The sequence below is a fragment of the Dermacentor variabilis genome, chromosome 8, assembly GCF_050947875.1.
Source record: "Dermacentor variabilis isolate Ectoservices chromosome 8, ASM5094787v1, whole genome shotgun sequence".
Classification (NCBI taxonomy): Eukaryota; Metazoa; Arthropoda; class Arachnida; order Ixodida; family Ixodidae; genus Dermacentor; species Dermacentor variabilis.
Genome location: NC_134575.1, coordinates 143229844 through 143301932, shown reverse-complemented (window position 1 = coordinate 143301932; position 72089 = coordinate 143229844). Strand labels below are relative to the sequence as shown.

The 72089-nt window shown below is 47.1% G+C and overlaps 1 pseudogene; it reads left to right on the top strand.

Moving 5' to 3' along the window:
- The first annotated feature begins 36092 nt into the window (after positions 1–36092).
- LOC142591592 (uncharacterized) lies at positions 36093–52699 on the top strand (annotated as a pseudogene).
- The last annotated feature ends 19390 nt before the right edge of the window (positions 52700–72089 follow it).

Sequence of the window (72089 nt, the reverse complement as noted above, 5' to 3'; positions counted from 1 at the left end):
GTATCCGGATCTGAGGTCTCGACTAGAGAAATATTCTGCACCCTGAAGGGAGTCAATGGCATCGTCGATTCTTGGGATCGGATATACGTCTTTGCGCGTGATCTTATTAAGGGCTCGATAATCGACGCAAGATCGTACAGAGCCCTCTTTCTTGCGAACCAGCACAACATGAGACGACCAAGAACTGGACGATGGCCGCCGAATGATGTCTCTTTTCAGCATGTCATCAATGTTATCCGCAATGATTTTCCGTTCTGCGGAAGACACGCGATACGGACGGCCGCGTACAATCAAACTGCCTTCGGTTTCGATGCGATGTACTGCGACGGAAGGGCGCCCCAGAAGCTTGGAGTGAACGTCAAATACGGCTCTGTGCTTTTGAAGGAATGCCACAAAGTATTCTTTTGGCACAGTGGTCAGATCAGGATTTATCGCGGCCTTAAAGCAGCGGCAGCAGTATGATAATCAGCTGTGGCAGACAAATGCGGTGATTCGGTGTGAAGCGGTACCTGCGAAAGAGGTTCGGTGTCAGTAAAGCATGTCATAGTACTTCCCTGGGAGAGCACAACTGGTGAAGAAGTAGGGTTGCGAACAGCGACAAACGATCTACCGTCCTGAAACCGCAGCAGGCTAGGAGCAAGGCTAAGCCCACCAGAAATGCAGTGACCGCTCGGTGTAAGGAACACATCACCATTAAGAATACTGTCGGAAGTCAGTGTCAGAATAGGCTCATTGCTCCCAGGAATGAAGCAGTCGGTAGACCTGACGAAACGTAGGCTATGAGAATCGACAGCGGACGAAGATTCAGTGTCCGTCATATGAATAGTTCGCCGACGGCAAGAGATGAAAGCTGAGGCGGAGGACAGGAAGTACCATCCCAAGATAATCGCGTAGGTACACGAAGACAGCACGACGAACTGAATATGGTGAAGGATGCCATCAATGAAAACGCGCCCAGTGCAAACACCGGAGGGCTGAACAAGAACTGCATTAGAACAACGAAGGGAAGGGCCATTATACGGTGTCTTCACTTTTCGCAATCGAGAACACATGTCAGCACTAATAACAGAGATCGATGCGCCTGTGTCGACCAAGGCTTCGATTCGGACACCTTCAACACCATATCTATATATATATATATATATATATATATATATATATATATATATATATATATATATATATATATATATATATTCTAAGCAGTTCTATCGCCATCGCGTGTCGCGCGGCCAGTTCGCCCGACCAAATGAGCTATCGTTGCTGCCGCTGTGTTTATGGCTATTGCTCGACAACTCCAATCAGCCTCGTCACATTCTGTGGACATGCGGGAACGCCTGGAAACCTGGAACTTGGACGCAGGATTTGGCTAGCCATTCCTGTCATGACGGAAAATCCGTCACCGCGTCCAACGGCACGATGCCTGCATTAGCCTGCTCGGGTGCGCTGCTTTAGCGCGACCCTACCATTTTCAGCGGGATCGGATATCATGACGTGAAGGACTTGCTCGCCTCCTATGAAATGGTGAGCAAGCACAACAAGTACAACGAGGCTACGAAACTGAACAACGTCATATTCTATCTGAGTGACGTGGCGATCTTGCGGCACGAACCTGAACTGTCGACTTAGGGGCCGTTCTAGACATACCATAAACACATGGTACCATAAACTCTGGCCTACTGCGCGCAAGCTTCGCGGCGAGCAACATTTGCGAGAACGAGTGCAGCAGAGGGGTAAGACATTAGCAAGTTATATCGACGATGTCATGGATGACTGATGCGATAATGGAAGAGAGCGAGAACGCGCATATTAAAGGGGACTGATGAAGATGCTTTTCAGATGCTGTTGCCAAAGAACCCCAGTGCTGTGTCTGAAGTCGTGTCCCTTTGACAGAGCTATAATCAGTATAGCACAAGCAGTGGCTTGCCATGCGCAATTCACTGGAAGGCTTGACGGTTGCCGCCGATGATTCTTCAATGATGGCACAGATGAAGCAGTTTGTTTGTGAAGAGGTGGCCCGCCTAGTTTCGTTGGTCAATCTGACGCAAGAGACGCCCTCTTCTTCGTTGACGCCCAAGCTGCAGCACGTTATCCAGGCACAAGTCGCGTAGTACATTACCCCTGCATTTCACAACACTCTCGTTGCAGCGCCAGTCATCTATGCGCAGGTCGCTACGATACCCGGAATGCCGACCCGTGCAGCGTTTCATGCATCAGCGCAGGCATCACCGTCTCCCGCCGGGTTAGTGCCGCCGTATCTCTGTGCGCAGAACCCATGGCGCACACCAGACAAGCGACCGATTTGTTATTCCTGCGGAGTTGCTGTCCACGAGGCGCGTTTATGCCGGTGGCGGGTATGACCTCTGGCTCGCTTCCGACAACCAACGTTCAAGTACCCGCCAAGAGAATTTCAATGCCACCGCTCCATTTCGCCCATGTGGCATCGGCCTACTCCTCGGGCCAAGGAAAACTGGTCACTACAGTAAGGGAGCCAAGAACTGCGTGTCCTGTGAAATCTTCAAGGTCTCTGATTTCCCATCGTAACGTGATTGACGTGATTGTTGAAGGAGCACTTGTAGCACTTGTAGACACAGCAGGCGCGATTTCGGTAATGCCAGCCCGGTTTTGCCGCAGTCTTTGGATAACGTTGGTTTCATGTCTTTCGTTATACGCAGTTAGCGTGCAACACATTCAGACGCTGGGAGCCTGCACAGCCCAAGTCATTATTGAAGAGAAGCTTTATGTTATTGAATTGTTTGTTCTCGCCTCTTGTTCTCACGAAGTCATCTTGGGACGAGATTTTCTTTCAAACCATCATGACGTCATTGATTGTGTCCTCGCGGAGGTTGCGTTCCTAGCTCTTTGTTACACGTCATTTGAAGAGCAGCCTCCTGCCAAACTTGTCACAGAAGACAGCGACATACCTCCGCGGTCGTCTGTAATGGTCCCCTTGTCGTGCGACTCCCTGTGTGATGGTAGTGTGCTTTTTATGCTGTCTGACCTCTTTGCTCGTGGCCTAAAGGTTCCTCTGGCAGACACTGTGCTTGATTTTCGTCCTGGTGCCATTTCCATGTGTGTTTCCAGCCCAACGTCGCTCTCACTTCATTTGTTACCCACGAGTGCCTCGGTCGTGCTGAGCTGGTGCACTTAGTTTTCAGGACGTACGGAGACCTGCTGCTTACATCGCCACTGTAGACCCTGGGCTTTCGAGTTCTTGACCGCACCCATTTCTTCATAAATGCAGAGCTTCATTTGACTGCCGCACTACTTCTTTGGGTCGCGCGATGGCTGTCTCCCACACCATTGACACTGGTGCTCGTTCTTCTCTGCGGCAGCAAGTTTACCGGGTTTCGGCCAAAGAGTGGAGGGTAGTTGACAAGCAAGTGACCGACATGCTCACTCGTGGCGTTATTCAGCCAATAAGTAGTCCATGGGTGCCCCCAATTGTTCTTGTTAAAAAGAAAGATGGTTCGATCCGATTTTGCGTCGACTATCGTCGTTTGAATAAGATCACGCGAAAGGATGTATATCCTTTGCTCCGTAAAGACAACGCATTCAACTGCTTACAAGGAGCCGAATGTTTTTCTTCCTTAGATATTCGCTCTGGATACTGCCAGGTGACCACGACCGACGCCGATCGCTGTAAGACCGCATTTGTCAGACCCGATGGCTTGTATGAATTTAATGCCATGCCATTCGGCATTTCTAATGCGCCAGCGACATTCGAACGAATAGTGGTCACTATTTTGCGTGGCCTGAAGTGGCAAACATGCCTCTTTTATTTATATGACGTTGTACCGTTTGCGTCCGGTTTCCAGACACATCTCCGATGCTTGAAACAATTAAGTTTTGACCTGCCTTATGTAAGCTGACCTGCAGTTTAAGTGAAAGAAGTGCTTTTTGGGCGCAACACAACGATATTGCGCCATCTTATTTCCGAACATGTACTTCCTGACCCCACTAAGCTACACGCTGTGGCCGAGTTTCCTAAGCCAACGACACTTAAGCCGCTAGACCCGCGCTCCTATTTTCGCGGTTTTGTGAGAAATTATTCTGCCACCATTGCACGCCTGATACAGCTTCTTGCCGGCACCAGTGACCTTTCTACCTGATCAGAAGAGTCTGAGGCCGCATTTGCCACCTTACGTCATCAACTTAGCTTGCCGCCAATTTTACGTCACTTCGATCCGAATACTCTTATGGAAATTCACACGGACAACAGCGGCGTCGATCTGGGTGCCGTGTTAGCGCAACAAAAACTTGTCTTTGGCGAGTACGTCGTAGCCTACGCCAGCCAAACTCTCACCAAAGCTGAAGCGAAGTACTCTGACTGAATATGAACGCTCAGCCATTGTGTTGGCTATCGCCAAATTTTGGCCTTACCTTTACGGTCGATCTTTTTGACCGTCACAGACCGCCATGCGCTTCACTGGCTGTCGTCCCTCAAAGACCCGTCTGGCGGCCTTGCGTGATGGGCTCTACTTTTATAGGAATACGATATCAGGGTTGTATGCGCAATCATGCGGACGCCGACGCTTTATCATGTTCGCCAATATCACCCGACGTCGATAGCGTTTCTCTCCTGGCGCCCTTTCTGTTACCTTTGCACATCATCGAATTGTCCTCAGAGCAGCAAAATGATCCATGGATAGCCACTCTTATCAAAATTTCTGAAGAATCCTGTCGGACTACCGGTGTCTTGTGCCCTCCGCCGTCAAGCACTACATTTCGCAATTCAAGTAGAGGACTTCTCTACCACCGAAATAACCATTGTGATGGCCACAAGTGGCTTCTAGTGGTCCCGCGGCAACTTCCTGCCTATACTGGCGCTTCATTTCAAGCCGACCCGCAGTGTGGCCATGGTGGTGTATCCAAGACCTACACGCGCCTTCGACTTGAATATTACTGGCGGGACACGTACAAATGCGTAAATAAATACGTCCGCTCGTGCCCTGATGGCCAAAGTCGCAAATTGGCTTCTCATCCAGCCGCTCCGTTGCAGCCACTTCCAGCACAGTCCGCCCCTCTGACCATGTCAGGATTGATTTGTAATGTCGTCTCCCATTTATCCCTGTTGGCGACCATCGGACCATAGTCCTGGTTGATCCCCAGACGCGACATGCGGAAACCACTGCCTTCTCGGAGGCCGAAGCACACGACGTCGCATCTTTTATTCTCCATCACCTCGTTCTACTCCACGGCGCTTCTCCTGAACTCTTGAGTGACCAAGGGCGCGTGTTTGTTTCTGAAGTACCGAACTCTCTCCCCTTCATCAATGCAGCATTATAGATCGCAGCGCCATCGCCTATCAGCTCCAGACAAATGACCTGACACAATAGTTCAACCGTACTCTCGGCGACATGCTGCCCATGTATGCCACCGCGGATTATTCCACCAGGGACCTTGTTCTACTGTTCATAACATACGCATACAACATCGCCAAAGAAGCCACAACCGGATTCTCTCCGCTTTTCTTTATCTATGGCCGTGAACCTTCTTCCACTATCCACAGAATTTTTCCATAGCATCCAGGTACTTCAATGTGCACTCCGGTTTCCACCGCCGCTAAGCCTGCCGAGGAATGTCGGGAGCTTGTCCGCCCGCTCACTACCGCAGGGCAATCTCGCCAGATGATCCGACGTGAGGCCGGCGGACCTGCTCCTACTTTCCCCCCTCAATTGCTCGTATGGCTCTTCGTCCCGCCTACGAGTCCTGGCCTCTCTTCCAAACTACTTCAAAAATTTGACAGTGTTTATGGCGTCATTGCCAGAGGCTCCCCCGTCAACTACATCGTCCAGCCGAATCATCATCGACGACCCCAAATGTTCACCTTCGCCGAGGACGTGAAATTGTTTATGTAGGCAAGCTCAAGCCTTATTATGAGCCCATCGCTTAGTCATCGCCCGAGGTCGCCAGGATGGCTACTTTTTCAGACGTGGGGCGATTGTAAGGAAGAACGGCACTAGAAAGATCCATCGGTATCACGCGTCTCGGAGCAAGAAGATTGGCGCACTAGAAATCACTGTCACCATCGCGTGTCACGTCGCTAGCTGTCCCGTCCAGCAGAGCTATCGTTGCTGCCGCTGTGTTTCTGGCTATCACTCGACGACTCCAATAAATCTCGTGAGGATATATATATCTATATATATATTAATATATATATATATATATATATATATATATATATATATATATATATAGAATTTGTATGCAAATTGTCGCGATATAACATGTTTCAGCTATCACACATTGACTAAAATTAGTAGCAAAATATGCGTCTTGATCAAGAAGGTTTTTCTTCCTATTTCGTGTTTGCGGCGACAGTTCCCTCCAAGTGTTTCAATTCAAAGGCATGTTTTTACCAGTGCCCAATAGGGCACCTTGCGAAGCAAGAAATGCATTTCTTTTTCAAAGACAATGCCCTTGCGAGTAACCTTCCCTTTTTTCTTATCGGTTATTGGGGATTTTTAACCCTTTGTTGCGATAGCAAATATATGGACACTCCAGGGAAACGTCTGCCGGCGGCGTCGCCGTAATATTTCGTATAAATTGCATTGGTGATAACATCGTCGCCGCGCACCGTATGCTGTAATTGCAAGTGAAAGCCTGCGAGGTTGAGCCGACGATGGCGGCACAGTCTCGCGCTCACGACAGAGGAAAGCGGAGAGGAAGTGTGCCGTCTTCTGTCGAGCGCAAGGCGTCGGTAGAAGGTGAGGGAGGGGGTTCTACGTTGCCGGCTGTGAAACCCCTCAGTCTTCCAAAAGCAGCGCCATTCTTACATGCTTCCGCCACCCCGCTCGCCCCAGCGCTTCCTGCTCTGCGCCTCCTGTCACCCCATGCTTCCCCGCTGACCAATCCGTGCCATGTGGAAGCACGCGTTACGGTTTTGTATATTGGTTCTTTCTAGCGTGCTCCGACCGCCATTGTCGACCCAGTGCGACGAAAGTACGCGCAGACGGATTGATCGAGTGCGTTAGCGCAACAAATCAAGTGTGTTAGGGACGAGAAGGTCATTGTGATGCCGTGCTGCTGCGCCTTCGGTTGTCGCAACCGACAAGATAAGTGCAAACGGCTTTTTTGTTGACAATCCGGCGAGCGCTACGCACAAAAAGAAAAGCGTGGACAATTAGCGTCGGGCGGGCCGACTTCAAGGAGGTTGCAGAAAAAAACACGCACGGCGTCGTGAAGTGTCGCCGTTCTTCATTATCACTTATTTTGAACATAGTTTACACCTGCCTCTTTTTTAAAAAAAGTGTTTGCGTATGTCTGCGTGCAGTGCGGGGTCTTTAGCGCGTTACAGCTTTTTTTTTTTCGAATGTGCTTTTATAAGAGCTTCACTTTGCCACGAAAGTGCTCGCACATGCAGCAGGCGACTTTGTTCAGACAATTTTTTCTCAGCCCCACCAGACGTCAACACACCCTCAACGCTTTTGTAAGGCTCACTATAAGGCTGACGAACGCAGCCATTTAGCTTCAATTTATGCCCGAATGCATTGATTTGGTTTGTGTTGTTTAACGTTTTAATGTCACGGAGCGACTAATGCTATGAGAGTGGTGGTAGTAGATCGCTCCAGATAAATTTATTTAGGTAATCTGGGGATGTTTAACGTGCACTTTGATCAGGCAAGTAGATTCCTCATTGGCATCCCGTAATTCTCCTCGCACTCGCGCAGTAGCGGTGTGTCAGTAGTTAGTGCCTGGGCGTGATGGTTTTTCATTATTAGATTTTATTTACTAGTTGTAACAACGTGTCATTATTTCATGTTATTGACGGTGCCTCTAGGACACCAAAGTGGCGATGGGAACGCCAAAGCTGGAACCAGGGCTGGTCCTTGGGTTGTGGCTCGCCTAGGTCTGTGCGTACTAGGCTGGTATAAGCGGGCAGCCACTTTTGTATGCGAACACTCGCTGCGCTGCCTGCTTGATTATAACTCCGATGCACTCCAGAAGCTTCCGTTAGCGGTTACATGTGCCTTCCTGAAGCAGTAACTGCAAAAAAAAATCTATCGTCGCGACGACAAAAGCAACCCGCAAGGAGAAAAGCGCCCCGCGACTTCTGCAAGATACCGCGCCCGTGCGAGGAGAGCTGCGGCATGCCAACGAGCAAGGGCTCCTTGCAATTCGCCTGTCCCGGCTACCGCCGGACGTGTCTTCGGTATTGGAGGAATGAGCAGCGGCTACTGGCACGTTTTGTGTGCAAGATTGTCATAGCAGAGACAGGCCGAAAAGAACCACAGACCCCTTAATAATGATTGAAATTTTCACTGCTTAACGTTAACATTTTTATGCGTCCGATTAAGTGAATGGGTATCTCATGCGTCATGCGCACTTTACGTTAGTTAGTTTGCATCCCAGTAGCACGACAAGAATTAGTGCATCTGTTGCAATTCGCTTTAATAAGTCATCCTTGTTTTTTCTTCCGGTTTTATTGCTTGTGCGATTCTGACAGCCGAGTTAATTGAGTGTATTTGTGCTGTATACCTTCCTTGTCTGCGACACTGTGATAAGCACATTTATTAAATTCATTTGAGGACTGTTTGGTCCTATAACCCTATTGTTTTCTTTGTCTCTATACCTGCCGCGGGGGCGTAACGATTATGGTGTGGCGCTGACAAGCACGAGGTCGCGCGATCAAATCACGGCTGCAGCAGCCGCATTTCGATGGGAGCGAAATACACATACGCCCTTGTCTCCTGCACTGGGGGCACGTTCAAGAACCCCAGGTGGTCAAAATTATTCTGGAGGTCCCCGCTACGACATGCCTCATAATCATATTGTAGTTTTGGCACGTAAAATCCAAGAATTATTTTTTTCTGTCTCTAGTGTTTGAGTTATAGGGATACTGCTTCCCTGCGAAAACTTACAATGCAAAAGAATACAGACGCGAGAAGTATGCAGATATAAAATGGGCTCTTCAACAAAAGTGTTACTGGTGCTTGTGGGGGGGGGGGGGGATAACTATTCTCGGAACCTCAGTCAAGTTTTCCCATCAAATTCGTTCTTGCTTTCAAATTCCAACCTAACTCTTGCACTGTAATAAGTAAATAACAAACGATCCCATGTGCTGCGAAAACTACCGTTACCTTGTTCACATTATCAATACCGTTTACGTGTGAACGCGTTGTTCACGGCCGCCAGAAGCTGCGCATCAGCTACACACCTCTGTAAAAGGTGCAGAGCAGAGGCGAGCAAGTTGATAGGCATTGCTGGCCCCAGACAGCTGGAATCTTTCACGCACCGGCGGAACGAAGGTATTCTGAAGGCGGTAAATTAGTCTACGAAACCACCTTCACATACTTTCACGCAGTCAAAACTTGAAACTCTGGTAATTACACGAGCGTTTGAACACACCTCGTGGACGCGTCGCGCTTCAGCATCACGAACTCTCAACTTGCGCACGCATTACACCTTAAAAAATGACACTTTTCGTTATTCTTTTGCGCAATTAGAACACGCCATAATTAGGGCCAGTTAATGACTGACGGAGCAAAATATCGGCTCAGAAACTGCTCCGCAGGGCTCGAACAAAGTTTTTTCCGCGGATTTGCTCTGGTAGCGTGTTAGCCGTCGTCTGATACGGCAGGGTCGACATAGGCGGCGCCACTGTCTAGGCTGCGCTAATGCTGCTAAATAAAATTTTATTCAGAGGCATTAGGCCGCGCTGGCTGCGTGGAGTGGGGAAATGGAACGGAGGAGGAAGGAAGTAGTTGGCGCTACTTTAAAAGTTGATGGGTTTTAGGCGGCTGCCGCGTGTGGCGCGGCCGCGCAGGCCCTGTGTTGAAAGCGATGGTGAGAGAGTTCGCCGAGTGCTGATAGCTTCGTATGCGCTGTGTTTTCGCCACTCAGTTCGTGTTGAAGCGAGAAGAAGCGCGAAGGTCCATTCGCTCGCTTCTGCTGCCACGCTTCCTCCCTCCAGCATTTTCACAGTGAGTTTCTGCGGTAATCCAATGAGATGTGTTATGTTTGCTTGTGCGCGCGTGACACCATGCTTGGTAATTTAAGCTAACCATTTGCTATCGCAATCGATGCTTCGCCTTTCCGGCCAAACATTGACATTTGTTCCGCGTGGGTATGGGCAGTTGAATATGTGGGTCGACTTCAAAGATATCGCAGTCTAAAAAAGCGGGCAATCTCGGTGGGTATGTGCGCTTTTGAAGCGTGTGCCGATCCCGCGGATGGTGAAGCAAGAAATGTGAAGCAGTCCGACGTTCTCTCCACTCCGCTCATGCGAGGGGTGACGCGAAACAGTTCCGTTCGGGGCGATTCCGCCCAATTCTGACCCGCATTTCTTTCACGTTGCTTCTGAGGGACTAAAACTGGAGGTTAAATTGTCTTCCAACGTTTGCCCATACATCTCTGCGCTTACTTGTAGTGTGAGTTGAGCGGTGTTATAAAATGCGGGTAGCAAAACATCGTTCAAGTACGAGCGAGCACGCATCCATAGTCAGCCAGCACTTTGACACTTTGTTTGAGATGATACTTTAGGTAAAAGCACATGACTGTTATTTTTCACAATGGAATCCCAACGTTACTCAGCAGTGCCACGGGACCAGAACTAAGGAGTCATTCACACAGGAGACTCGCAGATGTGGCGCGATCAAATTCGATCGCGAAGCAAGCGTTCATATATGCAGGGTGTTCCAGCGTTCACTTTCAAAACTTTTAGAAAGTCAAGTCTTGCAGATAGAAGAATTCTAGTCCATGAACTGGCCTACACGAAGCGGCGGATATTACTTGAAAAATAATTGAAATACAGAATTAAATAATTAACAGAAATAGCTAATTAAATTTTAAGTAATTACCTTAGGCCACATAGTGCAACTTACATATGCTTGCGGGTGAGACTGCAAGGCAAATTCAGTTGAAAGGAATCGTGTGGATGGCATCGTTTACGAGATATGCGGCGTCAAACTTGCAGTATAAATGCGCTGTCCTTCCACTAGCTTTCTTAAAGCGTTGTTTTATACAATGGCGCACAAAAGTATCTGGAACGCCAATACATTTCTCCTCAACGTTCGAGAATAAATATCTTGAAACTGGTGTCATCCCGAGAATTCGTTCCAAGTGGATGTGCCTTGAGAAATTCCTAGCTAGGATCTGTAAATTGCAATATCGGACATAGAGTGATTAGTCAAAAACTCAATTAGGGAATTTTTCGTTATCATTCGAGTAATGTCCGCCTTTTCAAGTACACGAGCTCATGAACTAGAATTGGGCTACCTGCAGCAGCGAATTAAAAATAAATTGAAAGTTTTCGCTTAGGCACCCTGTATATGCCGCAACCGGTCGCTTTGGTCGAAAACAGACTGTTCTGGGTCGGCCATTCGTGGACTGCTCTATCACCGGGGTAAAAACTAGCTGGAACGCCGACCCAAAGGTGGGGAAAGAATAACAGGCATTGTCGCGAAGTTTTCTTTATTCATTTTTCCGCCAAATCGAATATTCGGTCGCATGCTGGGCAGGCGCGCGAGTTGCTGAAAGTTTCACACGTGGACTTTTCTGTGCACGTGGGAGTGGCAGCTTGGTCAGGAATCAGGCGATGGCACGGATGGCGATGGCAGTAGGCGTATAGTGCTGCTCTTATGCTTGCGTACGTGCATTCTCATTAGATTTTCGCGTCATGCTGACGCCGCTAATATGAGCGCATATTAAGGGGAAGATTTAGCTCGCCCGTTCGCTTAAAATAAATAAGAACGGAGCAAGAGCTTTTGTCAACAACTACTGAATCGAATATGCTGAAGATTGTTGTAATAAAACAGAAAATTTCAAATCTATTGACTTTAGAAGCAATTTTTGTATTTACGCGGAAAATTATCAATGTCCTTGAAATTTGCAAGAATAAAAATATTCAGGTGTCGAGTTTGCAAATGCAACCCTGAAATAAAAAATGTCATGTTAATTCTGTAAACTGCACGGAATAAAACATTTATACGGAGACAAAATTCATATAATGTACACCGTTCCGAAAAATAATTCTTGCACAAGCCATCTCGGGATGACTATCGGGGTTCATGCGAATAGCATTGACGGCAATATAGTGACACAGAGTATTCCACAGCTCATACGCGTTATCTATGAGGCGTGTACTTCAGCCCGGTGTCTCTGTCACGCTTCTCTACGGGCACGCTGCCCCATCTAGCGGTGACGCCACGAAGTCCTCGTAACGCACGTGCCTGATTACATGTTGGAAGATTGAACGTGCATTACGCTGATGTGATTCCAGCCTGCATTGGAGAAAACTTACGCGATTTTTTACATAGAAGAGTGGACATACATAAACTTACGTTTCCTTGCGAAATTTCGCAAAACATTTCACATCCTTAATACAACACATGCTTCCCACACTAATTTCATTTAACTTTTTTTCTGCGAAATGCAGCAAATGGGATTCAAACTAGTGAAGCGATTATCTGACATAGCACTTCTGCTTTTTATGTGTATTCCATTAGGAGGATTCGAGTCGCGAAACATCTAAAGCTCTTTTTTTAATTGTTCATCCGTCAAAGTATTTTAAATCGATGATCAAGGGACGCAATTTTGTTGTGTTTACATGTACTGTTTTTCATTTTTAAACAGTGATCCAAAAGGTCCTGTGCACGGCAGCCATGAAGAAAAGGTGCATGGAGATGCGCCAACAATGTGACATCTCTCAGGGTGTCGCCCAATGCGTGAAACCTTACCCTACGGAATAAAATCCGGTTTAGGTGCACAAGATACCACTGTGTCATAACTCAGTTGACATCCCAAAGTCAATACATTCCGAATCATATTGGAAATGTTTGAGATTTGATCGGGAAAATTGATGAAGCTATAAAGTAAAAACTTGCCACACATTGGTTTACCGTAACTACAGCATACAAGTCCAGTACACAACAACACAGCCATGGTTCCAGAATTGTAGAAAAGGAGTTGCGTCAGGATCTAATGCCGAGTACAGCGAAGCCACCCGCATATCTAGTGGACAAAAGCGCGAACGCTTTACTCATAGGCTCACGTACAGCGTACGTGAATATGTTTTCGTTCTTTCAGGGCGAGTGTGCTGCCACATTTTCTCTCCAAGGCATTCGTGCTTTGGCGGGATGGTTATTCCATTTTGTGAACACGTAGCACCTGCTGAGAATAAAATGAAATGGCTTGCTGTACGCTAGTGGAGCGCACTGCACGGGTCAGCCTCGTGGAGCATCGCGCTTGCATCTGTGCTCGTGCGCATGCGCATCGCCTAAGCCGGTCGTGGCGCTGTTGACAATGTACTCGCGGAAGCCTTTCTGCGGCAACGAAGGGAAAGCTATACGAAGGCAAAGCACGCACAAGAATGCTCATGTAAGTATAGTTCCCCACACTCATTCGTGTTACTAAAGATGGGCAAAAGAAAACATTAAATCTTGTTTATTTCATTGCCTAAATAATTACGAGTAAAATAATATACAAGATACACCACTAATGGCAAAATTTGAATTTTGTGTTTTCGTTCTTTTTTTTTAGTAGCGCGAATCCGTCGCACGTGCAATCTGTACGCTGATTCAGTATGAGCTCCAGGGAACGGAAATCGCTGCCGGACTAGGCTGGTCTACTTGGCGCAGTAACGCGCGTGCACGGACTTCGTCCCCATGTAGGTCTTGTTTCATTGCCCAAAGTACGTTGTTCGTGAGCATGCTAATTCACTTAGTGGCCTGACCAGATCACTGAAGTATGCGTTCAAGGCGCAGCAGGCCACAGTCAGGGATGAAGCGAGCTCGCAGTATGCGTCAACCGTGAAACTTGCAGCGGCACCGATCCAGATGCACCCAGACAAAGCGTGCGCAAGGAAGGGTGTAGGTGGCATTGCCGCGGTGGAGTTAACATGCCCACTCATGTTCGGATACGGTCATATGGTCTTATGATATGGTCGTATGTTAAGGTTAATGTGGCGGACGTTAAGATTTTCCAAGACGGCTGAAAGTTACAACGTGAAGTGTGTTCGATGGTGATCGTCTCCAGAAGCAGACGACGCTGTCATCAAGTTAATTACGTTATCGTGTACACAAAATTAACTGTTGTTTGCTTTCTGTATCTGAAATTTATTTCATATGACCATCTTCACAACATTTCTCTTCAAAGTTTTTTGCCCTCTTCTGGCGTAAGCTTTTGTGGACGGGTATATAAAGTGGCATCTTGATTGACAATACAACAACAACACAACGAATAACCAAATGAACGTAATAGCGTAGCAGGTGCTAGGTGAGAGCTGTTGGGCGACGTAATATGAGATTTCTTCATATCGGTGGTAACCAAAATATTCTGAAGTACCCATTCCGATAACATTAATCAAAAGGAAAGCAGTCCAAGTGTTGTTTGAATGAATGACACCGACGTATTGTCTGGTATTGGCCGGATTAGCACTATTCACATCAGTAGTTCACTTTCTTCACAAAATATATGAACGTGCGGTTTAAATATGCAAGTTATTGAAATGGTTTCTATGAAGTGTTATCTGTGTCGCTGCCATTTTGGGTGAGGTGACAATGTTGCCCTCAGATATTTGAATTCGTTACATGACTGACATTTTGCTACTCTTGGCAAATTACAATTCACAATTGAGAAGAACGTTATTGAAGTGTCCTGAGGAAGATGATAGGGGGAACCGAAGACCCCCTAGTGACTTCCCCAATGAGCAAACTACAGAGGCACATATCTCTCGCTTTGATGAGGTGATTGGTTCGAGTGAGAATTATTTCTAGCTCGACTCGACTAGAAATCACGCATGCGCGCTGCTAGATGCTGCCCACTTGTCACAGCTTCATTTTTAGGAGACAATAAAACCGCACGAATTGTTACACTTGCGAACATACCACACGAACGTTAGTGGTGTAGTTCTGTAAAGCATTTCACAAGCTCCGTTTTGAGAGAAATATCAAAGATCGCGCATAAAGTCCAGCACAATGTTCAGCAGGTCAATGTGCGCGCTCTTAACAAGCGCATTTGTATACGTAAACAAGAAAACGTAATGTTACTGCGCAGAAGAAACAGGCAAAATGTGACAAATTAATATCGCTAGGCCAATATCTAACTGACGGAAATAGGAGCCCCTAGCACAATATTCCCCAAAAGGGCATGAAAGAGTAAGCTAACTTTCAGCCAGCAGATGCTTTGGAGGAGTATGAATCGGATTCAAGGTGCTGTTAACTGACAAATTAACTTACTAAATTAAAATGAAAAAGTGGAAGCTTTTCCCAAGAGGCGAAGCTTTGACTGCGACACCAAATTATTACACAGCTATGTGGAGTAAGGCTAGTACTTTCATTGCCCGTAAAAACTTGTAAACATTCGCTTACGAAATTAATAAGCATAGTTTCAGGCGCGAATAGGCGAACATGAACGCATCTCACTCGTTGACTGCGAAAACTAGCTGTGGAAACACTGGCGTGAGGAAGAGCAGCAGTAGCTGTGAGTGAATTGACCTTCGTGCTTCCTCTTGCTTCAATGCGAACTAAGCGGCGTGAACACAGCGCACGTGAAGATATCTGCCGTCGGCGCAGCTACACTCTGAACCTATCGCGAGGTCCGACGCAGTCTTCGGCCTTGCGCTCGACTGGGGAGGCCTCCTTTCTATTCTATTATACCCATAACGACTCAGTGCTATTGTTCAGTTCAGCACTCACTTCAGTGCTGTTGAGGTGTCCTCACAGCGAGGGACAGTTGCGGCGCTGCACTTCTCTCTTCAGTTTCCTTTCTTTGAAAGGCCCAAGCCACATTGGAAATTTTGGCTATGCGCTGGAAGTTGTTTTGTGCCTGCTGGGGAGCGTTCTGCCGAAAAAAATTTTAGAATTGGTTCATTAATAGCTGAGATAGAAATATTTGAAAGCCGCGAACCCATTAATTCAGGGTTTGAGCGTCACCTAAAGCCCCTGCAACTTCGTAATATAGCGACACTCTCCTCCTCCGCTTTCGCTCCTCCTCGTTTCTCCTCGACCATGCCGCCGCCTACAACACTTGTGCGTGTTTGACGACGTTTCGCAGAATGAATGCACGCACAGCAAGGCGATGGGCTTTAAGCTTTCGCGTTGGTTTTGTAGCTCCGAGTAACTTCGAGTACAGCATAGAATTTCTACACGGAGGGTTATAAGAATTCAGCCACTGCAGCTTCTTTTTATTGTTGTATTTATTATTATTTTTTTATTAAACAAAGTTACTGTTAGTTTAGATAAGAGCTAACAACATCCACGCGATTTTTGTTCTGAAGAACGCATAGGTTTCTTCAAAATCTTGGTCCAAGACAGCTGGGGCACCCTGCATACACATACGTGTAAGCATGATGTTTGCTGCAGACCAGCGTCGGTTACACTTCGCTCCTCCAAGACCGAACACGTGTGTCGAGTGAGCTCCGGAACAGCACTTTGCAGTGTGGTGAACGTGGTATCAGTCATGAATCCGGGACCTCACAGAGGTGTGCCGTAATGCCCACCGCATTTCTCTAGCATTTACCGCTCAATTACAATTAAATTGTTTCCTTCCCCTTGCGTAGACTAGCCAAACAAAACGTCCGTGGTTAACTTCCCTGTCTTGTTCTTTTCCATTCTCTGTCCTTTTCTCTATGACGTCGCGGTTTCCTTTGTCGGTGGCTTGCCTCATCTCTCCTAAGACGAAGTAAGAAATGAAATAAACCTAGCTGGGCTGGTCGTGAAAATATCTTTTCGGATTCGTGGTTTTTCTGCAGAGCCCCGTTAGTTACACCTCGCTCCTCGAAGAGGCAAGACGCGTGTTGATTTTAAATTGCCACTTCATATCTAAGCTTTAATGACAGCGTTATAGGCGAGGTGAGTTACGTTAAGTCGTGGGGATGGAGTCTGGACTGACGACGCTCTTCACGCAGCACTTTTGTCTCATGCATGATTACGAACAGCGGAGTGATGCGAAGGAAGGTAACACGCCTTCCCCAAACGATACATTCAGAATGGTCCTTTGTTTGACGGTTGGAAATAGGTCAGGGGCCCACGATACAAACTATATTTATGTCGGTATTAGCTTGTAACGGGGGAGGCTGATGAAACGTTGTCAAGCAGATAGGCTTTTAGTTATCATAAGGATATTTTCATTGAAATTTTCTTCATTGCATGAAGTGAAAGCTGACTCATAAGCAATAAAATGTTCTTTATTCTTAAGGCGTTCTCTTAATATGTGGTTGCTGCCCTTTACAACTTGCTAAATTAGGAAGTAAGTTATGAAAAATAAATTGTTGTACTAAAGGAGCATACGCACACGCAACAAACGTCCTAGTTTATTTCCCGGTATTCATTCAATGAAGATGTAGCACGTCTATACCACCAGATTGTAGTGGTGGGAAGAACAAAGCAGTTACAAAAGACTGAGTAATGAGTCTAACTCATTAGTAGGCGACCTTGCGCTTGACAAGAAAATAACACCCGAAGCACAACGGTGCCTGTGCGCAAATTAGTGCTTCCTCTGAATCTTATCTATGAATCAAGGCATCGTTTGATCAGATTTGGATGGTCGTACATTGCAGCGCAATCGCGGGCGCTGAAATGTCATCGAGAATGTACGCGATCGAGTATTCGCTTCACGCGCGCAACCTGATTAGATAACGCTCTTTCTCTATTGAATCCTTAACAATATTCTGGATATTAGAAATACCTGCAGGCGCGTCTTGAGATCAGCGATAACGTTGGAGCAGTGGTTAGACGCTAAAGAAAGCTCACCAAAAAAAGAAAAAGATAGTGCACAGTTGCTTTAAATATTAGCCGAAACATAGTGCTTGTTGTAAAAAGGGCCCCCAAGATTCCACAGCGGCGCCGACATACCAAAAAATTCAAGAGATAAACACTTTCCAATTACTGGTATTTATCAAACCGGAATATTGTGGTTATGTGTAGCCCTGTAGTCCAGGGGCCAGTCCCACCACGGGCAATGTGCCGGAACTCATATTTCATGTTACTCTACATATGCCAGCATTAATTGTCACAAAATGGCAGTTTTCTTCCTTAGGTTTTAACATTAGACAGCCAAAATATATGCAGCATCGTATATGCATCGTAATACTTCAGTACTGTTCATTCTACCGTACATGTTCGCGTTGCTCCACATGTTGCAACGTACTGAAACTGTGCCCAATGCTTTCCCCCAGGCAGCTGTTTTTATTGCTGATGCCAGGAAACCGAGCCTGATGGCGCCAACATTCAGAAGTCTAATCGAAAGCGCACTAAATATTCTGCCCCACCTTGTCTGATGTACTGTAGCGCTGAGCTGCATGTTCTGTAATGTAGAAGACGCGGTTGTAAAGGCAGAACTGCACGGTTGGGCACATGCGTTTGAGCTCTTGAACTGTATTTGCGCCAAACTAACCTGTCCAAGCTTTTCCACTTGCTTCATAAGAATCCTACTGCACCATCAATATGCCGATTGCTTTTAACTGCACCAGAAAAAAACTATCAAACCAATACAAGCATTTGTGACATTTTATTATTCGAGTGTTCAGGCTGGTAACCCTTAGACGCGAGGTTAGTTGCCTCTAATCTCACACTAACCTTTCCATTGAGAATTTCTGCGTCCTAAGTGCGGCTACTTCAGCGGTAAGCTTGTTCTATTAATCAAATAGTCGTTTCAGAAAGTCTGCTGTTTGAGGGCTACGATTCAATTCTGCATCGTAAAGAAGGAGCGAGCGCACACAGTACACATCGTGCGCTACGACAGACAGACTGACAGACAATGAACTTTTATTGAGGTCCTGAGGGAATAGCCGGCGGAGACCCGTTGGGGCCCCCGGCTCGCCACTGGCTGCTTCCATGTCGGAATCGGGAGGCCAAGCCTCTCCCCTCTTTCACGGGCCCTCTGGACGGCCTTGAACTGGTGCTTGAGTTCCGTACTAAATGTGGCCTCGTCCCAGTCCCGTTCGCTGGTTAAGGACATATCCCGTAACGCAGGGCACTGCCAGAGCATATGAGATAGAGTGCTAACCTCCTCCCCACAATCCGGGGACTGTGGGTCAATTTCTGGGTAAATCCTGCTTAAGAAACCTGGCGAGGGATATGACCTCGTCTGAAGCATTATAAGCGGGATCGATTGAGATCTGCATAGATTTGGGTGTGGAGGCGGGAAGCGCCTGCGTTCCTCTTTATAATGGGAGACGATCTCATGAAAGGTTAATAAGGGGTCGCTGTGGCCGAGCACCTCCGGATCCAATGTAGCCCCACTGCCGTCGCGGCGCGTTAATTCTCGCGCACAGCGGTAAGCAATCTCATTTGGATTCGGGGGGCCCGGCAGCACGTTGTCACCCATGTGAGTGGGGAACCATATAATATAATGCACGGGGTCACAATTAGTTCTGGACTTGCTTTTCAGAATCGCCTCCACCTGTCTCGCAACCATTCCCGAAGCGAAAGCCCTGATGGCCGCGCGTGAGTCAGTGTAGATATACGGCCTGTCTTTTTGAATCATGCATCGCCAGCGCAACCGCCACCTGTTCTGCCATGTCGGCCGTCACAGCGCCTGCCGAGGCCACCGATAGGAGCTCGCCCTTTTCGCTGATCGCCGTGACCGTGAATTTACCGGAGCGCCCATATTGAGCTGCGTCCACGAAGGCTTCCATGCCGACCGTTCTCTTCAATATCGCCCTGGCACGAGCTGCTCGCCTGCCCGCATTATGCTGTGGGTGAACATTTCTAGGGAAGGGACCGACGACGTAGGTCCCTCTGAGAGAGGGTGTTGGCAAGTTCTGGTCGCGGAGTTCTTGCAAAAAATGTTGAATTCCCTAGAAGTGCAGGATCCGTACGTATTGAAAAACTCTGAAGGCCTTGTGAATTCTTTGGCGTTAGACAGTACAAGCTGCAGCTGGGGATTCAGCATAGATGTTCAAGATCTTTACTATTCCTTACCGCAAGGGCCCCTAATGTGCAGTGTTAAAGATTGCATAACAAATAAGAATGACGAGGTGTCATTCCGCAATACGTGCGGCATGGCAGTTGAATCCTTTCTTGAACTTCTGCATTTTTATTTAGCGAATACACACGTAGGGTTCTGTGGTGAAACGTATATACAGGCAAGGGGTGTGTGCATCGGGTCAAAGGTAGCTCCCATCCTAAGTAGCATTTTTTTGGGAAGCATAGACAGAAAGTTGGCCAAAGATTTAGAAGGTGTAGTAAGTAAGGTATACAGATATGTCGATGACTACTTGATTGTAGGTTGTCCTGTAGACAAGGGTGCTTTCAGAAATAGGGTTGTAGAAGCCTTCAATTCTCTGGGAAAGGGCTTAACATTTACTTCGGAAGTACCGGTAGATAATATGCTACAGTCTCTTGATGTCAAGTTAACATTCCTACCGGAACATGTGTGTTGGTCTTTCTCACCCCGAGCTGGAAAACCGCTAATGAACTATGCATCAAACCATTCCAGGCTTGTTAAAAATTGAACAGTCATTTCGTGTTTCCGGTCAGCGTTGTTGAAGTCATGTCACCACACTGTAAGGATTGCATTTTTTGAGCAAGTTGACAGGTTGAGAAAGGCTGGGTACCCGCTCGCTGTGATGCTGGCGACGTGTGCTAGACTAATGAAAGAACTTAACAAGGATAAAGGACAATGCACAAAGAATCAAAGGCAGAAGGATGGAGATTCCAATGTTTCAGTGATTCCGTATGTGCACGGCCTTTCACACAGACTTAAGAAGGTGGCTGGTAGTTATGGAGTAAAAGTGGTATTTTCGGCAAAAAACAAATTAGGTAGTGTGTGTTCCAAGGTTAAAAAGAAGTTCGAAAGTAAGGATGATGTACAGAAAGAATGCACTGTTAAACATCCGCGCAAGAACCAATTTGTTGCTTGCGCGAAGAACGTTGTTTACCAGATTCCTATGACTTGTGATCATGTGTACGTAGGGCAGACTGGGAGATGCATTAACACTAGGTTAAGGGAGCACTTGTCTAGCCTGAAAGGTCGCCCTAGTACGCATTTGGCAATGCATTGCCAAGAACATGGTTGCTCCCCTTGTGTTACTAGCACAGACATATTGTACAGGCATAGGAACCAAACCGCTAGGGAAATCGTGGAAGCATACTGGATTGAAAAACAAAAAGAAAAATGCATCAGCCATCCTTCTGTTTCATTGTTAGATAAAGAAAATTCGCTTCTATCATCACATCTTTAACGCATGTTATTGTAAGTGGTTGTTTTTATGCACTTTGCTGTTTTTAGTATGACCGGGTGGCTTTTGTCCACGTCTTTTTTTTTTCACGAGTGTTATATGTAATATTGACGTTGCTCTTTTGACTTGATCGCGCAGATCAGCGGGTATCATATGCGCTGTAGGCGTGCTCTGTTCCCCAGATCGCGCAGTTCTGTGGGTATTTAAGTAAGTAGTTCTTCAAAAATAAAACCAGTTGTTAGAAAGCGCTCGTCCTTGTGTTGCCCCTATTCTTCGTCCCTGTTTGCTTGCGCACAAAAAGTATAAATATGAATATGTTCCAACTAGGCCGACTCGCAATTATGTCCCTCTGGAGTTCTCGTCCAGCTGAACCGCCTCGCTGTGACTGTAACGCGGCTGCAACCCCGCCGCCTCCAAGAGGCGCCTGCCGTCGCTGAAGCCCGAAAGCATCGTGATCTGCGCCGCTCGTTGCGCCTCTATGAGTTCGAGGGTGGTGTTATGAACGCCGAGCTGCATTAGCCTGTCCGTGCTCGCCGTGATCGGAATACCCAGTACCTTCTTGACGCTTTTCCGCATCAACGTGTCAAGCTTGTCTCTTTCAGTCTGAGTCCACTGCAGGGCCGAGACCACATAGTTGTTGCGGCTCATAAGAAAAGCGTGATGCACCCTAAGTAGGTTGTCCGCGCCTAGGCCCCCCTTCTTATTGGAGACTCTCATGATTAATCTGAGAATATTCTCGGTTTTGGCATTACAGCCCCTGGCATCGAGCAACAATCCTAGAACTCTAATCGAATTCACCCTGGAGATCTTCTGGCCGTCCCGCGTGTATACATCTATGGGGATCTGCTCGAGCGGCACGAGCCCCCGAACCCCCTGCCTTGCCGGTCTGTATAACATGAGCTCTGACTTGGTCGGGGAGAGTTGGAGAGCCGTGTCCTGCAGGAAGGACTGGGTCACGTCCAAGGCCTCCTGGAGCGCCTGTTCCACGGCCGCCTCGGAGCCTACCGGACACCAGATCGTAATGTCGTCGGCGTACAGCGCTTGTCCCACGTTTGGTACGGCGGCCAGCCGCTTCGAGAGTCCATGCATTGCAATGTTAAACAGGAGGGGGGAGATCACCGCCCCATGTAGCGTGCCTCTGTTTCCTAGCGAGAGTGGTTCTGATTTGGTCTGCCCCACCTTGATGACCGCCGCTCAGGACCGCCCCTCAGGAAGGACTCCACAAACGCGAAAAATCTACCTCCCAAGTTCAATGCCGAAATCTAATTTAAGATGAAGTCGTGCGACACGGTGTCGAAGGCTTTGGACAAGTCTAGTGTAAGAATGCCCCTGACGTCTCTAGTCCTGTTGTCAAAAACCTGTCTCTTTAGCAGTAGCATGACGTCCTGCGTGGAAAGAGATGGTCTGAACCCTACCACATTGTACGAGAACAACCCCTCGCGCTCTATGTGTTTTGAGATCCTGTTATGTATAACGTGCTCGGCAAACTTACCTAAACATGACGTGAGCGAAATGGGCCGGAGGTTGTCAGGCTTGGGGGCTTTCCAGGCTTAGGAATCAGTACCACCGTCGCCTGCTTCCACGAGTCCGGAACACTACCTTCCTCCCATACCTTGTTGATTTCCTTTGCAATAGTGCTAATGGACCGGTCGTCCAGGTTCCTCAAAACCCGGTTGGTTATGCCATCCGGTCCAGGGGCCGACCTGCCATAGAGATTGTGGAGCACCTCCCTGATATGTGCCTCAGAAAACGGATCATCGAGCTTTGGGGCGTCCTCCTCCACGTATTGAGGGCATTCCCGTAGTTCATCCTTCCCTACCGTAAGATACTTCCTTGCCAGGTCTCGGAGAATGGACGTACTGGAATGAACCTCCCCCCCCCCCTGTTTTTGCTTATGCACAAGTCTATCTACGGCGAGTCTCTGATTACCCTTGGTTTGTTTATCATCGAGCAGGTGCTTAAGAAGGTTCCATTTTTCCCCCGTGCGCATTCGCCCGTCTGCTGCCGAGCAGGCTTCGTTCCATTGTTGTCTGTTGAGCTCCAGACAGTCTGCCTCTATGCTACGATTAAGCTACGCGATCTTCTTTTTCAGCCTGCGGTTTAGCCTTTGCGTTTTCCACCTCTCCAGCACAGACCTCTTGGTCTCCAGGAGATGCCATCCTGGGGGTCTGAAGGTCCGTGGATATTTCCTTGGTGGCTATCCTGTCCGCCTCTTGGTTCCCTGCCACTCCCGGGACACACGGGAGTGGCAGGGAACCAAGAGGCGGACAGGATAGCTCGAGGGTACACTTATTACCGAGCATCCAACATAGGCGACCTCGAGGAGACTATTCGGCGATACTAAATTACTACAAGGGCTGCAGAAAGCGGTATCCACCACCGCACAACTCCCTTAGCAGAGAGGACTCTGTCGCGTGGAGGCAGCTACAAACGGGCTCGTACCCGAACCTAAACGTACTCAGCAAAATTTATCCCACACAATACAATGACAAATGCCCCTGGTGCCACGAATCACCCACGCTGTATCACATAACGTGGGCATGCCAGAAGATAGACGTGGTACCCGTCATACCAAACCCGAGTGCGGAGCAATGGGAGGGAGTGCTCTCCAGCGATCGCCAGGTCGACCAAGAAGGTCTGATTCGGCGAGCACAACTGGCAGCAGCATCCAGCGGAGCCCTGGACTAAGGGCAACCGACCGTTGTGCTAGAAGATGGACGATTCCATCTGAAGACCGCAGAAGACCAGCGAATCTAGAGCTGATAAAGTTTTTCACTCACTCACTCACTCCTTGGTGGGCCTTTAAACGTCTCTCTTGACCTGCGCGAGTAGATGCTCTAGTGCACCGTACTCCGACTCATCTTCGTCCCGTATCTTTCGGAAGAGATCCCAATGAACGTACTTAAATATCCTAAGCGGGGCCGCTCTGATCCTGATTGATAACGCTGCAATGTGATGGTCGCTCCCTAAATATTCTTGCAAGTGAGTCCAGGCTGCGTCAGTGTTTCTAACAAAATCCAGATCTGGCATCGTGTCCCTCGAGACCGAGGTGCCTATCCTCGTGGGAAAGCGGGGGTCCGCCACTAGGGTCAACGCGCAGTCTCCTGCCGTGCTCACTAAGTTCACTCCCTTCGCCGTTTGTCTATTATAACCTCAGGCCATGTGCGGGCCATTGAAGTCCCCTGCCACTATCAGAGGGCTGTCACCCGTTATGGCGACTGCCCTGCATAGGAGTCCGCGAAAACTCTGCCGCTGATCTGTCGGACGGTTGTAGACATTGAGGACGAATATGCTCTGTTTGATCCTGCCACTAGGGATTATCTCAACCAGCTGCGCCTCCAATCTTGTGCTAGCATCAGCTCTGCCTATTGTGATCTCGTGCTCCTGAAATGAAATTGCCTTCTTGACCATCGTGATGACCCCTCTCCTACGGCCTCCTCTCGTCGAGACAACGCGGTAACCCGACAAGGTCGGCTCCTCACAAAGAGTCTCCTGTAGGAGCAGGACCTGTAGGAACTGTTGTAGCGAGGCCTTGCGCCTCTTGAAACTGGCGCAGTTCCATTGCCACACAAATAACTTGTCTGTATTGTCCGCCCTTGTGTCTCTATTTAGTTAGCATCCCTTTGAGCGCGGTGCACTTGCCCGACGCCTCGGAATCCTGATGTGTTTTCTTAACCTTACCGGCCACCTTCAGTCTGCTTACGTCAACCAGTTTAGCCTCCATTATCCCCTTTTTGCGGTTGAGGGTAGCAATGGCCTCAGACTGTTTCTTGATGGTCTCGGATTGCTGCTCGATAGCTCCGGACTGTGTCTTAATCGCCTCCGCTAATCGATCGAGGAGTTCCGCAAGCGATCCTTTCGCGATGGTCGCGGCAGGCATGGAAGCCGACAAGGACGCCTCCTCCAGCAGCTCCACCGCAGCCTCGGTTGACTAGGGAGGGGGAGCCTTACGCTTTGCCTGACCCAGCACTGGTTTTAGTGCGGGCGACGTGCTGCCATGACCGTTCTGTGCTTTACGAATCAATTCGAGGTCTGCCCCCAACTTACGCATTTCCGCCTTGAGCTGCGCGTTATCCTGCTTTAAAGCCGCAAGACGCGGATCTTTCATCTGCTCTGGCAGTGTACCATGCGTTACCTTCTTTCCATTCGTCGTCTCCGTGACCTTGTCCACCCAGGTAGGCCCCTCCTGGAAGCGAACACTGGAGCGCGAGCGTCCCCTGGAACGGGAGCGCGCTCTGCTGACGGGGCGCCCGCTGGATCGGGAGCGCGCTCCCTTACGCTCCCTGAATCGGGAGCGCCCTCTCGTTGCCGACGGGCCCCGGGAAGGGGCCGCGCCTGCCACGCTGGCATCACGCGATCCTGCAGCCACTTGCGCCTCCCGGGCGCGCCGCCGGCGCCACCGCCTCCGACCCACGATGTACGGCACCTGGAAGCGCTGGCTGCACCTGCGGTCGGCAGTCGGGTGCGCGCCTCCACAGATGGCAGACTTTGGGTCGCACTGATGATCTTCTGGTTGGGAAACCATGCCACAACCGCGGCATTTCCTTTTGTCCTCGCCGTTAGGGCAGACGTCTGCTCTATGGCCGAGCTCTCCACACGTGTAGCAAACGTCTACTTGCCTGCGATACAAGGCGCAAGGCAACGTGACCGTCCCGCAGACCACGTGATTCGGCACCCTTTGTCCTTCAAAGAGCACAACGATCGTGGGGGTCTTCTTGATTTTTCGCACTTCTAATGCCTCGGGGTTTCGGTGGTTGGCAATGAGCGCCTTTGGATCGGCGTCGCTGGTCTCGGGGTCCGCCACCCGCACCACTCCCTTGCAGATGTCATCCCATGTCGCCACGTATGCTGCCACGTCGAAGGGGCCCTCCTTCGTGTGGATCCTCTGAATCCTGGCGTAGGCGCGCGCATTCGCTTCATGCGGCGTGGAAATAACTAGGATGTTCTGGATGTCATTGGGGCACACCGTGTCATCCCGTACTCGCGTCGGCGCCAGGGCCGCCGCCATGGTAAGCGCCCGGGTGAGTTGTATCAAATCCGACTTTTTTAAGTCCAGCCACGCTCGAGGTCGGACGATGATCTTGAATTGCCCCCTCGGTAATCGGGGGAGCCTCGAGGCGTCCACGATACGCTTCAACGCGCTCCGTGATGCGGCAGTGCGGCTGCCGCATTTCTCGGCTTTTTTCTTCGCTTCGGGCCCCGGCATCCTCGGCTCGCCCGGCCCGGTCTTCTTCTCCTTTTTGCCCAGCGATGTTACCCAGCCTGATCATTCCGCGTCCTCTGGACTAATATCCATGCCTTCAACAATCACCACGCTTGGAGGCCATAGCACCGCGTCTCGCCGCGACTCCCCGAGCGTCTCGAGCGAGCGTCTCGCCGAGCCGCCACCGCTCTGCCGTTAGGCTGAGCGCGTTAGGTTTAGCGGCACGCCAGCGTGGTCCACCAGAAAACAGTTCGGAGAAAAGTCACAAAAGCACCCACCGGGGAAAGTTCAGTGTCCTCTGGTTCCTTCCGACCAACCGCGTCGAATAATGTAATTGTGTAACGTGGCAGCCAAAAGAACCTGCCAAAAACATTTAACAAAGCGGGAGCCGATATTCAGCCATCCGCACTGGTCGGCTCTTCTTCTTCTACTCCTGTGCGCTATTATAAGGCACGTTTGTGGGCATGGCAAGACCAATATACCACGGCAATCACTTCTAAGCGTAGTAAACTAAGAACTAACGCGCGCAATCCAAAAGAAAGGGTAAGGAATCATACGGAAGCTCGGTCTGCTATGCGCGCTGAAATCGAAAATATGTAGGTGCTCTTCTATACAACTGAAGCTTGATTTAACGAAGTGACGACGACGCTCGAATCATTTCGTTAATTCGGGAAGTTCATAATATGGAGAAAGGAATTTTTCCGTCCTTCGTATTCTTAAATTGCAACGTAGCGACAGGCAAAGGCTATCATGGCATTGTATTTGTCGCTAATCCAGGCATGAAATAATGAAAACCATGAAATAGTGAAACCAACCAGCGCCGCCCCTACCGAGGCGGTGTTGAGTCGGCTGCTCCGTGCATGGGCGTGGCGCGCAGCTTCGTTAAAATAAAGCTAGGGATGTGCGCGTCGTCTAGCCGCCATGGCGCCTAGACGACCATGGCGCCTATAGACCATGGCGCCTAGAGTACCCGTCTGGGTCAAAATTATAAAGAAATCGTTGCTTTTTTACTCATTTATTTCAGGGAAAGGCTTGGTAAATCGAGTTCGGCCAAGTGTGATTCGTTAATTTTGGTTGGTGATAACAGTGAACCTAATGGATACCTGCCGGGGAATGTAAATTTCTTCATAATACCGGGAACTTCGTAAAATCGGATTTCGTTAGATCGAGTTTTAGCGGTATTCAAGCATGATGTTACTTGGTCCTGGGGTGGCGCTGAGAGTGCGTCGTAGATGATATCGTGCAAAGCGAGGCACTGCGTCGCTGTTCCCGCTATCCATGTGCAAGATTCATCCGGCGGTACCTTGAAATGGCCAGGAAATCAGTGAAGCGGCACTGACACTCCAGCTAAGCTCACCAGAAAAGCCGGTGAAATGCACAATAAAGGCTTAGGCATCATGCCGAAGCTCGGTCTGCCAGGCCCGGTAATATCACTAATTGTCAATAAATAAATTGCACGATTGGCCTCTCTATTTTTACAACCTGATCGCAACAAAGCATTCCAATAATTAATTGCCACAACATGAGTACTTTCCATAAAAGATTAAACCAAAGAAAAGAAAAGCTGCCGAAGAACTTGATTGACGTAGAGAAGTAAAAGGGCCTGTCGGGAGAAAAACATCACTGGTTGTAGTCTAAAATATACAACTGCTACTCACTGTACTAAAGAAAGACACCGAATGACACACTACAAGCAAAGACAAGATGTCATGTAGGCTTCCACCGCAAAAGCGTGAAGAAAGTTTGCATTGCCATTTTGTTTCTGCAGTGCTCAGATTATTTTTTGCTTCACTTCTTATAATTTCCAATACTTTCGTTTAGCAAATTCAAAACAGTGACCAGACATTTATAGTTGGTCGTTGCAAAACATATCGACAGAGTTAAGTCTACTCGGAATTGTGCGTTTTCGAATATGAATAGTTAGTATGCAATATTTGCATTAGTGTTCGGGAACTCACCGCCCCCTAGTCATTTGCACAAATTATAAGGGTTTGGAAGTGCGAAATACTAAATTATCGACCCTTCCCCTACCGGAAGACGGTTACTTAACCGTGACGTTCGTCACGGTTAGATAACTTACAAGTAACGGTTCCGGATTGCTTCGGCCTCCCGCTTCCTCAGCACGGGATCTTCTCGTTGCTGTCAGATTGCATGGGTTCGGGCGGCTCTAACGTCTGGATCGGCGCGCCGACTGCGAGTCCTTTCACGGGTGAGTTGTCGCCGCCGCTCGTCGAAGGCTGACAGTTCATATCCGTCCCATCCGTTTTCCGAGAATGAAGACAACGGAAACGAAGCTGGCGCAGCGCGCGCGATACCTTTTCCTGCCCTTTCCCTCCGCGGTGGAAGCGGCTCTGATTGGTTGCACGCGTGGCGTGAGCACGCGCCTATGCAGCTGGAATCCTTGCTAATGATTCACGCTCCGGCGCCGGCGCAGCTGTCAACTCATCAAGCATCCCTTTCCCGCGGCTGCTCTGCTCTGGGCGTAACTGGTTTTATGGCGTGACCACAACTTCCGAAATTTGTGAGCCAATACAAGCTTCGCTTGAAAAAGCTTACATTGCTGTGCTCCATGTACTACTATGGTGTACATCACGAAGCGGGAAAGTTGCTGCAATCATTATACCCACCGGAATTTGCGCGAGAATGACAATACATCTGGTTGCACCCTATGTAATGAGTGCCTGGGGAGCGTCGTGATGGAAGCGTAAAATCGAGACTGGTGAAAGTGCGGCCACAAACACTGCGCAACAGCGGCAGCTCTAAACACCCTCGAGCAGCCGACAAAGACGATGTTGGGGGTTGGGGGCTGGCGCGATCTATCGTACGAGAGAGAACTAACGTCTCCCAATCAAGCGTTAGCACGAAACCAGGGGTACAACGAATGCGGAAAGAGAAGGAGGGAGACTTGAACACGGGAAGAGGTGATCGCTCGGACGTGGGGAGCTCGAAGATCGCTAGTGTCGCTGGGGTCGAGACCCGAACCTGAGAGCCTCGACAGAACCAGTATGATTCCGGCTGTCCCTGGAGAGATCTGCCGAGGGTGTGGCTCGGCTGCTCGTGCTGCACCTGCAGCAGTTGGTTTTTATCCCAGTCCTGAGCCGTCGCGCGGAGGTTTGCAACCCGATGCCTGAAGCGGCTCTGGTGAGCGACGCCCGGGCGGAACCGCGAGCCAGCACGAGCGCCGCTCAGCTGTCGCACTTGAATGGCCTTGGATCACGGAAGCCTTGTACTTGGGCCTTTGGCTCTGCCGTCTGTGCTGTCCGCTGGCACGACAGAATAAATGCGATACTGCACTCCTTCTTAAAAAACATATCTTATGATCTGAGCCTGAATGCTGACACAGAGCATTTCAAAGTACTTTCGATGCCGAATTTCAACGATCGTTTAATACAAACGGTTGTTTTAAAACACTTCTGGTCCAGTCAATTCCTAGTTCCGTACACAGCTTCCCAATGCTTAAGGCCCAGGGAACCCTTTTAGCAGCCACGCTGTTCCACAAGGTACGGCACTAGAGCTGGGGCCCATTATGTGCCCACCTACTTCAATAAATTACCGCACAGCACCTTCTGTGGGAAAACGAAATATAAGTTAAAGAGAGTGCTAAGGCGTATCTGTTCGTAAAGGCGTACTTGTTCAGTTTAGTTAGCGTTATTGCTTGGGTTCGTACATGTGATTGTGCAATTCCTTTGCACCATGACGGTCAGTCTGGTATACGGTTATGCATTATCTCATGGTAATATTTGTTCACACGCATTGCTGTACTTCTGTGTTTCATTATGCTCAATGAAAATTCTTTTCATAGACGCTGTATAAATTCTAATAACCTTGTTTGGTGTTCTATACTTGAGTTCGCTGCTTATAACTGGTCTATTAATGTACCGTTTATGATTTTGCTGCCTGCCAGGCGCTGCCGCTCAAGCCTTCAAAGGCTTTGGCAGGCCTGTATGAATGTACTGATTTGATTATTGGCAATAAAGGTATTATTATTATTATTATTATTATTATTATTATTATTATTATTATCATTATTAATAATATTATTATTATTATGTCCGGGGTTGGCTCTACCGTGAGCCGGTGTCCCTCGTGTGCCACTGTCCGCCACGTCGCTATCGCCGTCAACGCAAGTGCCAATGCATGCTCTCAATGCACCGTCACCTGAGTAACTAAGACTTCCAACGACTCAGTGTTTTTCCGTGTTCTCGACCGGCAGTGGTTTGAACTTCTAGTATGTCTTATTGCGGCTAACTGGGTACTTTCCTTTTTCTGTGCTTTCTGCATGCTGTTTTATATTCCCTTGTCTTTTTTCTACTAATGAATGTTAAGCTTGCTTTTGGAAAAACAAAATGGCTTCGGTTTTCCTGAGCCGAGGCTCTGCCTGAGTTTAACAACTCGCACGCGAGGAACCTGTCATCACACCCTTGTCTTCTACATAGGGACGGCGCAATTGGACAACGTTGTCTTTATCAGGCACCAAAGTGGGAGCCGGTGTCGTCAGAGCAATACGGGTATAAATCGTTACAGTTGAAAGACGAAATTGAGTGATAGATTGTCGCAACGTTTCAAGCTCATCAGACTGACAAATGTGAGCGCACTCACATGCTCGGATAAAAAGTGGCAGGTTCGCTCTCGTGTCATAAAGGAGAAGCAGGTGGACAAGAATAAACAATTATTAATTTGCGAGTAGTGGCAGTGTCATGTTTACTTGTTAAATATGTGTATTCCAAACTACCTTAGTTTGTAGCTTTGCTATCATGTTTGATATCGTTAAACCTCTTATAGACTGAATTTTGGCGTCTTTGAATTGTATTTATTCCAATTGTAGCTTCAAGTACTTGTATACGAGGGTAGAACATGAAAAATTTGTCTCGTACCATTTGCTACTCAAGTATGATAATTGCAAGCTGGTTAAAGAAAATTCAAACATGCATCTAATATAAAAGATGGTTTTTGCATTTGCATTTTTTTTTAGCCCGACGCACTCAGACTCGGCAGGTGGGTAGACTCGCGTCTTTTAGCCTTTTCTAAAGCAGTGGCTATTGCAGAGATGGCAACTTCAATATATGCACCTCAGTGAATGCAGCCAAATGGGTTCCTTGGGGTGTTCACCATCCTTGGGGACGTCATAGGCACACCTTGCCTATGAGTTTTAGTTGGCAAAATGCTGACGATTTGTGCTTGATAATCACACATGAAGTCAACATTATAACTTTTCACACTTAGGTGGCACATTTCGATTTTTCAGTATGTCGCGAAATCACAGTACAGTAGAACAGGCTAATGGCATTGTTTGTGTCGTATGTTTGAATGAAGGAGAAGAAATAGGGTTAACCGAGGGCCCCGATTTTAATTAGTCATATCATAAGAAGCTGACAAACACTGACACCAAGGACAAAATAGAGGAAGTTACTTGTGCGCAATAAATGAAATAGAGAGACAATAAATTAACGGAAATGAATGTGGATGAAAAACTTGCCGCAGGCGGGGAACGATCCCACAACCTTCGAAGGTTGTGGGATCGTTCCCCACCTGCGGCAAGTTGTTTTAGTTCTTCAAAAGCATCGACTGGCAATGTCTCCCACTTTACTGGGACTTCTGTCAAGCGTTCGTGCCATTAGTCGTAGTCTCCCCTCGCTCGGACGATAAATAAAGTTCATACATTTATAAGCTAATTTATTCATTCACTCATTCATACAGTCGACGTTGGACCTTGGGAGAAAAGCCAGAGGCGCTGTGATGCGAGAAAAGTTCTTGGCAATGCAGGCACACTGACCGAGAAACCTTTGCACTGGCTTCTTGACAACGAGTGGCGGAATATTTCCAACGGCAGCTGTATTGTGCGGATGAGGAAAGACTCCTGACCCGCTGCTGGCGTGACCAAGGAACAGATCTTCGTAAGCGAAGCGTCATTTATCCGGCTTCGGGGTCAGCCCAGATGACTTGATGGACTATAGTACAGTTGTAAGGCACTTAATGTGATCGTCGAAGTTTGAAACAAGGCGTCATGAAGGGATGCTTAAGAGGTATGCCATTTCAAGCCAGACAAGACTGTGTCCATTACACCTTTACACGCTGCAAAGTTGCAGACGCCGATCAAAGACAAAATGGCATTGAGTTCACAGGCAATATGGTGTTACAAAAGCGCTCTTCTCTCTGTCCCTATCGTTTCCTTTGATTTGCCAATAGCTCGTCTGGAGGTTTATTGATGAAAAATACTCGTCGCCTATTCGTGGGGGAACGTATAGACCTTCTCATCGGGCGAGGAGGATAGGGCACCCGGAGAGCCTTTCCTCCTCTCTGGCTTCGGCGATCCGGCGCGGCGCTGCTTGAAAGTATTGCTGTCGCGTGCTGCGGAACGATTTCGAGATGTTTTAGATGGTACTTTGTGAAATTTACGCCATGTCTGTTGATATAAGGTCTTCAGGGAAGCCTTTCAGTGCATCGGTAACTACAGTAGGCAGAAATATCTCTTGGGGGCGCAAAAATGTGACGCGCATTATCAGCCGCGGTGTACACGCACATTATCAGTCGCGGTATGTGTATGTGTTGTGAAATATTTTGCTTACATCGGTTTTAATTCAACAAAGAAAACCGGTGTCTTCGTATTAGCAGCATGAAATGGTAAATCTGCTCACTATCTGGTCGCTTAGCGTAGGGAGTAAAACATAAAGCCTAAGAGCGCATGCTCATGCACGGCCAACCTAAGGCCACCATGAAACATCTAAGCGGCAGGTGCTATCAAATATTTGTGATGCAACGGCATCGTTCTCGCGCATTTCAAGTCTAGTAGGCTTCAAATTACCATGTGTCTACGCTGGCCTTCCTGCATGAAGCCGATGGCGCTGCTCAACACAGCGATCACTGCGGTTTGTGAACCAGCACGGTACATATTTAAGCTGTGCGCTTCGGCATTGCCTTTTTTGCCTGCATACAGCCATAATATATGAAGGATCGCATAAAAAGAATGCGATGCCTATTTCTGAGGACAAAATTTCCGTAATGCGTGTGAGTGCGTCGTAGTGAACGGAACGAACACAACCGAAAAGAAAATCGCTTGTCATCCTCTATCTCGAAAAAGCAAGAGAAAACGGGCTAACGCCGCAGTACGACCTCGCATAGTCACGCCGCACAACGTTTATAAATATATAACCGCCGATGCCGTATGCTTGGACCATACGCTATATAGAACAAAGATATCTGTAATCCAGCACCTACCACTGCTGAGGACGCTCGCGCAGTTCGTAAACAGTCCCTTTGCTGGACAAGCTTAATTCAGACTGTAAGGTATGCTGCTATTACTTGCCAAAACTATTTTATTCAGGGGCGGAAACCTCATCCATCGAACGAAGTAGTCACGCAATGTAACCTGCAGCGAACAGTTCGAACGCTTGTCAAAGTATAACATCACAGCTCCTATCGTAGTAGAACAGTACCCATGCTGTTACGATCGTCGCGTATGTTTCATGGCTCCTAAACCGCAGCTTAGAAATAGAGGATAATACTGCAATAAGTTCACATTAGTGATTGGAACATTCATAATTACACAGTTGATCTCCGATGCTGATTGCAGGCTCAAATATGCGCGCATACATTGCGCTGCGTGTTCCGTCCACCTCAACGCCAGCAGAAATTCCGGCCATGACGCCTTAAACCACTTCAGCACGTCTCACAGAACCGTTTACCACGTGGAATACGCGCTTTATGCTAAACAGACCGCACGACCGCGAAAACAAACGCCAGAACCTAGCGCCGAGCGTATGCCTGCCATGCAAAAGACTGCTTTCACCCAAGCCAGTATGGCGCTGCTCATAGGCGGTGCCACTGCGTTCACAATATGGCGGCACCTACGAAAAAACGGTCTATACGTCCTTCTTTGTGGTTTCATTCAGGCGACGGTAATCGGCGCAGGAACACCGACTTCCATCCTTTTTCTTCACCACGGCTACAGGAGGCTCTTCGACGGCTCCATACCGCAGCGCCCTCTGATAAAGACGAAGAAAGAGGAAGAGAACATAAACCGACGACATGGGCCGTTTCTTTAGCGGTAACTTCCACCTGATTTATTCACGGCAACACGTAGCAATATATTGGTTGTCCCAGCTAACTTTAGCCAGAGTTTAAAAATACGCGAATGCCACGTAGCTGGACTGAACCAAGCTAATGTCGTTTGCCACTTCTTGGGGGTACAAAATTATTTCATTCATTCTGCCTAATTAGATAATTTATCCTAATAAATTATTCAACTTCACGAATATTATAACTCGATTAAAAATGTCAATGAGAAATTTGTGGAGCGACATGAAAAACTCCCGATACAACTTCCTGTTGCTGGATACGTGCTACATAAAATTGTTTATCTCAGCGTGAAAGAAGCCCGCAAATGCACGAAAAATTGCCGCGCGACTGACCGCTCGAGGCACTCTGAATATTGTAACGCATTTTGTAATGGCTGAACTTTCGCTTCCAAGAGACATGAAACGAGGGCTCCCGTGAACTGTGAAAATCAAGCAAGAGAAGTGAGCAGCTGACGAACTTCTCGTGTATATGTAGTGTGAGTACCCGACTTCGTATCAGTGACTGATTCATTTGTGGGCATAACCAAGCTCGTCCATCGGGCTGTTTCTGCGATAGTAGTTCTTCGCCTGCAAGAAGTTCTCCTGGACAATAAACGATACTAGATTTTTCTTGCGAGGAGTCTTCTCCAAGACTGCCTCAAAAAACTCTTCTCTGCAGTGCGTATCATAAAGCCAGTGCGTATGGTGTGAAGTGTGCTCTGAGGCTTATGGGCGTGAAGCAGTTTCACCACACCCAATTACCGAGGACACGTTGTTTACCTCCTTTCTGAATCGAACACGCGCTGCTCGGGAGATTTTTGAGAAAAAAACTAACGACTCAGATATTTCGTTATTACTTAAGGCGCAGACGCCAACAAGATGTTGTATTTTATACCACCATGGAGGCTTCATCCTCACGAGCATTTTAACGCGATGCCGTTAAGGGCCCCGTGTAGCAAAAAATGAGGCGTCGGACGTCGTTCTGGCGAAAAGATTTTCGAACCACCCATTTTCGCCCACCATGTGGCGCAACGAAGCTATTGCATTAATTGAATTTCCCAAGCTAAAATACGTAGAAAAATCGTAAAGTACGACTTACACACAACCTAAAGAAATGATAGAGTCGGATGGTACTTTGAATATACGAGAAGACATAATTCTGTTAGGCGAAAACTCAAAGAAGCTCCTTTTCTAGCTTTTCTACCATTGATGGACCGGCCACGGCGTCCACCATTTGTGCGCGCAGGTGTGTGAGCATCTGGAGCGTGCCCGGTACCGTGCAATACCTCCAGATGGCGCTCGCCTTCGCCGCATCCCGGCCCACGCAAAAGGCCGCGTTTCTACCAGGAAGCCCGCCTTCCTGCATAGCGTGCGCGGTCAGCGTTTCTGGGTAAACACTACGATTACATACGCTCCAGTTGCCGGAAAGCCTGAGAAGCAGTCAGGGAGCTATGAATGCTATCGCGTTCCACTCTTAAAGGAGAAGCTTAGCTATGCGTCCGTCATATATTGTAGTACGTATCCTGCCCCCAGCGCAAGCATGCTCTCCTTGTAGCGGCCATCAATGAATACGGCTCGTTGACAACTCAAGGAATGTGCGGGTGAAGGGCGGTTCTTGACCTGAGGGAGCAGTAAAGTGCTCCGCAATCTGAAGAACCACGAGGAGTACTTACCGGGCGTTATTACATAGTGTAGGAACAAATTATTCACGATGAAGTCGCTGCTCCGATCCCTCTCTGAATGCCTTGAGAAAGAAGACCAACGGTGCCTGAACACCTGCGCGGACCACAAGGAAGCAATAAGCAAGATGCCGGTGGCCACCTACACAAGGCTCAGGCAGCGGTCAGTGGTCACGGAGGTAAACCTTGTGCACGCGTAAATCTTTTAGGCTCTGTAACTTGTACCAACTTCCTTGTAAATATGCACATAACAAGTGAAACATTTAGAAACAACAATCACTTTTTATTGTGCCTGCAGTGAAATATGCCGTTTATAATAATGGTGTTCATAATGTATATGTATATAAAAGCATAATTTATTAACTCTACTTCCTTGCGCATGACCTTTTTGTGGTTTTATTCCTGATATACTAGTCACAGCTTGCCGTCATGCCTGTCGCTAAACTCACTCACAAGTACCAGTCAACGCGTAATAGGGCCGGCTCATGTCAGAATGCTGCACATGCGCACATCCCCAGCAGTTAGTATCGTGTTTCGGCTAATTCACCAATTTTGCGCAATGTCTGTATTCATCTGACCAGTCTTTGGGCTTGTAATAGCTACCTTACCGCTGCCTGCAACGGCCGCGACTAGGACTGTGCGATGGCGTAGGTGTGTCGACGACGGCGAGAAAGTTATACGACTGTTGCCAGTCGTCGTCATCGTCAGCCGTCTTAAAAAAAGAAAAATAGTCGCGATAATGTCGCCAACTCATTTGTTTACACAGCTAAATTCATCCTGAGGCATTGTTGTAGTAGTGGGTGTTAGACTGAAGTACAAACCTAGCAGAGTCGCAAGACAAATATATCTGAAAAAGTCATCTCCAGGGAATGGATGTGCCGCCAAAAATGTTTGTATTCACTTTTTATACACCCACGAAAAGTAATGAATATCAAGGGTGACCAACAATGCAAACACCCGCAGCTGCTACCGTTTAGCAGCTCGCGCTCACCAGCCGGCGGATGTCAGCGTCGCAGACGACGTGGCTGTCCTCGCCGCAAGCGGGGGCCCACCGAGGCCTCCGACTAGATCCATTTTGTGCCCCGCGCGCTTCAGCATAGAGAGCCACAGGCAAGGGCAGCGCTGGATGTGGTTGTTTTTGTCAGATCAAATTTCAACAGGGCTTAGAAAGTTTGATGCTAGCAATTCTTTGTCTGTTCTTTTTGAAGATATATGGGATATTTAGGGAAAAGCCAAGGGTGCCCAGGTATCCCTAGATGGATGAATGGGAAAGCATTGCGACGTCTTCCCGATGAGGACTCGTTTTTCAAAACGTAATGGTATTGTTCTCACGTTGCCTTAATTGGATCATTTATCGCATCACGTGCTTGGGCCTCGCTCGCCTGGACGTCCAAAGGAGCCGGGAGCAGCTACCGACTAAGAAGTGGAAGGTTGGTTCATTGGAGCGTGCGACATAACTCACCGAAATAATCGCACCGACTGGCAGCGTTCTACGTAAACCGTCCATCGGGGCGGTTTGTCTAGGTGACCACGGGACTTTATTGCGGCAGCAATTATATGGACACTCCAGGAACATTTCTGCCGTCAGCATCGCCGTCGCCGTTAGGTTCCGTATGAGTGAAAGTGTATGAGGGTATGAGGGTATGAGGGTGAGCCGGCGAACGCGGTTTAATCTCGTATGCGTTAGGGCCGATTTACGCTCGAGCCGCCCATCGCGGCAAGCCGCACCGCACGCGTGCGGTCACGCGAAAGATTGCACGTATCAAGCACTAACGCATAAAGATCGCTTTACAATGTGTAAGGTATACACTGTGCACACTGTGTAAATGGTAATTTGTGCACAAGTGCTGGATGCGTGCAATTTCTCGCGCGACCGCAAGCGTGCGGTGCGGCTTGCGCACGCGTGCCCTCTTTTGTGAGGCGCGAGGCAAGAGGGCTGAAGCGACGGAGGAGGGTAATTCTTCTCCGGCAGCTGCCAGGGATCCTCATGACCTCCTCGCCCACCTCTCCGTACAGAGTGGAGATGTTGGGGCGTCTACTACGGCGTTGCCCACGCGAATCCCAGACGCTGTACGAGATGCCTTTGGCGGGAGCCGCAGCAACGCGTTGCCGGCGCTCGTGTGTCTTGAACCGTGGTCTTGAAAGTAGAGTGGACTAGACGATGGTCGGAGTAGGCCGAACGGCGCTCTCTCGCTGAGGCGCCGCATGTGGAAAAATTTTGCGACGGCGCTGCGAGCGAAATGTATAAGGCGCGCTTCGCGGCTTGCTTCGCGGCATGTTATACGTAACTTCGCTGCGGGCACTGAGACCGGTTGCGCGCGTACGCTCTTATAATAGTGCTTTATTTCCACTGCAAATATTGATTAACACAGTTCTGCCTCGTGTATATATTTCAGGCATGTGTTATACAACACGACGTCTTCAATTTCGTCGTTGTATAGTGCGTCGTCTGCTAGCGAGCGCGCGTTCGTTGCGCGGACGCTCGCGGCCCCCAGTTCTTCTTGCAAGAATTCTGCGCAGTAAAATTTTTTATGCTTTTACTTGTATTGGTGCGCCCGCGACTTTTGTTGGCCGGTACCAATTGTAGTTTTAGCCAGGTGAACTGCTGTTTTTAACATTGTGTTCTAAATGTTACACATAACTTTTTCCCACAGAGGCCGCCTATCTGCAACATGAAGCTACGAAAGAATATTTTATTGATAACGTATTATTTTAAGCGCTCTTCTTGTCGATGGAATATTGATCAGGGACAATGATCAAAGAAAACAATACTATAGTGAAATAAACGAGGTTCATCAACTGCGCTGCGCGAAGAGATGCAAATGACCAATGTACTTCTAGGTAAATCTAAGGGTACATTTATATATATAACCGCGACCCATATGCAAGACAAAAATTATAAAATATTCTAAATACGCTGATTGAGAAAGTGGGAACTCCCGTCCGGAGTAAGCGTGTTTCTTTTAAAAGCTGCACCAGCCACAGGTGAACCAACAGACTTTCCAAGAAAAGCAATCAAGGCAATTATTGGATGTTAATAGGAACAACAGTGTTAGGTGCCTACGTACTCAGACTCAATCGGGGAGGTCGGGATGTTTTAACCAAGGTGATCTCCGCAGCCTGTATAGCGATCTCTTTCAACGTGCTAGCAGGCGAAATGATGTAGAAACATGAGGCGCTATAACGTAGAGCTTTTCCAAACTTTTCTATTCCAATTCTGCAATCAGCCCTCGGCGATTCGACAAAAACTTTTTTTGATCATCCCCACTTCTCCTGTCTGTCACGCGAAGTCACGAAAACCGGGATAGCTCTCCATCTGATATGACGTGTACACACTGATTATGCATGATTGGCCGAACAAAAGAAAAATAGGTATTTCTGAATAGACGCCTTTTCGCCATTAGCCCTCGGTTACGGGTCAAAAGTTTCCGGGCTGCAACCACTTCACCTTTCTGTCATGCGACGTCACGAAATAGCGAAACTCACCGCGTGAAAGTGATGTGTACGCGTTAAAGACGCATTAATATGCTGAACAAAATTGATTGTTTTTTTTTAATAGCCGCAGGCTGTCCCGTTCTGAAAGGAATAAAAGACGGCTGCCGCAGACCCCTCAGGCACTGGCTATACGCACCTGCCGGAGAGCATGGGTTTATTTGCGTAAAATAAATGTTTTAGTGTGGACGCGTAACGTTTTCGAGCACTTTCGGCACGTTTACGACATCGCTCCGCCCACTCTTCTTCGCTGAGGATCCGTTTTAGCGACATTCTTAACCTTCCGTTGCACGCTGCGCGATTTTCGACCAGCCAGCGCAAGTTAAGTGAGGGAAAACGGACCAATCGCAGGCGCCTGCACCACCCTCTTCACCCGGTTACCTATTTTCAATGGGCTGGCTCGGCCCCATCGAATGCCTCTCCTCTTAAGCGTGGCCCTCTCCTCCTGGCAGCCAAGTACAAACGAAAAACCGCTCAATGTAGGCAATGTTATTCGTTTTTAAAGCAAAGAATATTTATCTCCTACAAGTTGAGAGGGCGTTTGATCAGACAAAACTGCGGGTCACCGCTCGATGCTTACATCAGCGCAGTAAAACACGTTGTGGGGCTAGTTGTTGCATAGCTTTCAATAGATGATGCGCCAATAGAGACGGCACACTAAGAAGGAGCAAAGACAGGACAAGGCGCTACTTGCAACTATGTATTTAAGTCAAGGGGACCAAAAAAGTCTACACAGTACAAGACTGTCGAACGTAAGGTTGCCACTATGTGCCTCGAATTCACCCGGAAAAAATTGTGCTGTCATGAGGCAGAAGCAAGCTTTGACGAACAGATTTTGAAGTTGAGAAAGGCTGGCTTTACTTGTTTGGTTTTAGGCGCAGTTTTAGAGGCGTTATTGAAAAAGGTGAAAAAAGAAAGAAAAAGAAGTGAAGAAGCTCAAACATTCGAAAAAAGCTAAACCAGCGATGATACCGTATTCTCATAAAGTGGTGCATAATCTTAAACACGTCGCCGTGAAATACGAACTTCCTGTAGCTTTTTCCGCGCCCCGAAAACTTGCTACTTTGTGCCACCTGATTGGTTCTGATGACTCTAGGGAAGTAGGGTGATCTGTTAAACATACAAACCCATTCGTTAAGTGTGAAGAATGGGTCGTATTCCGCATACCGCTGAAGTGTGGGAAAGAGTATACCGGCCAAACTGGCCGATGTATTAATGAACGCCTGTGGGAACATAAGCTTTCGTTGAAAAATGGAAATGGTTCCAAGTTGCTGCTTCATTGCAAGGTCTGCGGGAATGAGAATAAACAAGTATGTGAAGCAAGGCTTCATGATACAAGAATCATGTTTAAACGTAAAGATTCTGTGGCGCGTGAATTGTTGGAGGCCAACCAGATTAAGAAAAGAGAGGACGCCTGTGTCAGCACCCGTCTCTGAATATTTACACAAACGAAAGCATGCTTTTAGACAAGTTTTTGATTTTCATTAAACGCGATTCCCTTGATATATATCTTCAGTGTTCTCGCACGTGCGTATTCAGATAATCAGTGTTCGTCTTTCTCGTCCCCCTCTCCCCATGGCTATATAATCAGCCACCTTTGACTTCAATAAAGAGTTGCAAGTGGCGCGTTGTCCTGTCTTTGTTCCTTCATAGTATGCTGTCCCTATTGGCGCTTCACCTATTGAAAACTTATGTCAGCGGTTACGCAAATTTGACGTCAGGAGATTGGAATAAAAACACATTAGTTTAGTTTTACGTTATATGACCCATATAGTCTAATTGAATGATATTTGCTATTCCGATCGTACTGGACTTCAAAATTCACTATTAAAAATTATTGAATAGCCGTTTCCGTACGAGTTCCTCAGACAATAAACGCACGGGTGCTAATTGATTCTGGTGAACAAGTTCTTATCTGTCATTCAATATAAACGCCCCGTTTTGCGACAGGCTGTAAATCTGCAAACTTAATTCAGGCAAGGAAGACACCTTTTTTACAGTCTCCCATGTCTGCGAGCCTGTAACCCATTAAAACTGGGTGCCCAATGTAGTACCACACTTCTTCAACGAACACGGCAGATTTACAAATACGTTTATGTGTATGTGAAGCATGCCCTTCCTTTAAGTGCTTCAGTATTGTTCTTATGATAGTTCACCGGATAAGTGAAAGCAGACGTTTATATTGCAGAAGCTGCTTAGTTGAGCGGATTTGCAATCGAGAACGGCACTACATTGAAGGTATGAACTTTAATATAAGCGTAACATATTTTTCTCAGAAATTATACTCGAGAATAATTTCTTTCTTTTACACCCCTAGGAAAAAGCCGAAGGACGCAGCTACCTTCTAGTCTTTGCTCGTTCTTCTTTAATTGAACAAATTCTAGCGTTTTAAGTCTGGCGATATGCTTACGAGGCACGCGGTTCAGTTTTCACCACCTGGGGTTCTTTAACATGCAACTAAACAGAATTACGAACTACAAATCGAATTCCGCGACCTGGTTTGGACCCGTGGGCTCGAGTTTAGCATCGCAACGCCATATCCACTTAAGAGCGAAGGTGTTAAGGGCTACTTTCCCTCGTATCGCGTCCGCGTGCAGAAGAAATACTGAAGATACTACAATGCCAGGCCGACCCACGGCGGAGGTGTCGTAGGCGTTGAGCACTCCACATACGTGGGTCGGTCTGAAACATAGTACAATACCGGGCCGACCCGCGGCGGAGGTGCATTTCGCCATTAAGGGGCCCACGTGCAAAGATTCGCTGGTCATCCTCCACAGTGTGGAAGGGCACTGAGTTTTGTTGTTGTTTTTAAGAATGAACTAGACATAAAATTTCACTCGGCTTACGGGCGAAAGATTACTAGATATAATCGCTACCTAGAACTGTTTACGGCTCCCGAGTGCTATACTAAAGAAAAAAAAAACGTGCCAATTACTCCGCGTTTTGTTACTAAAGGAAGACGGAAACATGAATGATATATTGCACTGCAGTTTTTTTTTCTTCTTCTATCAGGGTACTTTCCGCAAATCTAAGTACAGGGCGCCGGACGGGGCCGATATGTTTTATTTGTTGGAATCGGCAAGCAGGACGTTTACATATGTTTTCTGGTGGCGCTTCGTAAGACATACTGATGAAAAACTATATATGCGCCAAAATACACACGAGGGATACATGCTGCTTGAATAAGAAGAAAAATATCCAAAGGGAACCGTACAATAAAACATAGTAGAACGAAAGGCGACAGTGCGGCCGCAATGCACGCGCAGTCACCGAGCAGCATTAAAAATCACTAAGATGAAATAACGAAGAGAAAGAAAGGCATGCATTCCGAAGGCATAAATATATGTCGTATCCAATTATAAACACCATTTGTGCGGTCTGATCGGAAACAGTAGCGCGCGAAGTAGTACGAACCACCCGGCCGATCAGAATCGCCAGCAGTTTACAACGGCGCGACCTTCATGTGGTCCTATCCAATTCGATCGCATGCAGCGCCGGCATAGTATTTTTCGTCGTCGCGGGGCTGCTGCTCTGTCGGCCGAAGCGAACGGACGTGTCGTCGGCGCGCTCCGCAACCACCGAGACGACGCGACCTTCACGGACCGCCCTTGCCCGAGCCGCTTTCGCCGGGAGTTATATGGGAAGTGGCTTTCTCGCCGTTTCCCACCGACTGCCTTCTTTCCCGGGACCTTTCTTGCCGCTCCCCGCGCGTCTACAGCTCTGAAGCAGTTCGAACGCGGCTGCTTTTGCCGGGGCCATAGCTGCCTTGGCGTGTTTTCTACACTATGAACCAAGAGCGCCAAGCGACCAGCTCTTCCGAGGCCCATGTTCTAAACCGGCGTGCAAAGGGCCTTCGGCCAATTCACCGCTCCGTTTCGATGGAGAATTTATCTACCGCAACGTCATTTTCCGACGAGCAGGAGACGCACTCGGCGACAGAGAACGCCGGCGCGCGTTCCTCAACAACAACGAAGACGCCCGAGGTGGATACCGCGGGAGTGGCCGCCGATCCCATCGTCGCCAATTTTCCCTCCTAACAGCGAGAGGTGGACACTCCGACCGGGGAAAGGATAGAGGAAGATGCTGCCCCGAGCATTTACGACGACAAAACTGACGACGACGCAGGTGGCTGTTGGAAGACAGTCATACGTAAGCGACGCATCCGTCAAACGCACGCCAAGACGCAACCCTCCGAAAACATCTTGGGCATTCCGGGTGCCTCTCAGCTTACCGTACGCAAGCGCAGTCGGAATAAGAACCTGCCTCAACTTCCTTTGCACGATGAAAAGATAATTCTGCGGCCTCACGGAGGACTTTGTCTCGATAAGTGGGCGCGCCCAGAACTCGCCAGTGCTCTATGGAGTGCAGCCGGCTTGACCACCGAGGATCGCCAGGACATCATATTCCGACTGCGACCTCAGCAGAACTTGGCAATCATCAGCACACCCCAGTCGCACGTAGCCGACGCATTGTACAAGGTGAGGGAGCTGAAGCTCTATCCCATCACGACATATTTTGCGGCCCCAGACAACTCATGCAAGGGAATTGTTCCTGGTCTTTTGCCCGGTACACCGTCTTCCAAGCTAGTGGATGAGCTTGTGGCTCCTGGAACTCAAATACTTCAAGCACGAATGATGGGTGAAACCAACGTTGGGTTGGTAACATTTGAATGACTTAAAGTGCCTCGCTACGTGCGTTTCTACACTCTAAACACAGTAACCTATAATGCAGCTTTTGTGCGCGAGTAACTTATGAAATAAATGTTACAAGTGGTTTGTTTTCTTCTTTTTTTTATATTTTTGTGCCTTCTAAAGGTTACAACATCCAACATGCAAGCAATCTATAGGTCACCATAACAAATGACGCCATGGAACCTTCGCGCCGTAACCTATGAGCAGCTGGGTAGCTTATGTTTCTAGAAGCAAGGAGTTGCGCATACGTAGAGAGGACGTTTGTTGCTTGAAGTGCGCAAATATATTTATTTCAGAGGCAGCGCGGGTGTGGTTTTGGCCACAGGATAAATGTTATTATACTACAAACTCTTTGTGACAGTCGGCCGCATGAGCTCATTACTGTCGTTTTGGATGACAGTTACAAGCAGACTTGAGCGTGATTAAAAGTCTGACTTCTGCGTCGAAAGAAGCGCTGACATACAACGCAATGGTAGTATTTTGCGGCTCAGTATGCTACAGCACAGCTTGATTATTCGGTCCATAAGTGAGTTGCAAAACGAGGTCCATGCGCTATTTATTCTAAGCCCGCTCTCGCAAATAAATTTCATTTTTACAGGAAGAAAAACTAGCACAGGGGGCAGAGACACAGTAGATACATAAGACGACGAGAAAAACAAACCGTCGTTATCTTTTTTGCTATACTGTGTCTCCGTACTCTGCGCTGGTATAAAATTCCTACAAACATGCACCAACTCGTTCAGCTCTCCACTTCAATTGACGTAAAATCGCAATTCATTCAATTAACACGTAATATCCTCGCATGATCCGATACAGCTTTTGTGTCTTCTTCGCCATGTAAGCCGAAATGCGTTAAACACCGTCGCAGTTAACGTTCTAATAGCACAGACGGAGAAGGGCAGCACCTGAGAGGGCGGCAGAAAATGTAACCGGATGTGCGAGGCCGAGTGCGCAACTCGACGGGCTGTTTTGTTACATTGTGCCGGCCCTTCCAATATTTCAGTCGACATAGCGAGTCGGAATTAAGCTAAAATGAGAACAGCAAGCACGCGAGAAACAGGTAACTGTAAGGAGAGGTGCCCAAAATATCGCACGACGGTCGCTCCGATACGCGCCAGGCGCGCAGGCGCGAAGAAACCATACGGCGGGATGGCGCCACGGCGCAGGCGCCGCCCGCGCTGCTTTGTACGCGTCGTTTGAACGGTTGAAACCGCTCGGCCAGGCCCCGCACACTCTCAAGTTCAACAAATGGCCACAGAGGGCGAAAAAATCGACCGCGCGCTGCTGCTAACAAAACCAGCATAGTAGAATCGCTTCGGGATCCTTACGTTAGTTTCAACATTTTCTGCTAGAGGCGCCGTAATAAGCGCAATTTTATCTTACAAACTTTCTCTTACAATTACCGAAGCATTTTTATTACATAAGAAAGAGGGCGAAATTATCATTGCTAATTAGATATTGTACTCTTTGTAAGTAAGTTTATTGTTTCTTTCTCACTATAAACGCAAACAGCGTTCAGCATCATCGATCTTTCACGTGACCTCTGGCCTGGATTTAAAAGTTTTACCGGTATTTTCGAGTGCATGGGGGCACGGATTCATTCGTTCGTGCACTCAGACTGGTTGGTTCTTTTTTGCTAAAACTACTTTATTGCGCTTTGATGTCTCGCGTTATTTAACCTAGGGTGAAGTGACGGGTTTGCAGGCGGACATGTAAGCCCGAAAGTTGGGTTTCGGTCGTGAGCCATTCGGAACACGTCTGTATCGAAACGGGAGCTGGATTCTGCTGCGGATGACAACGGCAATAATGGTGAGTCGTTCAATGCTGCTGCTTCAGTCGTTACATAATATTCGTCTCATTAACTAACAGGCAGGGACAAGTTAACGACCTAGATGCTGCACAACATATGGCAGTCGGGATCCTCCGTTGCTCTTTTCTAAATAAACCGTTACTTGCGAGGCTGTCGTTATACACACACAATCGCGAAGGAAAGAGCGATTTGGAACGCGCGTCTCATTTTCCATCTTATTGTAGCCGTGGCCGTAGGTGACTGGGTAGCCTTAACAATATACATATAAAACTTTTTTTTCGAGTCCGCCGGCAACTTCTTTCCTCCACAAAATTGAATAATCCTTTGGTAAAATGAAGTGAAAGTTACAGAATTTAGTGTATTAAACAGTTGCAAGCTTGATAATTCACTCATATTTCGTGTTTGTTGGTTCCAAATGTTCTTGCTGTTCAGTTTGGTTTACCGTGGGGCATTTATTTTTGCAGTAGTGAAGCAGTGCATCACGTTCGTGCAGAAAAATGATGCATCAGTTCTAAAAGCTTCATGACTTTCATGCATTTGCTTGTGGAACCAGCAGTGTGATCTCTTCCAGTGTATAAATGAACGCACAAATGTTCTCATTTGTGATCTTAATAATACTTAAGCTGTTTACATGCATTCTATAGTTAGGCAGACATAAATTTATGGACAATAGCAACATTTATTTAACGTGCTGCTTAAGCACCCTAGAACAAACAGGGTACAATTGCATATGTTCTGTAGTTGCAAACCATTACAATATACATGTCACACCTTCTTGCATTTCATATTGCAAAGTTGTGCTTTTTCAATTTTTCATTCAGTCAAAATTTCTGTTCCAGACATGCAGTAATGAGGATGGCACCAGTATGAAGCAACACACTCCACACACTAAACAAGCTGCTGCCTGCTACAACAAGGCCATTGTGTGGACGTTGGCTGCTACTACAAGGTAAACAACATGTGGTTCAGAAATAAATATGCCTGATATATCCTGTATTGGCTTGTTAGTCTTGAGATACGTGTCATTTGTTTCCAGTAGATATGAATGTTTGTTCATGTTTATGGTTCAGTATAATTGGTTCGAACATAAAAGAAAACACACATGAGTTTGGCTAATCTGTGCTGTATCTCATGTGTCACCATTCTGCCCCAACAGAGTCCATGCCAAGCATATCTTGGTCATCACAGGAGCTCCTATCAACACCAACAGAAAGGGTCTGGAGCCGAATCTGCAAGGCTTTTACACCATGAACAAAGAAGCGCATGCAGAAGACTTTGCATGAGATATCAAGTCTGCAGAGCACTGTGTCAAGACTGAAAAGAGCTTCAGCCACCATTCCACCAGCACGGACAAATTGGCTCAGTCATCCAGGTAACTGAAGAAGGACTTCCTGGAAATTCTTCTTCAGATGCACCTGCAACTTCTGATCAAGCACGGACGTCGCTGGCCAAAAGAGTTCCGTCAGTTTGCCCTTAATCAGCTTCCTGGCCATGTCAATTCCATTTGTGCCAAGTGTAATTTTCCTTCCATAAATGCAAGCTTTTTCATTGCCCATTCTCGTTAGAGATCATTCATCCTCATCCAAAGATAAAGGTCAACGATTCTTCGCTGATACGTAATACCAGTCACTGCCTAGTAGCATAACATATCTGTAGCAGTACCATTTAGTGTATGTTGTCATGCACAATGCCTCTCCTGAAATAGCTGATGCAACATCGACATGTTTCTTGCATTGACATACGCACCATTTTCTATGCACCATTTTACTTTTCTTGATGTTTTTGGCCTTCAATGCTTGCAGATCAAAGTGGCTTCTCTCTTGAATGCAAGCTTTCTCATTTTCCATATTCCTAGTCTCATTGATTTCTCTTCTTCCTCGATAGCCTGGGTCTTTGCGCAAGCTACACTGATTATTTGATTGCAGAATCTGGCTTTGCTGCCCCACTTCGTTATGGTCGACGTGTTAAATTTCTTGGATGTGGGGGCCTCGTCAGTTGCATTGGTAAGCAGTCTCTCGAGGTAAGCATTTGCTCCTGCAGTCCTCACAGCGACATAGACTCCCAGTATACACGCACCGTAACTGGTGCTCCCGTTCGTTCTTTCCTGCTGCAGCCATGGGCAAATTGTACTTGTGGCCTACCTCGGCCATGATTTGCTCAGAACTGAGACCAGCATATGTGCTTACATGGTTCGAAGTGTATGAAGTTGATAGCCGTATGGGTGAAAAGGCCCGCAAAAATGGCTGCCGAAGGTGATGCCCACGAAAGCGACTTGTCCATATTGAGACAAAGTGGGACACCAAATGTGAGCCACACATTAGCGGCCCTCGACAGAAAAGCAACGTGCAGGTTGGAAAGGAGTTAACGCTAAAATGTCGGATAGTCCATTTCGGAGTGTTGGTTGCGGCAGCAGACGCCTGAATCACCTGATTGCTTCGCAATGGAAGTTGCTCATCTTGAACAGCAACTGTCGGTTCAAAACATGTACGACGCTCTGTCCAATCTGTTTGTACTGCTGGTAGTCTCTCGTTACCAGACCACCACATGCGATGAAGGCAAGGAATATGCCTGTAAGTAGGCGGCTGAATGTATCTTAAGAGACCCGTGTATGTGAATGCTCACTGTTGCCATATGGTTCGTAGCCAATGTATAATGTATTCTCTGAACCTCATGCATTGATTGATTGCTGTTTAATTTCGCTGTTATCTTACTTGGTTAGCGTTGCCGTGTTATGTTTTTCGAATATGGCGGCCAGATCAGTTGCATTGAGAAGCAGTCTCTCGAAGTAAGCATTTGCTCCTCTAGTCCACACAGTGACAGTTGCTCCCAATTTACACACACCGTGACTCGTGCTCCCCGTTCAGCCTTTTCTGCTGCAGCTATGGACAAATTGTGCCTGTGGCCTTTCCCGGCTGCAATTAAGCACGAACGGAGACTAGCACACGTGCTTACATGGTCCGACGTATATGAAGTTGGGTGGAAAGGCCCGCAAAAGTGGCTGATGAAGGTGATGCCCGCGAAAGCGACTTGTTCATATTGAGACCATGTGGGACACCAAGTATGAGCCACACATTAGCGGCCCCCGAAAGAAAAGGAATGTGCACGTTGGAAAGGAGTCAACGCTAAAATGCCGGGTAGTCCATGTCGCTGTGCAGGCTGCGGCAGCAGATGCCTCGTTCACCCAATTGCTTCGCAATGCCAGTTGCTCATCTGTAACGGCGACTGCCGCTGCAAACAGGCGGGAGACTCTGTCCAAGCTGCTTGCGCCAATGGTTGTCGCTCGTTACTAGACCGCCATGTGCGACGACGACGGTGAGCCGTTTACGAGCTCGCGTGAAAGATTCCAGCGTATCTCGACATACAAATTTTATTTGTGCTATTGCACGAGAATGTACACTGTGTGTCTTCTGCCAATACATGGGTTGCACCAACGTCACATCCGCAAGCCAGGAAACCGGAAACCGCCATGTTTAAGAACACTTGCTGCGGAGATCGTGCTGGGACGTGTACTCTGCAGTAGTAGAAGACCGACAATTCCATATTCACGATGACAATTTGTGCCCTTTTTGGCTCCAGAACGAGAAGCGATTCTTCTGCTATCAAGGACAAGGCACAACCACACATTGGACTGTTTAGTTTGCCCGCGGTTATTAAGAATCAATGTGAACGAACAAGGCTCTTGTCTGAGCAGCGCCGGAGCGTTTGGCTGGCAAGGATAAATAGAAAGGACTTGAAGAATGACAAGTATGTCCGTGTCTGCGGTCTTCACTTCGTCAAAGGTAAACGAATTTTCAGATTACGCCGTTTATAACACTAACTCGCCTGGCCGCTTCTCTTTCCTGCTGCCGAAATAGTTTGTTTACCCGCGGCGTTCACACGACTTTTTCTGAAAGCGCTAGTCAAAGCTCTGTAGATTGCCAACTGTGCGCTTTAAATTGCAATTAATACACGGTACATGTGCAGCTAATGCATTTGCGTGTGTGTTCTTTTAAAGGGAAGCCTGCCAATTTGATGGACGATGGAAACTGCTGCCGAAATTGTTTGTTTACCCGCGGCGTTCACACGAGCTTTTTCTGAAAGCGCTAGTCAAAGCTCTGTAGATTGCCAACTGTGCGCTTTAAGTTGCAATTAATACACGGTACATGTGCAGTTAATGCATTTGCATGTGTTCTTTTAAAGGGAAGCCTGCCAATTTGATGGACGATGGAAACTGCTGCCGAAATTGTTTGTTTACCCGCGGCGTTCACACGAGCTGTTTCTGACAGCGCTAGTCAAAGCTCTGTAGATTGCCAACTGTGCGCTTTAAATTGCAATTAATACACGGTACATGTGCAGTTAATGCATTTGCATGTGTGTTCTTTTAAAGGGAAGCCTGCCAGTTTGATGGACGATGGAAATCCGGACTGGGCACCGAGTCTGCGGCTGGGCCACGGCCGTTATGACCGCACTACTGTAGTCGCATCCGCGCGTTACATGCGGTGTAAACGGCGACAGCAGAACAAGCCACATGCTGCTGCAGTGTGCAAGCCGCCCGTGAGGCCTGTAACGCCACCTGAGCACGCCATAGGCTCGGAACTAGAGCCTGATGAGCTCACTCCAATGGGCCCCATTCTGGAGTCTACTACAACGACAGGTTCGTGTGCATATGATTCCCAAGCATGTTAGTCTAAAGGTTTCTCAATTTTATTATGTCCTGAGTTTCACACTGACAGGCAATTCTGTTGATCTGCTTCTTTTTCCAGAGGCAGAAGTCCAAACTGAGCTCACGTGCAGAGACCTCCAATTGCTTGAAGAAGATTACCGCAAACTATCCGTTGAGCTGGCAACGGTGAAACAGCAAAAAGAGGAAATGGAAATGTTGGAAGCGTCCTTGCGTGAAGACCCCAACAAAGTGTCATTCTACACAGGTCTTCCAAATTTTGTAGTTTTAATGGCTGTGTTCAACCTCCTAGAGAAGTTTGTTAAGCACACACCACAAAACTCTTTGGTAAAGTTTCAAGAATTTTTAGTGTTCTTAATGAAGCTTAAGTTGAACCTGCCATACCAAGACCTTGCTTACCGCTTTAATATATCAGAATCGACCGTATGTCGGATATTTGACAAATGGCTACACGTTGCATTTTGCAGACTGAAGCCTCTATGTCATGGCCCTCAAGGCAAGCAATAAGGAGGACAATGCCTCAAGCCTTTTTTGAATCATTCGGAGAAAAGGTAGCGGTCATAGTCGACTGCTTTGAGATCAAGCTTGAACGGCCGTCATCCCTGCAACCAAGATGTCAGACTTGGTCCCAGTACAAATCTAGCAATACAGCCAAGTACCTTATAGGAATATGTCCTCAGAGAGTCATCACCTTTATTTCCGATGGTTGGGGAGGCAGGACCCCTGACAAACATATTACTGAACACTGCGGCATTCTTGACCATTTATCTCATGGTGATGTGGTACTGGCCGACAGAGGCTTTGATATTGCCGACAGTGTAGGCTTGTACTGTGCAAAGCTCCACATACCTGCATTCACCAAAGGCAAAAGACAATTGTCAGCAGTGGATGTCGAGGCAACGAGAAATATTGCCAATGTCAGAATTCACGTTGAGAGGGTGATCGGCTTGGTTCGTAACAAGTATGTCATAATGAAATCCGTTCTGTCACTAGAGTATGCGACTCTCAAACAGGGACACCAGTTCACACCTCTAGATAAAATCGTCAACGTTTGCTGTGCACTGACAAATTTCTGTCAATCTGTTGTTCCTGCAAATCCAGAGCCATGTAGCTAAGCTTGCCGAGTATGCTTGGTATTTGGAAAAGGCTATTCTTGCACGATAATGTGAGAGCGAATAGTCTAGAGGAATTTGAACTCCCACAAGTAACGCCAGAAGTAAAGAACGCCTTGGGAGCTATGCAAAGGGGGAAGGCAGCTGGGGAGGATCGGGTAACAGCAGATTTGTTGAAGGATGGTGGGCACATTGTTCTAGAAAAACTGGCCACCCTGTATACACAATGCATCATGACCTCGAGCGTACCGGAATCTTGGAAGAACACTAACATAATCCTAATCCATAAGAAAGGGGACAGCAAAGACTTTAAAAATTATAGATCGATCAGCTTACTGTCCGTTACCAGGCAGGATTCCGTAAAGGCTACTCAATAGACCATATTCACACTATCAATCAGGTGATAGAGAAATGTGCGGAAGATAACCAACCCTTATATATAGCTTTCATTGATTACGAGAAAGCGTTTAATTCAGTCGAAACCTCAGCAGTCATGCAGACATTACGGACTCGGGGCATAGACGAGCCATATGTAAAAATACTGAAAAAGATATATAGCGGCTCCACAACCACCGTAGTCCTCCATAAAGAAAGCAACAAAATCCCAATAAAGAAAGGCATCAGGCAAGGAGATACGATCTCTCCAATGCTATTCACAGCGTTTACAGGAGGTATTCAGAGACCTGGATTGGGAAGAATTGGGGATAAGAGTTAATGGAGAATACCTCAGTAACTTGCGATTCGCTGATGATATTGCCTTGCTTAGTAAGTCAGGGGACCAATTGCAATGTATGCTCACTGACCTGGAGAGTCAAAGCAGAAGAGTGTGTCTAAAAATGAATCTGCAGAAAACTAAAGGAATGTTTAACAGTCTCGGAAGAGAACAGCAGTTTACGATAGGTAGCGAGGAACTGGAAGTGGTAAGGGAATACATCTACTTAGGGCAGGTAGTGACCGCGGATCCGTATCATGAGACTGAAATAATCAGAAGAATAAGAATGGGCTGGGGTGCGTTTTGCAGGCATTCTCAGATAATGAACAGCAGGTTGCCATTATCCCTCAAGAGAAAAGTGTATAACCAGCTGTGCCTTACCAGTACTCACGTACGGGGCAGAAACCTGGAGGCTTACGAAAAGGGTTCTACTTAAATTGAGGACGACGCAACGAGCTATGGAAAGAAGAATGATAGGTGTAACATCAAGGGATAAGAAAAGAGCAGACTAGGTGAGGGAACAAGCGTGAGTTAATGACATCTTAGTTGAAATCAAGAAAAAGAAATGGGCATGGGCAGGACATGTAATGAGGAGGGAAGATAACCGATGGTCATTAAGGGTTACGGACTGGATTCCAAGGGAAGGGAAGCGTAGCAGGGGGCGGCAGAAAGTTAGGTGATTGAATGAGATTAAGAAGTTTGCAGGGATAAGATGGCCACAATTATCACATGACCGGGGTAATTGGAGAAGTATGGGAGAGGCCTTTGCCCTGCAGTGGGCGTAACCAGGCTGATGATTATGATTCCTGCGTACACTGTGCAATTTACCTGTAACAAATTTTTACCTGCAATTTTTTTACTGTACTCAGCATAGAGGCTGCCAGTTCTCTCTTAGCAGAACAAAACATTCCAAACATCGCACTGCTTGATTTTAGAGCAGACTCTTTCAAAATTTTTTGTCTGGTTCGTACTATCAGTGACTGAAATTATCAAAAGAGATTGTTCAGTGTTCCGACCTAGAAGTTTTGAAAACTCCCTTGCGTAATATTTTAGACTGTTTTGAATTTGTATGTTTGTGACCCAAATAATATGCATTTTGTCCGAATCTATCTTGCAATTGTTTGTTTGCTGTTTGCACCTGTCTGGGAGCACCATACTGTTTCTAGTTGCTTTGCTTGAAACATTTGTATTCCTGCTGATGCGATGATACGTTGATGTTTTGGATCTTACTTCTGGTTAAAGTATGGCTTTATTTGTGAATGGTATCAAGGAAACCAATTTTGTTCAAATGTTTTGTTAAGTTGTATTTTTTTAACCTAAATTCTATGACCTGAATTATCAAATGTCTGATTTTACACTATTTGTTTGTTTATGTGGTTTAACGTCCCAAAACGACTCAGGGTATGAGAGACGCCGTAGTGGAGGGCTCAGGAAACTTCGTCCACCTGGGGTTTTTTAACGTGCACTGAGTACAGTACACGAGCCTCTAACATTTTACCTTGTATTTCTATTTTACATTGCTCTGTAATCGCAACTCCTGTCTTGGCAATGCTGACAGTATGAATAAATAATTCATTCAGCACTAAGGAACAAGGACACAAAAGAAACATACCACAGGACGGGCGCTAACTACCCAATCTCTTTATTGTTGGCAGTGTGATATACTGATTGAAGCGTTCTCTTCATACCGCACTGACAAAGCAGTCTTGCCTAGTGAGCTCTGAAATCTGCATCACATCAAAGACAAATGCAATTGAAACCGCCGTTGCAACTTGAAGGGGAAAGTCCATGGACATTGAGAGTTACAGTTGTCTTTCAATCCTTCTGTCGTTCGCCTAGCTTGTACTCGGGCATAGAATAGTTTGATTGGTCCCCACATGTGTGACGGATGAGTATGACCTTCTGTTTCGGTGTGTGTTCCAAGAGACATTGCACAGCAGATCACAAGACACCATCTCGGAATGCATAGCGCCACTCGAGTAGAGCATTGTAGCAGTGGCTGGTTATGTGGCCAAACTTCTTTAGGAGTTTCTTCCTTTTCCACATGTGATCTTTCCCATACCATTTGTATGTAGCTGATGAGAGCTTGTCGCCATGCGATAAATCCTTCATTAGCTACAAGTCTGATTTGAAGTATCTTCTGCAATTGCTGACACAGAAGAACTCATGGTAACATATTTGTGAAAGCTTGGGGCTCTTGTTCCAGGGACTCTGCTAAGATTTCTTCAGTTGAGCACAGTCTGCACAATACCAGTGCTTCTGCTTTGGTGCCCGCTTTATTCCAATGCACGAGTAGTGGAACCATTTGTATGGGCAGTGTTCCCCATCACATGCCACCATTTTTCCTGTTTCTGGGCCTCGACAGTAACAGTACACAGATCTTTTAGCACTAGTGCCAGCCTTTGGTGTATCTTTTCGGGTGAAGTATTGTGAAAACATTTCAGGTAGCACAACATGTGTGAAAAATCGAGTTGCCAATTCCAGAATTCCTTGAAAGAATGCACAATCTTCCACTATTCTTTCAATATGTACAGAGGTTGGCGTCCAAACGACAAAGTCGCAGTATTTCACCGCACACATTGCCAGCTGTGTTTGGACTTGGTAGAAATACTCATGCGTCCTCTTTAAGCGAGGTCCTTCTGGACTAGCTTCCAGACAGAAATCTTTATTGCTCAATGCTGCTTCTAGTCCTTGTACTGCAAGTGAATAAGGGCATTTTACTTCAACAATGCCTTCACCGCAGCATAGACAGCTGACAATAGCATCTGGGGATGCTGCAAGGTGGGGATATTTGGCACTTAAACAAACGCCGGCCCTTCTTAGTGTCACATTGTTGTGGCATTGCACTGCATTTGCTTGGTACTTGGAGAGGGCAGCACTTTCATGCTTGAGTCCCCATTCTGTGGCTTCAGATGAAAACTTGTTTTTCTCTGGGTAGCAGATTCTTCTCAACAAGCTTATTGACGGGTAGTCCACGTTTGTCTTACACACACTCTTCATAACTGAAGCTGTTACTCGTCCAGCTCTAAATGCAAACCACTTTGCACATTTTGACTGCTCTCTTGTTATGGCTTCGACATGTTGCACCATATCTTCTGTTATCACCATTTTTTTCAAAAACTCTTCGGCTCGGCTCACCAGAGCAGGCAAATCCTCAGAGGCGGCCTCTTCACACATTAGGGTTCGAAGAAGTAAAGGCTCTTTTGCTCGTGGTGGATGAAAGAGAGAGCTATATTTTTCATGCAGAGTAAACAACGCTGGCGTCACTCCTGCATCTGCTATTGCTGAAAAGCACTGCTCAAGCTCTGCATCTGTCGCAGCTGGGATTGGCAGTAGCCTATGTGATGAAGGGGCTACATGTGCAGTAATAGTACTGTTTATAATGTTGTCCATCTTTTTCTTCTTTGCTTTTGCCGAAGAAAAGTCGATTTCCCTTAGCCTTCGGAATTCAACATTCCGGCTATGAGCTGGCAGCCATGTATTTTTCTTTTCAGTACAAGTAACGGAGTCCCTCAGCCTCACAGCTGTCTCTATGGCAAAAAGTGTAGCAGCAACATGCGAGCATGCTTCGCCTACACCTGCCATGCACGTGCAATGCGCTGTCCCGACAGTTCCATCTGCTTTGGCAAGAATCCACACTTTAAGGGGTACCTCCCGTAGGCGCTGAGAGTGGTTGACCTGAAATGTCAAACAAAATGATTTCAGCAAATACAGTTTTTGAAATGTGAAATGTCAAATAAACTGATTTCCACCAATACTGTTTTCGAAATGTGAAATGTCGAATAAAATGACCTCAGAAAATACTCTTTTTCATACGAACACTTTGCTGAGCACCAGCAACAGTTTGTTGTGTGGTTGTACGCCACTTTATCCACAAAATGTGGCAGGAGCACCATGGTTTCACTTGCGCTTTACAAGGTTCAGAAAAGCACGCTCTAAAGCAAGCAGTTGTGAAAGTAACTTTTCTAACAGTTGTGACAGTTGTGATGCTTTGCTGGTCATATGTTAACAATTTATGTACCATTTTCTAACCACTTGTTCTCAAGTTGCCGCTGTACGCGTGCTAGGCAACAAAATGGTTTCGCTCAACAACAAAAAAGAAACAAATCAGACTGTCTACAGGAACACACAGCGTAAATTTGGAGAAATAAGAAAAAAATGCGGAGCTTAACGATCGATCATTTACTAACCTCGCTCAAAACGATGACGCGCTCTGATGCCAGCTGCTTTGCTGCGATGCTCTTGACCCATCCGCTCGTAAAATAATTATGGCCTTCTAAGGATTTGTACGCCTTCATCTGCTGCAAAGTAACGTGACTTGTTGAAAGCACCAAGTAATTGACGATGTCGGCGTGCGTCACGGTGGGCAGCAAGTCGACGTTCGGCGTAGCATCCTTGCCGATGCACAGTTCATAAGGGTCGATGCCGTCACACATTTCGATCTTCGCTCTGTAACGTGCCCGAGTCGGTCCTACGAGCTCTTCAGAGTATGATGGACAAAGCGCGTGCAAATTTTCTTTCGTCATGTCGCAAAGATAAACCGAACGACATCAAGCTCAGGTGCGGCGGTAGGCGGTATAAGCGTGCGTCCAGACGCGGTCGTTCTCAAAGATGGCGCACGCGCGATTTGCAAGCCGGAACTGACGTCACGTGCAACCCATGTATAAAGTCGCACGTTCTGTTCACTCACTTGTGGCTTGTTTGTATGGGTGTCAGTAGAGGCTCTTTGGTCTCCTGGCAATTAGAACGCACCGGCTACGCGGCAGCCCAGGCATCGAGGCATGCCGCGTAGCCGGCGGGGCGAGTACGGCGCGTACGAGCGGATACAAGCGTACACGACCGGCGAATAGCGGCCATATTGGATAATGCTCTAAAAAAAAGCGCATTGCCGCTTCCTGTTTTAGTAGCACCATCTGGCGTCCACCTAGGTAAGTTCCATGCGCTGCCGCTGCTTATTTTCGAACCACTGCGGAAGGTACAGTTTCCCTTCTCTAAAGTTGTTCTTTATTCTAGGGCTCGGCTGAGCCGCGCCGCTTTCTGGCGGCGTTTCTTCTCTGATTTGTTCGCCATTTCGAAGTCTTTTGTTTTGTGTGTGCGCGCGACAAAATATGTAATGGCGCTAAGCAGCAGGGACTTGTGGGGTGTGCTGCGCGGCAGCTGCAACGAACCTTTTTGCAACTGTCGGCGGTACATCTTTGTCTGTTCGTCGGACGACTCGGCAGAGAACTCCAGCCGTTGCGACTATTGCAACCACTCTCCAGGTGCCCATGGCAGAATTGCAGACTTGGGTAAGGGCCCTTTGCTTCATAGCCGCATTTACGGCGTGCAAGATCTTCGTTCGCTTAATGCTTCTCAAATCGAGGGTATGCGTTGGTTTCCAAAGCGGGCTTGTTTACAGAGCTCTTTTTGTGAGTGCATTTCGAACATAGATGAGGTTTACTCTGTTTATGCGAGTGCAAGACTGACCTAGCTCGCGACACATTGGGTCGATATATCTGCTTATCTGTGATATACTTCTTTTAGCCAAGTACTGCCGCAGGTGCCTAGTGTCGTCGCGTGCGTTCTCTGAACAATATGGCGGTAATCCACAGTTATTTATACATTTCCTGTGTGCGCACGTGGTGGTGGTGCGCGAGATTTCTTGCAGTGATAAATGCGCACGCTTCCACCGCACGACTGTAGTACTAGTGTTTTAAACCTGATTTCTAGAACTCTGCGCGTAATTTTCTGCTTCTGAATTGATTTGTTCGCCGGGTACGATTGAAAATATGTGTGACACTACAGAACCATCCGCCATGCTTTATGCAGCACGTAAGCAAACGTGCTCGACTGAGGCTTCCGTGTAACATAGACGGCGTGCGGCGAACATGGATAGCCTGACGGAATTTCTCGTTATGCTGTGAACCAATTGCATCGCGTGTTTTATGTTGTATTCTACCTAGGTGGTTCACAACAAGAGAGTGCAGTTGTCGCAGTGCCGCATCAGAGTTCTCAGCTTGGCAGCTCGAAATATTAGTGGGTTCAACACACCTGATAATTTAAATTTCTGTGAAAAAAAAAGAACACCTTGCACTTTTGTGAAACCACTGCCCCTCACCTGCCGGTACTGCATGCGTGTGCGCTGCTGGTGATGTCTATGCTTTTGTATATTCACGAACACACATGCACATTTTCACATTTTTCTGCACCTTTAACATAAAAGCTAAAACAATGTAACCTTTGAATTTTTAACTTTCGCAAAGGTTACAAATGAAAAGGTTACTTTTTTGTTTATATAGGTTAAATGATTTTTTGGAATGTAACCTTTACGAAGGAATACAACCTTCAGGAAAACATAGGTTACTTGCTAGAGCACCTGTAACCTTTGGACGGCGCAGTGCTTCTGGTGAAATCCCTTATTAAAAATGTCGTTGGTGTTTGGTGAGGGCCCCGAAATACAGAACTTCCGTGGACTGCGATTTGACGTGCACGAATAATGCCCATCGAAAAGAGAGGTCTACAGACAAGACAGACAAAGATATTCAAAAATTCTCACCGCCTTTAATATCACTGATGACAGACATAAATACATAATGTACCTTAACCACAATGCCAACGCATACCTCCCACAACGACGCTTACTATTACACAATGTAGCCTGACTTCCTGAGTCTAGGCAATATAAAAGAAAACCTACGTTATACAGGTGATGCATATATGGTCAAGGCACTATATTTGTAAAGTAGTTTTCTTATGTAGTGAACAGGTATTATAGAGCAGATATCTTTCCCAATAAGTGCTGCATATAATGCACTATAAGTCTGAGCTCATATTATATAACTGTTTGCAGTGCGAAAAGAGGAGCCAGGATGAAGGCGCTGTGTAATAAAGCAATGTTCTCACATGAAATCGCAATTTCCAAAAAGTCCACAACAGATTGCTCCCCTCAAATAAAAGTGGACACTGCTGTCATGATGCAAAAATATGCCCACAATAAAAAGCCAAGCTTTACAATGAGGTATTAGGCCAGATTGACTTTTTTATGAATGCCGCAGTAAACATACAACTGCTATAAAAAGAGGCAATGTAATATTGTGACTGTAGACTTTATCATATTTCTGGCGAGACATTAAAGCAGCACATGTTGAAAGCTCAAAAATGGTGCTATAAGCACAGAAAACACAAAGACCATCAAAGCTTGTAGCCAAATACAAGATAAATGCAAGAGAGCCGTGATTTTAAACAACTATATAGTTGTAACATATATGTTAGCATATGCTGACATATATGTATGTCAGGTGCATGCGCGTGCAGTTTTTGGAGTAGCAGTAAAAAGGAGGTATGATGAAGCGAAAGTTGTCAATAATATTAAATGCAAAATCAAACTTTTGATATCCCTAGTGCCATCAGGGTTGAAAGCAGTAGAAATTTTAATTTCAATCACTTCACTAACAGTTGACCTGATGGCAAGTATTCCTTCCACGGTTGATAATTTTATAAATCAGTGACTTTCCATTCCCTACAGTATAGAATTAGACAATGCTGTGTTTCTCTTCTCTTCTAGCACTGAGACATAGACACGCACTCACAATGTTTTCCAACAAGAAATACTGAGGCAAATATTCACTTGTTACGCAGCGAGCATTCTTGAATAGCACATGGTGACCTAGGTGACACTCTAGAAACAAGAATTCTGTGTCTATGGTGCGTTTACGTTCAGAAATCACTAAAGCACCTGCACCACTAAACATGCAAAGTGATCGGCGAGTAAGACGCAGAGCTTTAAGAAAAAAAAAGCTTTTACAAATTTGCATTTGTATTCAACCACTAACCTTTCGGGCAACCTGGCTGTGGGCCCTGCTGGGGTGCTTCGGCCATTCCATTATTTTGCTCTGTGTGACCAAGGAAGAATACAGTGTAAAAAACGGGGTAATTTCACGACAAAGCGCGATATCATGCCATGCTATCCAGAGTCGCTGCCGCGGTGGAAGGAAGTGAGCTGCTACGACGGCACGGCTACGCTGCGGGGAGAGCGCGGCACTTAAAGGGACACTGAGGAAAAATAACAAATTCTTGTCGTTACCAAAATCTCATATTGAGCCTTCCATAGCTTTTTTTTTCGCTTGTCCGAAGCCGAAATACGCACTTATTCCTGAGAGACTAATATTTCGAGCTGCCAAGCTGAGAACTCTGATGCGGCACTGCGACAACTGCACTCTCTTGTTCTGAACCACCTAGGTAGAATACAACATAAAACACGCGATGCAATTTGTTCACAGCATAACGAGAAATTCCGTCAGGCTATCCATGTTCGCCGCACGCCATCTGTGTTACACGGAAGCCTCAGTCGAGCACGTTTGCTTACGTGCTGCATAAAGCATGGCGGATGGTTCTGTAGTGTCACACATATTTTCAATCGTACCCGGCGAACAAATCAATTCAGAAGCAGAAAATTACGCGCAGAGTTCTAGAAATCAGGTTTAAAACACTAGTACTACAGTCGTGCGGTGGAAGCGTGCGCATTTATCACTGCAAGAAATCTCGCGCACCACCACCACGTGCGCACACAGGAAATGTATAAATAACTGTGGATTACCGCCATATTGTTCAGAGAACGCACGCGACGACACTAGGCACCTGCGGCAGTACTTGGCTAAAAGAAGTATATCACAGATAAGCAGATATATCGACCCAATGTGTCGCGAGCTAGGTCAGTCTTGCACTCGCATAAACAGAGTAAACCTCATCTATGTTCGAAATGCACTCACAAAAAGAGCTCTGTAAACAAGCCCGCTTTGGAAACCAACGCATACCCTCGATTTGAGAAGCATTAAGCGAACGAAGATCTTGCACGCCGTAAATGCGGCTATGAAGCAAAGGGCCCTTACCCAAGTCTGCAATTCTGCCATGGGCACCTGGAGAGTGGTTGCAATAGTCGCAACGGCTGGAGTTCTCTGCCGAGTCGTCCGACGAACAGACAAAGATGTACCGCCGACAGTTGCAAAAAGGTTCGTTGCAGCTGCCATGCAGCACACCCCACAAGTCCCTGCTGCTTAGCGCCATTACATAATTTGTCGCTCGCACACACAAACCAAAAGACTTCGAAATGGCGAACAAATCAGAGAAGAAACGCCGCCAGAAAGCGCCGCGGCTCAGCCGAGCCCTAGAATAAAGAACAACTTTAGAGAAGGGAAACTGTACCTTCCGCAGTGGTTCGAAAATAAGCAGCGGCAGCGCATGGAACTTACCTAGGTGGACGCCAGATGGTGCTGCTAAAACAGGAAGCGGAAATGCGCATTTTTGAGAGAATTATCCAATATGGCCGCTATCCGCCGGTCGTGTACGCTTGTATCCGCTCGTACGCGCCGTACTCGACCCGCCGGCTACGCGGCATGCCTCGATGCCTGGGCTGCCGCGTAGCCAGTGCGTTCTAATTGCCAGGAGACCAAAGAGCCTCTACTGACACCCATACAAACAAGCCACAAGTGAGTGAACAGAACGTGCGACTTTATTGGCAGAAGACAAGCAGTGTACATTCTCGTGCAATAGCATAAATAAAATTTTTATGTCGAGATACGCTGGAATCTTTCACGCGAGCTCGTAAACGGCTCACCGTCGTCGTCGCACATGGCGGTCTAGTAACGAGCGACAACCATTGGCGCAAGCAGCTTGGACAGAATGTCCCGCCTGTTTGCAGCGCCAGTCGCCGTTACAGATGAGCAACTTGCATTGCGAAGCAATTGGGTGAACCAGGCATCTGCTGCCGCAGCCTGCACAGCGACATGGACTACCCGGCATTTTAGCGTTGACTCCTCTCCAACCTGCACATTCCTTTTCTTTCGGGGGCCGCTAATGTATGGCTCATACTTCGTGTCCCACATGGTCTCAATATGGACAAGTCGCTTTCGCGGGCATCACCTTCATCAGCCACTTTTGTGGGCCTTTCCACCCAACTTCATATACGTCGGAGCATGTAAGCACGTGTGCTAGTCTCCGTTCGTGCTTAATTGCAGCCGGGAAAGGCCACAGGCACAATTTGTCCATGGCTGCAGCAGAAAAGGCTGAACGGGGCGCACGAGTCACGGTGTGTGTAAATTGGGAGCAACTGTCACTGTGTGGACTAGAGGAGCAAATGCTTACTTCGAGAGACTGCTTCCCACTGCAACTGATCTAGCCGCCATATTCGAAAAACATAACACGGCAACCCTAACCAAGTAAGATAACAGCGAAATTAAACAGCAATCAATCAATGCATGATTGTTCAGAGAATACATTATACATAGGCTACGTACCATATGGGAACAGTGAGCATTCACATACACGGGTCTCTTAAGATACATTCAGCCGCCTACTTACAGGCATATTCCTTGCCCTCATCGCATGTGGTGGTCTGGTAACGAGAGACTACCAGCAGTACAAACAGATTGGACAGAGCGTCGTACATGTTTTGAACCGACATTTGCTGTTCAAGATGAGCAACTTCCATTGCGAAGCACTCAGGTGATTCAGGCATCTGCTGCCGCAACCAACACACCGAAATGGACTATCCGGCATTTTAGCGTTAACTCCTTTCCAACCTGCACGTTGCTTTTCTGTCGAGGGCCGCTAATGTGTGGCTCACATTTGGTGTCCCACTTTGTCTCAATATGGACAAGTCGCTTTCGTGGGCATCACCTTCGGCAGCCATTTTTTCGGGCCTTTTCACCCATACGGCTATCAACTTCATACACTTCTAACCATGTAAGCACATATGCTGGTCTCTGTTCTGAGCAAATCATGGCCGAGGTAGGCCACAAGTACAATTTGCCCATGGCTGCAGCAGGAAAGAACGAACGGGAGCACCAGTTACGGTGCGTGTATACTGGGAGTCTATGTCGCTGTGAGGACTGCAGGAGCAAATGCTTACCTCGAGAGACCGCTTACCATTGCAACTGACGAGGCCCCCACATCAAAGAAATTTAACACGTCGACCATAACGAAGTGGGGAAGCAAAGCCAGATTCTGCAATCAATTAATCAGTGCAGCTTGCGCAAAGACCCAGGCTATCGAGGAAGAAGAGAAGTCAATGAGACTAGGAATATGGAAAATGAGAAAGCTTGCATTCAAGAGAGAAGCCACTTTGATCTGCAAGCATTGAAGGACAAAAACATCAAGAAAAGTAAAATAGTGCATAGCAAACGGTGCGTAGGTCAATGCAAGACACATGTCGATGTTGCATCAGCTATTTCAGGAGAGGCATTGTGCATGACAACATACACTAAAAGGTACTGCTACAGATATGTTATGCTACTGGGCAGTGACTGGTATTACGTATCAGCGAAGAATCAGTTGACCTTTATGTTTGGATGAGGATGAATGTTTGGATGAGGATGAGGATGAATCTCTAACGAGAATGGGCAATGAAAAAGTTTGCATTTATAGAAGAAAAATTACACTTGGCACAAATGGAATTGACATGGCCAGGAAGCTGATTAAGGGCAAACTGACGGAACTCTTTTGGCTAGCGACGTCCGTGCTTGATCAGAAGTTTCAGGTGCATCTGACGAAGAATTTCTAGGAAGTCCTTTTTGAGTTACCTGGATGACTCAGCCAATTTTTCCGTGCTGGTGGAATGGTGGATGAAGCTCTTTTGAGTCTTGACACAGTGCTCTGAAGACTTGATATCTCATGCAAAGTCTTCTGCATGCGCTTGTTTGTTCGTGGTGTAAAAGCCTTGCAAATTCGGCTCCAGACCCTTTCTGTTGGTGTGGATAGGAGCTCCTCTGATGACCAAGATATGCTTGGCATGGACTCTGTCTGGGCAGAACGATGACACATGAGATACAGCACAGATTAGCCAAACTCATGTGTGTTTTCTTTTATGTTCGAACCAATTATACTGAACCATAAACATGAACAAACATTCATATCTACTGGAAACAAATGACACGTATCTCAAGACTAACAAGCCAATACAGGATATATCAGGCATATTTATTTCTGAACCACATGTTGTTTACCTTGTAGTAGCAGCCAACGTCCACACAATGGCCTTGTTGTAGCAGGCAGCAGCTTGTTTAGTGTGTGGAGTGTGTTGCTTCATACTGGTGCCATCCTCATTACTGCATGTCTGGAACAGAAATTTTGACTGAATGAGAAATTGAAAAAGCACAACTTTGCAATATGAAATGCAAGAAGGTGTGACATGTGTATTGTAATGGTTTGCAACTACAGTACACATGCAAATGTACCCTGTCTGTTCTAGGGTGCTTAAGCAGCACGTTAAATGAATGTTGCTATTGTCCATAAATTTATGTCTGCCTAACTATACATTGCATGTAAACAGCTTAAGTATTATTAAGGTCACAAATGAGAACATTTGTGCGTTCATTTATACACTGGAAGAGATCACACTGCTGGTTCCACAAGAAAATGCATGAGAGTCATGAAGCTATTAGAACTGATGCATAATTTTTCTGCACGAACGTGATGCACTGCTTCACTACTGCAAAAATAAATGCCCTACGGTAAACCAAACTGAACAGCAAGACCATTTGGAACCAACAAATACGAAACATGAGTGAATTATCAAGCTTGCAACTGTTTAATACATTAAATTCTGTACTTTCACTTCATTTTACCAAAGGATTATTCAATTTTGTGGACGAAAGAAGTTGCCGGCGGACTCGAAAAAAAAGTTTTATATGTATATTGTTAAGGCTACCCAGTCACCTACGGCCACGGCTACAATAAGATGAAAAATGAGACGCGCGTTCCGAAATCGCTCTTTCTTTCCCGATTTTGTGTGTATAACGACAGCCTCGCAAGTAACGGTTTATTTAGAAAACAGCAACGTAGGATCCCGACTGCCATATGTTGTGCAGCATCTAGGTCGTTAACTTGTCTCCGCCTGTAAGTTAATGAGACGAATATTATATAACGACTCAACCAGCGGTATTAAACTACTCACCATTATTGCCGTTGTCAGCCGCAGCAGAATCCAGCTCCCGTTTCGATACAGACGTGTTCCGAATGGCTCACGACCGAAACCCAACTTTCGGGCTTACATGTCCGCCTGTAAACCCGTCACTTCACCATAGGTTAAATAACGCGAGACATCAAAGCGCAATAAAGTAGTTTTAGCAAAAAAGAACCAACCAGTCTGAGTGCACGAACGAATGAATCCGTGCCACCATGCACTCGAAAATACCGGTAAAACTTTTAAATCCAGGCCAGCGGTCACGTGAAAGATCGATGATGCTGAACGCTATTTGCGTTTATAGTGACAAAGAAACAATAAACTTACTTACAAAGAGTACAATATCATATTAGCAATGATAATTTCGCCCTCTTTTTTATGTAATAAAAACGCTTCGGTAATTGTAAGAGAAAGTTTGTAAGATAAAATTGCGCTTATTACGGCGCCTCTAGCAGAAAATGTTGAAACTAACGTAAGGATCCGGAAGCGAATCTACTATGCTGGTTTTGTTAGCTTCAGCGCGCGGTCGATTTTTTCGCCCTCTGTGGCCATTTGTTGAACTTGAGAGTGTGCGGGGCCTGGCCGAGCGGTTTCAACCGTTTAAACGACGCGTACAAAGCAGCGCGGGCGGCGCCTGCGCCGTGGCGCCATCCCGCCGTATGGTTTCTTTGTGCCTGCACGCCTGGCGCGTATCGGAGCGACCGTCGTGCGATATTTTGAGCACCTCTCCTTACAGTTACCCGTTTCTCGCGTGCTTGCTGTTCTCATTTTAGCTTAATTCCGACTCGCTATGTCGACTGAAATATTGGAAGGGCCTGCACAATGTAACAAAACAGCCCGTCGAGTTGCACACTCGGCCTCGCACATCCGGTTACATGTTCTGCCGCCCTCTCAGGTGCTGCCCTTCTCCGTCTGTGCTATTAGAACGTTAACTGCGACGGTGCTTAACGCATTTCGGCTTACATGGCGAAGAAGACACAAAAGCTGTATTGGATCATGCGAGGATATTACGTGTTAATTGAATGAATTGCGATTTTACGTCAATTGAAGTGGAGAGCTGAACGAGTTGGTGCATATTTGTAGGAATTTTATACCAGCGCAGAGTACGGAGACATAGTATGGAAAAAAAAATTATAACGACGGTTTGTTTTTTCGTCGTCTTATGTATCTACTGTGTCTCTGCCCTCTGTGCTAGTTTTTCTTCCTGTAAAAATGAAATTTATTTGCGAGAGCGGGCTTAGAATAAATAGCGCATGGACATCGTTTTGCAACTCAGTTATGGACCGAATAATCAAGTTGTGCTGTAGCATACTGAGCCGCAAAATACTATCATTGCGTTGCATGTCACCGCTTCTTTCGACGCAGAAGTCAGACTTTTAATCACGCTCAAGTCTGCTTGTAACTGCCATCCAAAACGACAGTAATGAGCTCATGCGGCAGACTGTCACAAAGAGCTTGTAGTATAATAACATTTATCCTGTGGCCAAAACCACACCCGCGCTGCCTCTGAAATAAATATAGTTGCGCACTTCAAGCAACAAACGTCCTCTCTACGTATGCGCAACTCCTTGCTTCTAGAAACATAAGTTACCGCGCTGCTCATAGGTTACGGCGCGAAGGTTACATGGCGTCATTTGTTATGGTAACCTATAGATTGCTTGCATGTTGGATGTTGTAACCTTTAGAAGGCACAAAAATATAAAAAACAAGAAAACAAACCACTTGTAACATTTTATTCATAAGTTACTCGCGCCCAAAGTTACATTATAGGTTACTGTGTTTAGAGTGTACAACGGACCCAAACTGCCCGCGGCGTGATCGGCGGACACTGAACAAAGCTTGCGTGCGGAAAGCTCTCGTGAAAGAGCAGCGTGAACTTCTACCCTCCAGCGACCCGACCACTACCACAGATACGGCGGAGACCCGAACGTCACGCGCCCCGATAAAGGAGACCAGACAAGTCCGGTCGGAGACCCAATCGAGCTCCCGTCGCAAGTTCCGGACCCGCTCCAAGACTCGGTCCCGATCCCGCGAGGCATCGGTGCGCCTCCCGGAGAAGCGCCCTTCTTCCCCATCTTCCCAACAACCCTACAGAAGGCCCTGCAGACAAACGCTCCTGCCAAGGTGACCTTGGTCGCTTCAGGGGTGCAGCGTACCCCGGAGAAGGAAACAACAATGGAGGCACCTCGAGAGGTAGGTCAGGCGGGGGGTCCCCCACAGCTTGCTCCCCCCCGTAAATCTCTCCCTACCCCTTTCCCTACCAATTCGTTATCAACTCCCGATCCTCTAATAGAAATAGCCCGCCTACGTCGTTACATGGAAGCGCGCTGTGAGCGCCTGCAAAAACAAATGGACTCGCTGGTTGCAGACATGAGCACTAGTATGCAGGCGTCTCTGGACAGGATAGGACGCCAAATGGAGGACCTTCGAATAGGGATTACGGAGCAAGTGAAATCATGTCTAGAGTGCACTTTCGCACGCATGAAAGCTTCTGAGCTTAGCGGTTACAACGAAAGCGGGCTTTCCGATCAAGGCTCTCAGCCGCAACCTTCAAATGTGGGTACCCGGCGCCCGCATCCCTATACACGACCGCCTTCTTCCTCTCGCAATGATGATGGCGCCGCGTAACGCGGAGCAACTAGTGGTGTGGCAGTGGAATTTTAGGGGATTCCGCCAAATACGAGGTTCCCTACAGCAGTATATTGCCACATCCACGAACCCTCTCGATGTCATCCTCTTACAGGAAGTCAATTGCACCCCTTCTTTAACCGGCTACAGCACGCTCTCGGGTGTCTCTCCTCTTGTGGGAGCCTTAGTTTTGAAACATGTTACATGTCGCATGCACAGTGGCGTAGCTAGGGCGTCTGGCAACCGGGGCCCATAGGTCTTCTGTCAACCCTCCCCCCCCCCCCGGGTGTAGTAGAGAGAGGCGTGGATATCGACAATTTCCGTGTTTGAGCACCAGTACAGACTCCTTGGACACCGCGCACGTCCCCCGGGTCCCCCTCTCCGCTTTTTTCCCAGAGATCGCGAATGCAGCAGGTATTGGTGGCGAGGAGTTAGGGAGTCGGCATCTACCGGAAGCTCCTCGCTGGCGTAGTTTGAGGGATCACGCGGCGCGCTCCTCATAGGTTTTGCTATCAGCGCTCACTGAAAACATCACGCGGGAGCTCTCCCGGACATTCTGTAAGTACTTTCGAAACTTGAGGTTTTTACTGTCTAAATTATAATCTTGGGCAAACTGAAAGCACAGAATCGTTTACAGACGCTATCTCTTTACCGAATACGTACAGTGAACGCCACTGTGCGCGGTCGCCGCGATGGAGTCTCCCGAACCGGCTTCTTGCGTGAAAGTTAGGTAAACGCTGAGAGCAAACTATGTGAAATATGTTCTTATAGTGTTTGTATAACTAAATTGAGCGTAGTAGAATGAAGCCTGAATGCAGCAATCGCACAGCTTCGCAGCGATCGACTGCGCGTCTGCATGCTGTTCCGCGCACTTTTTCGCTTTCGCCGCATTCGCATTTTCGCACCGTGCCATGAGCTTTAGGCCGCAGAATATGAGCATCTGACAGTACACAAGCAACCATTGTTGCGTGGACGCGATCAGAGATGTTCAAAAATAATTTCATTGTAGACACTTCGACGCCTACAGGGACTGTGCTGTGCCGTCGCGACGATTCAATCTTTTTTTTTCTAAATTTTTGGACGTTTCAATATTATTTCTCGAGTTCCGACGCACTATATGTTTATCGTTGTTCTCAGCGTGCGATTTGCCGCTGCTTCTTTTTTTGTAATCCAGTGCATTAGTTCATAACACAAACATGACCATATACCATGCTTGTTCTTTAATGTGCTTCTTACCGCTCCCTTTCCACTCCAGTAAACTTGCCAGTATCTATAGCATCGAAAAGTTCATAGACCAAACCGTCATGACATTAGTCGGGCAGCGGACTCGGGCGAGCGTCTCAGGGCGCGTTTTTCGAACATGGCAGACCCGGCGCCGTAGCAGAAATCTTCCTCGCGTCTGTGCTTGCTGAATACCCGAGTTCTAGCTGATGACTGCCGGTGTTATGTTTTACGAGCCAAGCTTCACGCAGCTTCTTGTCCTGCGGCTACGTATGAATAAGGCTGACACCGGGATCCATTGCGTACGTCCAGCACTGCGGCACCGAGCAGTAGCCTACCATGTTGCGCGCCTTCAAAGGCAGCCACTACCTATAGTAGTGCTTTCAAGCGTTGTAAAGGAGACACTCGAAGCGGGAAAATCTCGCCACTAAATGAAGACCGCAACGTACGAGGGAATCTAAACAATTGTTTTCAGCTCGCTTCGGCGTTCTCGAAGCAGCCGACGCGGCCGCTATGCCCACGTGATCCCTAATAGCACGTCATGCCGATGGAGGCGCCAGCTTTTCCAGTGGTGGAGCTCGAGGCCTATACACACAGTTTTTTCTGCGCCAACTAACACAGGCTGCTGCACTGATAACTTGTGACAAGCGCATGTGCACATCTTCTGCCAGACTGTAAGGCTTGGCAACCAATACAAATGCGGCATCATGGCAAAAACGGCTCACGTCACAAGTAAAAAAAAATTTATGAAGTTTTGGACGTTTCAATATTATTTCTTGAGTTCCGAGAAATTCTATTCTCTGTTCTCTATTCTCCGTTCTCCGTTCTATACTAAAGAAACTCTATTCTCCGTTCTATACTAAAGAACATCAGCTATGATTTAAATCTTCATGAGAAAAGTGACGTTTTCAAAACCTTATTTATGCCAGACTTTAATCAACTACTGCTGGAAACTGTTGTGCTAAAACACTTCTGGGAAAGTAATTTCAGGGTGAAGTACGTTCCCTCACGTTGTTTGCGGCCTAAGAATCTTTACCTCGTACCCAGGCGTTGTACAAGATATGGCAGGAGAATACGAAACTACTATGTTCCTGTATATTTTAACAAATTGTCTCAAACCGCCTTGCGCGCTCGAACAAAATACAAGTTAAAAAAGGCACGCAGGCGAATTGACTAGTCGCCTCAGGGAGTCATTAGTTTTTTTTGCTTCTTTATTTTTTTTCCTCATATACTACTTTAAATGTGAAAAGTACATGTCAATTGAATAAGTGCTTGTTCCGCTGCCTGCCAGGCACTGCCGCTCAAGCCCTGTGTGGCTTTGGCAGGCCTGTTGCTTTTTTGTGACTTTGTGGAATAAAGTATTATTATTATTATTATTATTATTATTATTATTATTATTATTATTATTATTATTATTATTATTATTATTATTATTATTATTATTATTATTATTATTTTAATTACCAATTTTAGCGGCAACATTGCATTTGCAAAATTGAAGGCCGGCATTCATATCTTGCCCAACAACAACTTCACAAAAATCGTCGTATAGGTACTATGACCCGCAGTATTTTGGCTGTGGACAGCCCTGAACGAAAACGAAAATTAAATTGTGTCTCAGTGAGGCTGATCTCCCCACCATATTAGAACAAAGGAAAACGCCACCTGCCTCCCTGCTGCGCGGGCGTCAATGCTATGACAATTACGAGTTCTCTTCATTCTAATCAAAAAAGCCTTGTTTTCATTTGCTGCTATACGGACAAACGTGATTATCCGAGCTGCGGTACCACCAGAAGATTGGGAACAGAATAGAGCACGCTTCGCGTCGATTCTTGGCGTCACCATAAAACAAAGAAGACCGCGATGAAGCCCGTGCCAGCGAAACCTGTTGGTCTGCACTCGCAAAGGAGAGGGTTGAGGGATCAACGCCACTGGTCAACTATTTTATATTTATTTCGCTGCTGCCATACTGGGCGCCGCTGGCAGTGCCAAAGTACTGTAGGTTGTAGCACCCAAAATTATTTTGTTTAATAAGTTTTTGTTGAGTTAATAATATGACTTTGAGTCCTCAATTCTTGGAATTGAATGCTTCCTCTATAAGTAATAACTAAGGAATTATTAAGGATATGGTTATTACTTATCTGCCATATTTCTCACGCTACCGAGTTCATAGTAATCACAACGACGCATATCTTCATAGAATATCGGGAAATATCGTTACAAAATTCACGTTTTTTCTTTTGTAAAATTCTGTGCAGCTGACACAGACACTGTACTTGTGACATGAAGTCACGCAACAACAACAGCTTTCTCAAACTTTCGAGGGTAGGAAGGAAAGCGTGAAACATAACGGCAGCTTTCGCAGCGGCTTCATCGGAGCGAGTGGGAGAGGGGAACATCGCGGCGCCCGCGATTATATACAGCCTGTCGAGTCATACGCCGCCAAACTCTTCGGCCGCACCGAGTCTGAAGACGATCCAGAGGAGCCCATTCGCGACTTTTGTCGGCCGCACTTATGCAACGTCGCTCTCAGCGAACGCTTCGCCGTAAACGCGAGTGCCGGGCGCGCTGGTTGAACGCGCTCTTGCTGCTGACTTCGCTGCGCGTTCTGAACGGAAGAGCCTTAACGCCTTCCAACGCCTGACTGTATGTTTAGGGACGCCTGCTCCCAGCATGAACACACGGCATGGGCGCAGCCCACATGAAACGTTCCGCTAAGGCGAGTAGTTTAGCGACCATTTTGCGAATTAAATTTTTAGCCCGCAC